General features: G+C 41.1%; 4 long non-coding RNA genes across 4 annotated transcripts; all 4 read right to left on the bottom strand.

Moving 5' to 3' along the window:
* Window positions 1-1,359: 1,359 nt before the first annotated feature.
* LOC311098004 lies at window positions 1,360-5,913 on the bottom strand. The gene is made up of 4 exons (XR_014609355.1): window positions 5,807-5,913; window positions 5,441-5,638; window positions 4,675-4,713; window positions 1,360-1,918 (listed from the first exon to the last, which is right to left on the bottom strand). It is a non-coding gene; the product is annotated as an uncharacterized lncRNA (long non-coding RNA).
* A 17,149-nt stretch (window positions 5,914-23,062) lies between these two features.
* On the bottom strand, window positions 23,063-26,646 carry LOC311096847. Its single transcript, XR_014609151.1, has 4 exons — window positions 26,514-26,646; window positions 26,188-26,378; window positions 25,642-25,696; window positions 23,063-25,538 (listed from the first exon to the last, which is right to left on the bottom strand). It is a non-coding gene; the product is annotated as an uncharacterized lncRNA (long non-coding RNA).
* Window positions 26,647-35,457: 8,811 nt separating this feature from the next.
* LOC311098223 lies at window positions 35,458-36,546 on the bottom strand. Its single transcript, XR_014609411.1, has 4 exons — window positions 36,423-36,546; window positions 36,196-36,302; window positions 35,766-35,816; window positions 35,458-35,639 (listed from the first exon to the last, which is right to left on the bottom strand). It is a non-coding gene; the product is annotated as an uncharacterized lncRNA (long non-coding RNA).
* Window positions 36,547-54,630: 18,084 nt separating this feature from the next.
* On the bottom strand, window positions 54,631-57,141 carry LOC311098168. Its single transcript, XR_014609398.1, has 3 exons — window positions 56,861-57,141; window positions 56,382-56,432; window positions 54,631-56,255 (listed from the first exon to the last, which is right to left on the bottom strand). It is a non-coding gene; the product is annotated as an uncharacterized lncRNA (long non-coding RNA).
* Between the last annotated feature and the right edge of the window lie 14,948 nt (window positions 57,142-72,089).

Raw genomic sequence — 72,089 nt, 5'->3', positions numbered from 1 at the left:
TGTGAAGTACACCTGTTTTGACCTGACGTCCATTGAAATGGACAAAAAAAATTACAATTAAAGCCAAACATTTTTTAATTTTTTTTAATTTGGTCTCATTTATAGAAGCCTCATGAGCTGGGAAAATGTACTTTTATATTTTTCAGAAACTTAAAACATAATTCAGGTCTGAAGGGGATATAGTGCTCAGTTCACAGATGTATGAAGCATAAATGCTGTAGAGAACAGGTCATAACATGCTGCATATTTCAATGAAAACACTTGCTTTTATGACTTAATTGTTCCATGATTTTGACCTATTTTCTTAGGAGATCGTGGTTTGTTTTCTGGGCCTCTGGTAAGAACACTTCACTTTACACTGTTTCGTTTCTAACTGTATCAAACACACACAACTGAAAGAAAAGCAGGGTTTACAAAGTTGAATTGACTTACAATAAAAGCTACACCCATGAGTACAGAAAAAATAAAGTTTGTGTTAATTAGGATGTTCAATCCTTCAATAAAAAAATATTCTAATCTTCAATAAATATGAAAGCAGCAGCAGCAGAGCGTTACTTTCATAATGCTTTCTAAAAAATAATAGCAAAATATTTTTGGATGATTTCTATGAAACACTCAAACATGTTATGGGTCATGCGCTCACATATTGTTTTCAAAATATAGAATTATGATCATATTAAGATCTTACGGATGGACAGACAACAATATGAGATTTGTTAAAAAAGTTATGATTAATGTAATATGCACATTGCCGTTGTCTGCACTGATTCAGACAATTGATTATATATAGTCTCAGCCAAACAATGCAATCTTAACAGGTCAGAAAAGATCTGTTGTGTGTTTTTCATGCTTAAAGACACGCCTACTTGTATAATAAATAACTGAGTTTAACATGCAGAACAGTTTTGTGTGAACTCTAAACAAATTAAAATTCCATTTTCATCATGTTTTTGTAATATCTGTTGAGTAACAAATGAACACAAACCACACTAAAACCATAATGAAATGCATAAACTACAGTCTCTGATGAACATTTTTGCTAATTTGTGTTTCGTAATTGTTTTGCTTTAGAAACTTCACTGAGAAGCTGTTAAAACTCTAAAACAAATGAAATACACACATTATGAGAAGGATGTTTTTTATTCTTTGGACAGTATTTCATAAATCAGTGTCAATGAACAGGCGGTTTCTTCATGTAGACAACATGTTAAATTATCTTTTCTTCCCATGACAATAATTGAAAAATCTCAGAGTAAAAAAAAAAAAAAAAAAGATATATATATATATTTATACTGTATATATATATATATATATATATATATATATATATATATATATATATATATATATATATATATATATACATACATCAATCACAAATGTTAACATTGCATTTTCAGTTATACTTTTAGATATTTTTCAGTAATAGGCAATGTCAGAATAAAAATCATAAAAGTGCATCTATCCATCATAAAAGTGCATCTATCCATGCACTTTTATGATGGACAGACGCACTTTTATGATGGGCAGATGCACTTTTATGATGGATTCACTCATCATAAATTCACTCAGTCCATTCACTGCCATTATAAAGCTTGGAAGAGCCAGACATTAATTAAAAAACATGTACTGTATGAAATGTACTTATAAATATAATATCCATATAAATATAATATCCATTTATACACATTCATCTTATATTCTGATAGAATATATGATGAATTTTTATAAATGGATTTTACATTTATATAGTATATTCTGTAACAGTGCATTTCTTAACCATAGGCTTGATATTTTTTGATATTAAATGAATCTGTATTATAATAAATAATAATGCAAAAATATAAAATAAACATTGTTTAATCAACGACGATGATGGGGAATATTTTGCTGCTTAGATTATTAGAACTGCTGCTTTCTAAGAGAAAAGAGAAAAAAAAACATTCTCAGATATAGTATAACACAAACAAAGATCAATATAACAGATTATTGTATAATTTCTTCTCAGTTATAACTCTATTTGGTTGCCTTTCGAGGGAACTCAATACTGCGTCAGTCACTGATGCTATGGGGATGGCATGGAAACCGGTGTCTGAAGCACATGTGAAATCGCGCCATAAAGTTAATCGCACAATAATCTTATAAAGATAAGAGCTGTGTTCTTGTTTGATTCTCTCTCGAGGGATGAGATTCAAGTATTTGCACTGAGGGAAATCTGCTTTTGAGGGAGCTGAAAGCATTTTATTGTGATTCATTGCATTCGCTAGCCTGGATGCTAGCCGAACTTAGCCCCGCCCACAACATTTGAGGTCGGGAAGTTCGGTCTGGACTTGATCCGTTGTGGAGCTATTATGATTGGTTGGCTATTATGGATAGCTGTGATTGGTTGTAGGTCTATCCAATTGAGTGCAGAGGCATTTTCCTTCCTGGTTCGGTTGAAACACGCCTCATAATCACAGCCCAATGGAGCAGATCAGACTCATTCTGACTAGAATCTGAGTATGACGACGTCAGGCTAGTCATCCGCTGTGTGTAGCTCCGCCCTGGTTTGACTCTCTCTTGACGAATGAGAGTGGAGCGTCTGCACTTGGCGGTTTGGGTATCAACAGTGGAGATTGTATGCAGAGCATGGGGAGGAGTTTGACGAGAGTAGTCTTTTATTTGGTCTTCTCCTGTTAGCTCCATTGCTCTCAAGTCCCATTTTTAGATTTGGAAGCTTGCCCTACGAATTCTTCCAATTAAATATCGATATTAATTAAACATCAATGCTCAGGAAGTCTGTGGCTCTGCGGCCAATTCCAACCTGGCTTAGATTATATTATGTGGTGTGTCTAGTTCTCAGGAATTAGATGTGCAGAGAAAGTTGAGGCGGATGCTTTTAATAATCCACCTGGGTGGGTAAAGTGGGTAAGAATGTGAATGTATTTTAGAAAAAGCTGATGTTTTTATATCTCTTCCATCAGGTGTTTGTGTAAACATAGTCACTATATTTGCACACTTTCTAAAGTTTGCAAGGAATGGGCAGATGGATAGAATGAAGTGGACTACACATATCACTGTTATTGAAAAAAATTATATCGCAATGTATATATTGACATTGAATTATTGCCCATCCCTAAGTGGACTACACCCACTGTTGCCCCTCCATGATGGGATGTGAGAGTGCAGTATAGCACACTTCCTCAGTGAACTTGTGGCGGTAATATCATCCTGACAGATATCCTTATGAGTGTAGAGCTGGACAGGGGAACTTGAATGTGGTTTATGTCCACTCTTCACTTATTGTCCTCCCCAATTAAAGCTTTTACTCTACTAAAGCATAAAAATACCATAATATGTTTGCAGATATTTAGGAAACATGCTGAGTTCACATAATCGTTTCTCTGAAAAACACTTGTGTTCCATGTTAGGATGTCGGTTTTTGTTTTGGTGTGTGTGTGTGATCTCGCCCACTGGCAGTTCACCCAGTAGTGTTTCGACACCCCGGGATGCCAGTTGGCAGGAAACACATTGCACACATTGTTAGTTGGTGGGAAACACAGCTGGGTCAGAGATAGCAGATTCCACCCAACCTAAAAATCCTCGGTATCAATCTAAAAATCTCTATGAACAAGAGCATATTAAACGAGGATAAATCAACTCATCATCTTACAGTGTAATTCTCCTCGGCTTTCATTGTCAATTATGCTCGTTTCTGTTGCGTGTCCTCAAACTGGCGACTGGTGTGAGCGAGCTCGACCTGAACTCACCCCCTCTCTTCTGTCCACACACACACACACACACACACACACACACTCTCTCTCTCTCTCTCTCTCTCTCTCTCTCTCTCTCTCACACACACACACGCACTCTCTTTCTCTCTCTCTCTCTCACACACACACACGCACTCTCTCTCTCTCTCACACACACACTCACTCTCTCTCTCTCTCTCTCTCTCTCACACACACACACACACACACACTCTCTCTTTCTCTCTCTCTCTCTCTCTCTCACACACACACGCACTCTCTTTCTCTCTCTCTCTCTCTCTCTCTCTCTCTCTCTCACACACACACACGAACTCTCTTTCTCTCTCTCTCTCTCTCTCTCTCTCTCTCACACACACACACACGCACTCTCTTTCTCTCTCTCTCTCTCTCTCTCTCTCACACACACACACGCACTCTCTCTCTCTCTCACACACACACTCACTCTCTCTCTCTCTCTCTCTCTCTCTCTCACACACACACACACACACACTCTCTCTTTCTCTCTCTCTCTCTCTCTCTCACACACACACGCACTCTCTTTCTCTCTCTCTCTCTCTCTCTCTCTCTCTCACACACACACACGCACTCTCTTTCTCTCTCTCTCTCTCTCTCTCTCTCTCTCTCGCTCTCTCTCTCACACACACACACACACTCACTCTCTCTCTCTCTCTCTCTCTCTCACACACACACAAACACACACACTCTCTCTCTCATACACACACACTCTTACTCTCTCTCTCTCTCTCTCTCTCTCACTCACTCACTCACTCACTCACTCACACACACACACACACACACACTGGGTTCCACAGGACGTGTCCACATAGCATCAGTAACTAACGCAGCGTTGAGTTCCCTTAAAAAGGACCCAGGGGTTCATGCGTAACCCTTAGACGTATCTGTATGTCATGTGTAAATCTCTCACCTTGTTTGTGACTCTTCTGAAACTCTGCACTGTCAGAAACTGGGAATGAAAAACACAAAAGTCTGATTATTGAATTCATGCGTATAGCTCAAACAGAAGAGCATGTGACGGATTACATTCCTACTGAATGAAAGAACTCATTCATGAATCAGAGTCACTTGAGCTGAAAGCATCTGCAAAATGCAGCTGTGGAAATAATTTTACATACAGCTTACAGATTCAACAAAATGTGCAGAAATTAACAAATAAAAAAAAAGAGGGATATAAATATATATTGTATGAATATCATAAATATTGTATGATGTTGTCTTACCATGAAAAAGCATAACACATTACAGAGGTTTACATATGGTCCTCAAGACAATTTTAATTTCACACACGTCTAGTACAATTATGTGGTTTTGTGTTATTAATACATATATGCATATATATATAGTGTAGGCTATACTTTTTTCTTGATTTACCCTGAAAGAATGGAAGTGAAATGTGACAACATGTCCCATTGGTGGGGTTCATGACCATATTAAATATAGTAAATACACTAAGTTTCGTCATGTGTGGAAAGTTTATAGTTAGTAGAATAATATAATGTGTTACTCTTTTGTTTCAGTGTAGTTATTGATTAATGACAGATTCAGAATAGTAGGCTAAAAGTTTATGTATCGTGAATGAAAAGGCACAGTTTAGAATTGATTTGACTCCAGAGAAAGTTAAACAGCATTGATGATGAAATATAAAATAAATCATAAAAATCATAAATACTCACAGTTTGGTCTTCCACTATTAATGCTGCTTTTTCTGACTAGTCTCAGCGTCTTTTTCGGCTCATTAGATAGTAACTTTTTGTCCTTTTTGTTCACCATTGTTCTCTTTCTCTCTTGTGCATATGTTTAATTATCCTGCAGTTTGTGATGCTCCATAAATGTTCTCCAGTGCATCCGATTACACTCTACCTTTGTGTAATCTGTTTAAACAGTTTAAAATGTAATTATTTTATTTTAGTTGTTGTGCTACAGGTCTACAGTACATTTCAGTTTCACTATAATACAAAAAACATAAATGTCCATATTTAAATGTATTAATTAATAAACATATCTTCACTAAATAATTAAAGACAAAGTGTTATATTCACCTTGTGATGATCTGAAAAGAGGGAATCTCGACCACAGTTCTGAACTGACTGAAGTTCCTCCGTAGCCTATCCCACGCTGACAGTGTTGCCAGATTGGGACGGTGATTTCCAGCCCAAAAGCTCACCGAAACCCGCCCACTACAAGAAAAAAACGCCCAAAATGTTATGGCCAAAATAATATGAGATAATTTTGTCCCTCGTTATAGCATCTCTGGACATAATATTGTACTTAAAAACGTGAAATAAAAATAAAATAAATGGACAGCGTTAACTAACGCTCTTATGCCTAATGTAGTGAGTATTCAAGCTACGGAGAAAATTAAATAAAGTTTGAATTTGTCATGCTTTGTTCCCATCAGAGCTCGTGAGTGGAGAGCGCATTTCTGAATATTCCCTCGCTCATTCCGCTCAGGGTCGCTCGCTCAACCCAGGATTGACTGCTGGTACCAAAACATGTGGAATAAGGGCTGCCTCCGAATAAAGTTTTTTCTAGTCGACTAGTAGTTGTTCATTTAAGCCATTAGTGGACAAATCGCCCCTTTATATTAATTTAGTTACTTAAATAGGCTATAGGATAATGAGCGTTTACATAGCCGCACTCAGGCGCACGACCGCACGCATAAAGCTTACAACGAACCGTGATTTGATGTCGCTCTACTGCTGTGATCTATTAATCTAATAATCTATACAGTAATATATGGGGATAAATTGATGCCAAAACCATTGAAAATGGACAGACTAAAAGTCACAAATAGATATTACAACTTGTAAACACAAAACACAATCTACAAATAGATTAAAAATCCGCAAACAAAGTCCTCATGATCCGCAGATGTAAAACAAGATCTACAAATAGATACAAAGTCCTCAAACAAACTCTGTGTGATCCACAAATATAAAGCATGATCTACAAAAAGATTAAAAATCCACAAATACACACATCCTGATTCACAAATAGAAATCAGTGACTTGTACTTGAAAACCAGAATTTGAATGAATGCAAAGTGATTTGTTTGCGCATGAGGGTCATTATTTGTTTGTAGATTGTGTTGCATTTGTTTTCAGAATTTTGGCACAACTGTTTCGCTGTTTTTCCCATTAAAAAATCTACAAATGCTCTCCTCACAATTTGCAAACAAACACAGTCTAACTTGTATTTTCAAACCACTGTAAAAAGACATTCTTACCAGTGGCGGAGCCAGAGGGGGGTCCGGGGTGGCACTGGACACCCCTGACATGCGATTGGCCACCCCGGGTGCCACCCCAAAATTTTATTTGCTACTGGCAGTTGCTGATGCTGATTTAAAAAAATAAAATAAAATAAAAATTACGTTCGCCGGCAGCGCGGCGCGCGCGCAGTTTTCAAACGGACGAGCAGAGTTGCAAGATACTGAACTTCACTGAATAAGAAAACATCATATTTGAAGTAAGTTTTTAAGGTTTAGCATCAGGGGGGTTTGCTCCGAATACATTAGGCCTAATACACGCATACAGTAGGCTACCTTGCCGTGTGTACGTTACAGTATACAAATGTTCTAGCTAATGTGAGGATAGGAGATCAAAACGCAGGCAAAGAAGAGCAGAAACAAGCGATATCATAATGCGATAGGACTGAAGCTTTATGGGTGTAGGGTGTTGATGGACTCGATCTAACGTTACTGTGTTTTGATCATCATTAAATCTGATCTAGATGTAGTCTTTGATAAAAATGTGATTTTTTTTATAAAAAAGACGCACGAAGCTAGAATAAAACAGTTTTTTTTTTTTTTTTTAAAGCACTGTTCGTTCTTTTGGTATGTTCAGATATTCATACAACAAAATATTCTGGGGTGCCATGAAATTGTGAAAATTAACAAAAACACCTCTTTTTATATACTGGAAAGAGTTAAGATAAAAATATTTTTAATAAGCACAAACATAGTCCAGTCATTTTATGAAAAAAGGTTGAACAAATTGCAACAGAAGCAAACTCAAATAATTTTGTATCCTCAATATGTCCTGAGTAAGGAAAAAAAGTCCAGAAGAATCCCATTAGGGGAAAGTTTTGAAAACTGTTTCTGGGGGTTCACTTTTTATTTTACCTGCCTTTTGTCTTCTGCATTCTCCTTACCCTTGTCTCCTGTTCTTCCCTCAGACTCGTCCCCCAGAAACAGGCCCACAGACCCAGCCCCAAACCCAATCTCTTAATAATTAATAAAGGCTGGTTTCTAAAGTACTTCTTCCTGCCTCTATGTATTAATGTTCATGAGTAGCCTGTTCCATTCAGACCTTAACATTAAGTATTTTACTGTTATGTGTCAACAAGATTCAACAAGACATTTTCACCCGGCTAGACCCAATGTTTAGACCTGTTGTGGTATTTATGCAAATTAGCACATACATAATTAGATTATGCACCATTTGTCCATGTTAACAAACAATTAAAAAAAAACTTGTAATACATTTTTTGTTTGTCTTGATGTAAGTAATCAACTCAGTAATTTTCATGGTGATATCTAAAGGTTACAATTTTTACCCTATTCATGTGAGAGAAAGAATGAATAGGCGTATTAATAGGCTATATTTGGGTCTTTTTCGAAACTTTCCCCTAATGGGATTCTTCGGGACTTGTTTTTCCTTACTCAGGACATATTGAGGATACAAAATCAGTTGAGTTTGCTTCTGTTGCAATTTGTTCAAGGTTGACCCCCATTTTGGCTTAAAATGACTGGACTAACAGGCAGATCAGATGCAAACAGACCCCAGCCCTTGCATCACCACTGGCTAGTCAGAGTCAGTGTGGTCAGACTTCAGAACCAGCAACAGCTCAGAGCATCTACCAGACACAGGCAGTCAATCACATACCCAATTCAGGAATTTAAGTTGAGAAGATTTTGCCAGATTAAAAGGATGAAAAAATGAACACAAAAAAATAATTATAAATTAAATAATTATAATTAGAAAGATGTTCAACACTTATAGACACAAACAGAGTGACCCAATTCCTTCCATAAGCTTTTCCACTGTCTGTCTGTCTGTCTGTGTGTGTGTGTGTGCGCGTGTGTGTGTGTGTGTGTGTGTACTGTGTACCCCCGCAAGTAGCAGTGGCCACCCCCTGGCCACCCCATGTATAAAACTCTAGTTCCGCCACTGATTCTTACACATTCTGTGCAAAGCTCAGCATGCAAGTGTTGAATCTGTGTTTGCAGATCACAGGGCATTCACAGATCCCTCTGCACACATCTACAGATCTTTTTGGCACTATCTTTCCGCAGAGTGTGTGACTACGATCCACACGTGTAGTCAGCCAATCAGGGGTATTGCTTCAATGTGATGTCACGCCCCCTCAATAAGCCCTTTTCAAAATAAGAGCTGACACTTCTCGGATGGGTGGGCTGGGCTCACTGCCATTTACCGTTGCCGGTGTTGTAGCCTACCGAAATCCAACTCCCCGGACAAATCGCACTCCCCCTCGCGTGCACGCGCAAGTGAGTTTAAATGCACTTCCTTTGCTATATCCGTTTATCGATCGATTTTTCACACAGCAAGCACCCAGATCCTGCATGGAAGCTTTGTCTACACTTAAATAAATTATCAGAAAGTGAACTAGTGTGGATAAAAGATGCAAAAAACAAACACAAACAAACAAAAAAACATGGCAGATCGATTCAAACTATAAACTTCGACGGCTAAGGAATAAAGCTACCAGCTATCAAAACAAAACTGTTAATTTCACTTAATTTAACTGAACTTATCGTTTGTGTGTTAAACACGCTGTGGTTCATAGGAAAATATTGTATTACTCTCCCCATTGCACATGAATGTCATTAAAAATAATAATATTTAACCTTTTTTACGAAGATAGGCTTTAAGAGTTCATCAAATAGGATATTGTATATATATGAGGCAAATACCTGTCTTTTTGTTTGTTTGTTTTTTGCTTAATTGCGTCTTAAAAATAGAAATGAAACAAATGATTAGTGATAACTGACACTTAAAGCTAAGAATGTAAAGAAACCTTAGACATTTTTTTTTTAATTAATAGTTATTTTCCAGCACATTAGGGCCCCAAAAAGCATTATTTATTTCATTCATTCTTTCAATTTTACATCTTACATAGCTTATGGATGTACAATTAAAATAGCTGGAGCAATTGCTTTGCGGTCAGGTGCCCTTTTTCAAAAAAAAAAAAAAAAAAACTGCTAAAAAACAAGATGGGTTTTACAGGGGGAGTGGGATTTTCACAGCATTCAAATACAGGACTGGTGAAATCACACTCCCCTCACCAGCACAGGTGTATAAGGTCATATACTCACCACACTACTGCTGCTGTCACATCTTGGTTTAGAGATTGTGTGGTGACAAAAGCATTTCATTGTAACTTCATTAAGATGGGTTTAGCAGGGGGAGTGGGATTTTCACAGCATTAAAATACGGACTGGTGAAATCAGTTGATTGTAACTCATTTTGTGTGAGTGTACTGTACATGTTACTACATACAAATAAAACGTATTTAATAATTTAATGAATATTTTTTTTTAATATCTGATATATTTTTTATTTTAAAATATTTTAATAATAATTCATATAATAATTTAATAATAATTAAAATATATGTCTATATAGTTTTACTTAGAAATTAGTTTTATGATATATTAATATTATTATATTAATATAATAAATATAATAATAATTTAAAAATATGGTTTACTTGGAAATTGGTTTTATGATAAATATGATTTTTTATTATATTAGTATTATGATAGATATTTTTTTATTTTTTTTTATTTTGAAAATATATTTGAATAATAATTAATATAATATACTCTTATATGTTAATTTACGAATAATTAAAAATATACATATATAGTTTTACTTAGAAATTGTCTGAATGTCGAATTCATCAACAGGGCGCGATGTGCACTTGTGAAAATTGTGCACGCTAATTCATTCCAGGCATAGCGGTACCTTGTTTGCACACTTAATTATCACGTTGTTTTTCCAATGGATCCTGGGATTTATGAAGATTTAAAAAAAAAAAAAAAAAAAACTTTTAATAGCCTATATTCTAATTTTGTCAGGAATTATAAAAAATCGGCAATAAGCTCATCATTTGTGCTAAAATAGTCTTAATGTTTAGTTTTAAAAACAATTTTAAAAAGCTGATTAGGTCTATTTTGATGTTTCTGCGCAAGTTCAGCAGACAGTGAGGTTCGGGTTTGTTGCGATCAGAGCTCGTGAGTGGAGAGCGCATTTCTGAATATTCCGCTCCGCTCGCTCATTCCGCTCAGGGTCGCTCGCTCAACCCAGAATGGCCTGAGCCTGGTTCGAAAATATGTGGAATAAGGGCTGCCTCCGACTAAAGTTTTTTCTAGTCGACTAGTAGTTGTTCATTTAAGCCATTTGTGGACAAATCGCCTCTTTATATTAATTTAATTACTTAAATATGCTATATAGCCTACAGGATAATGAGCGTTATGACCGCACGCATAAAGCTTGCCACAAAGAACCGGTTAAAGTAATGATTATGAATGTGTCTAAATTAGCAAGGAGACATTTAATTGTTTATTAATAAACTGGTGTTTTCTGTGTCGCTGCAAAGATGAAGTTGACGATGCCGATTTGCCATGAACGCCAGAGAGAAATGCATATTTCATATGGATTACATAATCAGAGAGTAGCCTATTTCTTTTGGTTTTGAATATTTTCGTTTAAAAGTAGACATTTCTATAATATCTTTAATATCTATAATTTCTATAAATCTTTCTATAATAGATAGCCTATATTTCTCAAATCTGTGAGGCACAAGCTGAGTTTCGCGCCCTTCAGTTCACGTGCAATGCAAGTGATCGTGCCGGCGCCTTATTACATTGTCTGCTATATATTTGCTTCTTATTTATTAAATACAGGCAATTAGTTGATAAAACATTGATCAAAATTAAGATACAATTTATACAAAACGAAAATCTTTTAAAAAGAGACTTTCTATAAAACTCAATGAAGTGGTCAAAAAGTGGTCATGTTTTACCCACTCCATGTCTCCAAGATATATTGCGCATCTCAAAATGTATCATATCATGCTGCATGCTCATTTTCATAATCAACATTGATTAAATTAAAAACATAATGACGTCACATATTTTCCAACCCAGCCCTCAGCCCTGTTGCAACCGTCATTGTTTAGGTACCTTAAACGCGCACGTACAGTCTCGGAGTTATCGCTGCAACCAGGAGATGAAGAGAGCTGAGATCCACATCACCTAGCACATCTTCGTCTCTGCCACCCCAGGATGATAGCTCGGCTAGTGCAGCTAACGCGACCAGCACCGTTGCTAGGAGAGTGCCAGCGCCTCTGCCTCTCAGCGCCTCTGCCTCGCGAGTGGATGATAGCCCTGAAGACGCCTAGCAATCGTATATACCTTTAGTGGTATACTTTGCTCCAGCTATTTTAATTGTATATCCATAAGCTATGTAAGATGTAAAATTGAAAGAATGAATGAAATAAATAATGCTTTTTGGGGCCCTAATGTGCTGGAAAATAACTATTAATTAAAAAAAAATGTCTAAGGTTTCTTTACATTCTTAGCTTTAAGTGTCAGTTATCACTAATCATTTGTTTCATTTCTATTTTTAAGACGCAATTAAGCAAAAAACAAACAAACAAAAAGACAGGTATTTGCCTCATATATATACAATATCCTATTTGATGAACTCTTAAAGCCTATCTTCGTAAAAAAGGTTAAATATTATTATTTTTAATGACATTCATGTGCAATGGGGAGAGTAATACAATATTTTCCTATGAACCACAGCGTGTTTAACACACAAACGATAAGTTCAGTTAAATTAAGTGAAATTAACAGTTTTGTTTTGATAGCTGGTAGCTTTATTCCTTACCCGTCGAAGTTTATAGTTTGAATCGATCTGCCATGTTTTTTTGTTTGTTTGTGTTTGTTTTTTGCATCTTTTATCCACACTAGTTCACTTTCTGATAATTTATTTAAGTGTAGACAAAGCTTCCATGCAGGATCTGGGTGCTTGCTGTGTGAAAAATCGATCGATAAACGGATATAGCAAAGGAAGTGCATTTAAACTCACTTGCGCGTGCACGCGAGGGGGAGTGCGATTTGTCCGGGGAGTTGGATTTCGGTAGGCTACAACACCGGCAACGGTAAATGGCAGTGAGCCCAGCCCACCCATCCGAGAAGTGTCAGCTCTTATTTTGAAAAGGGCTTATTGAGGGGGCGTGACATCACATTGAAGCAATACCCCTGATTGGCTGACTACACATGTGGATCGTAGTCACACACTCTGCGGAAAGATAGTGCCAAAAAGATCTGTAGATGTGTGCAGAGGGATCTGTGAATGCCCTGTGATCTGCAAACACAGATTCAACACTTGCATGCTGAGCTTTGCACAGAATGTGTAAGAATGTCTTTTTACAGTGGTTTGAAAATACAAGTTAGACTGTGTTTGTTTGCAAATTGTGAGGAGAGCATTTGTAGATTTTTTAATGGGAAAAACAGCGAAACAGTTGTGCCAAAATTCTGAAAACAAATGCAACACAATCTACAAACAAATAATGACCCTCATGCGCAAACAAATCACTTTGCATTCATTCAAATTCTGGTTGTCAAGTACAAGTCACTGATTTCTATATGTGAATCATAAAGAGTTTGTTTGCGGATTTTAAATCTATTTGTAGATCGCATTTTATATTTGTATGTCATGAAGAGTCTGTTTGTGGATTTTTTATCTATTTGTAGATCTTGTTTTACATTTGCGGATCATGAGGAGTTTGTTTGCAGATTTGGAATCTATTTACAGATTGTGTTTTACATTTGCTGATTATGAGGAGTTTGTTTGCAGATTTTAAATTTATTTGTAGATCTTGTTTTGTGTTTACAAATTGTAATATGCATTTTTGACTCATAGTCTCTTCATTTTCAATGATTATGGCATTATTTTGTCACAACAGCGAAACAATAATGCCAGAATTCTGAAAACAAATGTGACACAATCTACAAACAGAACATGATCTTCACCTGCAAACAAGTCACTTTACATTCATTCAAATTCTGGTTTTCAAGTACAAGTCACTGATTTCTATTTGTGAATCAGGATGTGTGTATTTGTGGATTTTTAATCTTTTTGTAGATCATGCTTTATATTTGTGGATCACACAGAGTTTGTTTGAGGACTTTGTATCTATTTGTAGATCTTGTTTTACATCTGCGGATCATGAGGACTTTGTTTGCGGATTTTTAATCTATTTGTAGATTGTGTTTTGTGTTTACAAGTTGTAATATCTATTTGTGACTTTTAGTCTGTCCATTTTCAATGGTTTTGGCATCAATTTATCCCCATAGTAATAGCCTAATAATATAACCATTCACTGAAAACCATTGAACCACATAAACATTCACCATACTATTAATAATAATAATAATAATACATTTTATTTAGAGGCGCCTTTCATGGCACTCAAGGACACCTTACAAAATTCATAAAAAAGACATTAAACAATCAAACCAGTACAGCAAAAACATTAAATCACATAAAAGCCTGCCTAAACAGATACGTTTTAAGACGAGATTTAAAAACTGAGAGACTAGAACTGTTGCGAACTTCTACTGGAAGAGAGTTCCATAAATGGGGAGCAGCATAGCCAAAAGCTCGTGAACCCATAGAAGTTGTCCGAGTGCGTGGCAGAACAAGTGAAAGTGCAGAAGCAGATCTTAGAGTGCGAAGGAGTATGTATATGAAGAAGATCTTGAAGATATGAAGGAGCCAAGTTGTTAAGTGCTTTGTAAGTTAAAAGTAAAATTTTAAAATTCACACAGAATTTAACTGGAAGCCAATGCAACATCTGTAAAACAGGAGAAATGTGTTCAAAGGTGGAAGTTTTGGTAATGACTCGAGCTGCAGCATTTTGTACTAACTGTAATTTATGAAGAGATTTGGAGGGAAGCCCATAAAACAAAGCATTGTATACAATAGTCGATTCTTGATGTTACAAGAGCATGCACAAGCGTAGCAGTACTCTTGAGTGAAAGGACAGGACGCAGACGATTTATATTGCGAATATGGAAGAATGCAGAACGGGTAACTCTATTAATGTGAGATTCAAAAGACAGAGTTGTGTCAAAAATGACACCCAGACTTTTGACCTGATTCGACAGAGGAACAGAACAGTTATCTATTTCCACAGAAGAGATATTCGACTTACTTAATGTATTTTTTGAACCAACAAGAAGAATTTCTGTTTTACTGCTGTTCAATTTTAGAAAATTACTTGAAAACCAATTTTTTAATTCACTTAAGCACTCACCAAGAGCAGAAGAGGGAAACTTTGAAGAAGGTTTAGAAGACAGGTAAAGTTGGGTGTCGTCGGCATAACAATGAAAATGGATATCATATTTCCTAAAAATGCTGCCAATAGGTAGAAGATAAATAATAAACAGAAGAGGTCCTAAAACAGAGCCCTGGGGAACACCAGTGACAACATAAGTGGGTTTTGATTTAAACTGTTTAAGTTGTACAAATTGAATGCGATCTGTGAGATAAGAACGAAACCAGCTTAAAGCCATACCAGTAATTCCAATAGATTCCAGCCTGCTCAGAAGTATGGGATGTGAAATGGTGTCAAACGCTGCACTAAGGTCAAGAAGTATAAGTATTGATAGAAGACCAGCATCAGCCGCTAGTAATAGATCATTAGAAATCATTAGAAATCTTTACAAGTGCAGTTTCAACACTGTGGAAAGCACGAAACCCTGATTGTAACTGCTCATATAAACTATTGCAAGAGAGATGTTCGCGATTAGTCTTTTAGATGCCATATGTATCCCCAAATATCATCCTCATGTGAGGGACACCATCCTAAAACGTAAAAGGCATCTTATAAACACCCAGTTTTATATCATGTCAATAATTGTCATCCAACACTACATCCAACCCCAGGCTATACACAGATGCAATCACCTGAAAATTAATCACCACCTGCTGTCACCATCACCACTTGTAAGCTCTTATCCTCATTCCTTGTTTCTCGTTCCTCTCCGTGCGATCGATCTACAAAGAGAAAATGTTCTGCCCAACTTAAAAACTCAGGTATCAAAATTTTCTCAGTTTTTAGTAGTTAATATGACTTAAGTTCATGTCCAATTTTGAGCTATAGGAAACTTGTATTTGCGATAATTCTAATAGCACATGTAGGTATAAAGCATAATTCACCCCAAATCCAAAAGAAAAATAAGAATTTTTATTCTCCATGAATATTAATCCCCTACTTAGGAATGGATGAAAATAAGCATATTTTCAGTAGCCTATAAATAATCGCTAAACTGTTTGATGAATCACTTTAGTATTGTTGAAAAATATTGAGGCTGACCAAAATATATTTACTCCTGAACATCAAGTTATTTAGTTTTCATAAACTTCTTCAACTCTGATATTTCAACCTCAATCTGATACTTTTTTTTTTTTTTTTTTTTTTTGCTTTGTTAGAATTTGTTTGGTGTGTTAATATTTCCTGGTAAGAAGAGATCTATTTTAATCTTAATAGGACCTTCCTGGAAAAATTAATATAGATTATCATGTGATTTCTGTTCTTCTGACACTGATACACTGAACTGTGTGTCTGATCTCATTCTCATCGTAACATTGAGTGTGTTTGCAGTCAGAACTCAACAGAGTTATAATAAATATCATCCTGTGAGCCAGCATCTCATTCTCATCTAATGTAGGACATTTGTTTTAGTGAAGTCATTGGATACATGCCATAGTTAAGACTGGAGAGAGACCAGCATTTTTAAAATGATAAATCCAAAAGATGTTTTGTTTTCACATTTTTTTGACCATGTTCACTAAATTCATCTCACATTTTCAGTCAATCTAGACAGAAGTTATCGAATGTTATCTTGTTTTGTTTTTATAACCATTGGCATTTACTTTACATTTATTTAGCAGACGCAAAATTAATATACTTTATTAATCCATCTTTATTTAGTGTTTGACACAATATAGATTTATTTACAGTAAATAACAAGAAAACAACAGTCAATGAAGCAAACAATTCAATTCAAGAGGAATGAAGAGGAAATACAAGTGATTGATCATAAAGAGGAAATAAACACAAGAAGTGCAGGTAATATAAAGTTTCATGTATTATTCAGAATAGTAAAGCTATCAGCTGTTTCTGTGGAAGAGTTCATGTCTGATCTTGTCCACCAGCTCTAATATCAGTCACTGAACCCTGCAGGAGTGAAACACAGTTTACTCTCTGACCTTCACTCATAGACATAAAGTACAATGTGCAAATAAACACAAACAGCTTAAGTAAACAGAAATAGTATTCATATTTATTTTTACAAGAGTAAAAATAATTTCATTCCAGTTAATATTTTCACTGAATATTTTCTGAAACCTTTATGACATTGTGTTCTAATCATAAATAATTATTGTCAGTGTAAATGGATATAGAGTACATTTTGTAAAGCTTCATCATTTACTGTATAAAAAAGCATGCACTATATGAAAAAATACAGTATATACAGTATAACACATGCATCTTTCATGTTTTAACTAACTATTAATAGATCTTAATTCATGCATTGCTTATGTGACTGAATTTGATCAATTTCCTGCTGGTTTTCTCAAGAGAAAACACTCTATCAGAACTATAACACAGCTGTCAGTATATCACAGGTGTCTTCATCAGTTCTATATAGTTTTTAACTGTATTTATTCTCTGTATATGAAGTGTGTGTCTCACCTCTTCTGTGACTCTGAAACATCAGAATGAAAGTCTCCAGGTCTGTCTGAATAATGAGAAACTAGAACACAAACATCTGATCATCTTCATGTACAGTTTATATAGCAGATGACATAACAGTTCAGGACTGTGTTTCCCGAAACCTTCTTAACGCTACGTCGTTCTTAAGTTACACCTTAAGCTGTATCTTATCGTTAATACGTGTTTCCCGAAACGTTCTTAGTTAAGTAAATCTTCTGTAAGTCACACTTTCGTAAGGTTGGTCTGGACCGCTCTTAGCTTTACCTTATCACTGTTGCAGGTCTATATGAAGTTTTAATACACCCAGACAGTGTTCAGTTAGGCTAATTCAAGTGTTTTCATGCAAAGAATAAAATTGTCATTACACTGATTGTTGTTAGATTTTTAATTATATTATTATACAATATTATTAATTTAATTAAAAAGCGCTTTTAAAGGCCAGTGAAAGCATAGGCTACTGTTAGTTAAGTCCTATTCGGATGCTAATATTGTTTCTCATGAGCTCCTCCGGTATTTTACACATTTATCCACATCTCCGAGTTTACAAGAAGAGATTCAAAATCCGCTGTTTAAATCCTTTTTGATCACTGCCGAGCACCGTACTTAAGATGTACACTTTTATTACTGAAATGCTGGAAAGTGTTTACAAGAACAATATTTCATCGCAGCTCCACCTCAGCGAACAAAAATAGGAAAGAGAAGAAAGCACATAAATAATTGAAATGGTTATTATGGCAGCAATATATGATACAATTTTAAAATATGTCGGCAAGGCTATTATAGGCTAGTATAGTTTGGATTATATTTTATAATATCCAATAGTCCTAATAAATGTAATTTCAACTATTTCTGAAGTGCTTCTTTTATAAAGAACACCGCTTTCTCACATAAACAGCCCCTGCACGAGAGAATAGTTGATTCTCGAGTCATTGATATCAGCAGATTCAGCAGCATCTCCACGGACAGCACCGGGTAACGTCACAGGTAAGAAGGAATATCTTAAGCAGCTTCCTAAGGTATAGATCGGGGAACAAACACGCTAGCAGTGGTATACCATCAGTTAAGTTATACCTTAAGAGTCTTCGTAGCGCGCTAAGAGACAACGTTATCGGGAAACTCAGCCCTGTTGCATATACTGACAAATGATCACTCATTGGAATATATAAATCCTGCAAATCCTGTTTCAGGATCTTTGGATCCATCTGTAAATAAAACAACTGATTCTGGATAATGTTCCTTAAAATAATTCTGGACTATAAACCATGTTGGAAGTTTTACCGAATTATCTTTCAATTCCTGCTGTATATTAAGGTCAACATTTGGCAAAGGGAAAAACCAAGGACGAATGGAAGAAATTTAAACTGTATTACTGAACTGGTGTAATCCTACATTTAATGCCTTTGCATTACCTATCCATCCTAATCTAGTATAACTTGTTTCATTATGTTCCCAGCATTCTGTTAATACATTTTTGACAGGATGTAACTCATTATGTCCCTGGAGATTACCCCAGTATGCCATCATTCATTTCAATCTTCTGATTCTTAAAGGCATTTCTCCCATGTCCACCTGCATCAATGATACCGGAGATGTTTTAAATGATCCACTGCAGATTCTCAGAGCCTGAGCTTGCAAAACATCTAATCTCTTGAGGTTTGATTCTGCTGCTGACATGTAAGCTATACTTCCATAATTAAAAACAGATCTCATGTATTTTGCAGAGACTTGCTCCCCATTCCATTCCTGATAAACAACGAAGTATGTTGATGACCTTTTTACTTTTGTCGTTAACTTTATCCAGATGAACTTTCCATGTCAGTTTTCCATCAAACCAAACCCCAAGAAACCTAACAGCTTTTACCTGCTCCAGAGGTTGCCCATAAAGCTTTAAAGGGGTCATATAATGGTACATGCACTTTTACAAGTTGATTGTACTGAAATGTGTGTTGGCAGTGCCTGTACACAACCATCATAAAATGATAAAAATCCATCCAGTGTTTTTTTTTTAATCTCCTTATATGTTTTCCCCGTCTCAAATCAAGCCGTTCGATCTTGTGACGTCACAAAATCGACGCCCCTCCCACGATTGTTGATTGACAGCAGCATTTCAACACAGACCCGCCCTCGCTCGTGAGCGAGCTGTCAATCATAGTCCGCATTGTTGATACGCTGGAGCACTGTCTATGAGCAGAATGGCGTCTAAGCGATTGTAGTGTTCTGCTCTTGGGTGTAATAATGAACACAGCATCATTTTGATGTTCCTAAATCCAAACCGCTGAAGACGCAGTGGCTGAGTTTTGTTTTCGAAGGGAATATTCCCCACGATCAACGTCAATGCTTTCAAGTTTGCGCGAATCATTTCACACACCAGACTGCTTTATAAAGGAGGGTCAGTATAAAGCTGGTTTTACTAAGAAGCTGCTCCTGAAAAAAGGATCGGTACCAACTATTTGTGTTCCTGCTGCACCTCCAGAAGAACTGAAGTGAGTGTAACGTTTTAATAACCTTTATATTAATATTTATATTAATCTTTGCAAAGTGCTAGCACGCTTCACGATGAATGCGGCTAAGGTTTACACTCAGGGTACATTACGGCATGTTTTCTATGTACAACGTTCTCAATATAATTCAAAATCCCACGTTTATAATGAACAACGCGTTATGGTTATTGTGTTATTACAAACTGTGTACGCAGGTGTTAAAGTTAACGTGGTAATTCTACACTAAGCTTACTTTTGTAGATGGTTTATAACGGTGTCTGTTACTGACTAAGAAGTAATGTAAAAAAAAAAAAAAAAAAACAGTTATAACTGCATGGAGATGAATGGTAACACAAAATTCTTAGGTGTCCTTCAACTACTGTCCTGACGTGACCTCATGTTAGTGCTTCAGCCCTGACAGTTGTACCTAACACTGCATAGATAACGTTACACATCACTGACAAGCCTACATTTACCGAAAAAAAAAATCCATGACCATTAGCTGTAACATCAATCGGTCAATGAACTAACGTATACATCAGTAAACACATAGCGTTCGTATCTCACTACTCTACCCTGCCAGTACATACAAAGATAGATCAAAGTGACATTACGTTAACCAACAATTCAGAAACGTCCTGCTCGAGCCATAGCCTAACTGTCGAACTTCTTCGGGCCATCATCTTGTTCCAGGTCCGACTCCGGTTCAAATTGATACGGCTGCACAGTGTCCTCAGAGACTCCCGCTGCCATTCTTTCTCCAAAATATCCCCTCAACTGTTGTCAAGGCAACACTCCAGTGTGTCAGGTCAAAACGCCCCACAGAACAGAGGGGCGGGGTGAGCAAAGCTCATTATCATTTAAAGACACATGCACTTAAATGGCGTGCTGAAAAATTGGATGAGGATCTGGCACAGGACTGCAAACACAAGGAGAATAAATAGAGCTCAAACAAGGCAGGTAATGAGGGAGGACAGGTGAGGCAACTGAACCAATAGTTAGATAACAAGAAGGGTGGGGTTATATAATACACATGCACAAAGAACAGGCATGACAAGCCATGAGCTCACACTGAATAAAACAAACACAAGAGCAGATGGTTAGCGAACACAAGTTAGGAATTTCATAATTACTGAGCATAGAAGAAAAGGCTTTCCAAATAGCTGATGTGTTACAAGCATTTTCTATATGTAAAGACCATCCATCAAAAATTCAAAAATTCGTTTATTAAGGACCCGGTGTCGCTTTGAGACATCACGTCGCGATTGTGCGCACACGCTCACAAACTAGCCAGTCCTGAAATAGTCAGAGGGTGCAGTGCAAGTATTTTACCCTAAGCGGCCGCTCACTGCTGACTCATAGGTGTAATTTTTTTAATAGTTGCAAGCTTGCAACATGCTAAGTCAGTGATAGTCAGAAATCGGAAGGTCTCCTCAATGATGTGCCTCATGCTCCATTCATAGTGCCTTCGGTTTGATCTATCCTGGACAGAGATTTGCAGAAACACCAGACTACACTTTAATCTACTAAAATAATGATTTCTGAAAAATGCAGAATAAATCAAGATGTAACATTTATTTGTCAGGTAAAATGTATCATGCCAATTACACAAGTGATTAAAAGCCAATTCAGAAATAATAAATACATGACATAATTTACTCAAAGATGACTCTAAGAGTAAGCAATGCATTCCTGACAGAGACACACAGTGGTGTGTGAGTGTGTTTACAACACTGAAACTTGTATGGGGGATGATCCTGGTAAAGGGTCCCAAAGACTGCTCTGACACCTCGCCTTAAATACCCAGACCAGAACAAAAGGGTTATACAAATATTTTTGGGTCAATTCATGTCCCCCAGGGGGTAACACCTGGTTTTGGGGGAGAGGGGAGATATCTTGAAGAGAGATCACCCAAAGAGGAGAACCGGATTCTCCTAAGTTCTCAATCTTTCTCATTAAACCAATGACTGCAATGAAATTAAGACCATTTTACCAATCGCACTGAGACACTTAAGATGATACCAAACATGAAAAGGAAAGACAATAGATTCATAAGATACACCATATGTGATATATAGACATTCTTGGTGAACGTTTGGTGACTTGACTCAGGGGGAGAGGAAGGGTGGAGGAAGAGGAAGGGTGGAGGAAGAGGAAGGGTGGAGGGAGAGGAAGGGAGGAGGAAGAGGAAGGGTGGAGGGAGAGGAAGGGAGGAGGAAGAGGAAGGGTGGAGGAAGAGGAAGGGAGGAGGAAGAGGAAGGGAGGAGGAAGAGGAAGGGTGGAGGAAGAGGAAGGGTGGAGGAAGAGGAAGGGTGGAGGGAGAGGAAGGGTGGAGGAAGAGGAGGGGGGAGAGGAAGAGGAAGGGTGGAGGGAAAGGAAGGGTGGAGAGGGAGAGGAAGGGTGGAGGGAGAGGAAGGGTGGAGGGAGAGGAAGGGTGGAGGGAGAGGAAGGGTGGAGGGAGAGGAAGGGTGGAGGGAGAGGAAGGGTGGAGGGAGAGGAAGGGTGGAGGGAGAGGGGGATGCAGAGATAAGGAAGGAAAAAAGTTTGTACAGGGCAATGTCCCGTGCTCTTTCTTACATTTACATTACATTTACATTTATTCATTTAGCTGACGCTTTTATCCAAAGCGACTTACAATTGCTATATATGTCAGAGGTCGCACGCCTCTGGAGCAACTAGGGGTTAAGTGTCTTGCTCAGGGACACATTGGTGTCTTACAGTGGATTCGAACCCGGGTCTCTCACACCAAAGGCATGTGTCTTATCCATTGCGCCACCCCACCCCACCCCACCCCACCCCACCCCACCCCACCCCACCCCACCCCATCCCATCCCATCCCATCCCATCCCATCCCATCCCATCCCATCCCATCCCATCCCATCCCATCCCATCCCATCCCATCCCATCCCATCCCATCCCATCCCATCCCATCCCATCCCATCCCATCCCATCCCATCCCACCCCATTCTTTGAGATCTTCTGTCCAGGGTGTGTTTTATTGCTTTATTGCAAGGGTGAGTTTTGTCTTAGCAGGAAAATCAGTTCTTACAGTTTGTTTTACATGACCTTTCAGTCATCTGATATTAATCCCGGATTGCATGAAAAAAGATAACCTGGTCTGCACAGTAAATCTAATTCTCTACATCTAGTTTTTTTGTGTGTGATTGTACAGACAAAGCAACACTGATCCTTTAGAACAGCAGATTCATTCACATCAGATGAGTTTATGCTTCATGATAAAGTCATCCTCATTCAGCTTCAGATCAGATCAGTCTCTAACCTGAAACTGAAGCCCTTTGAGTTTAATAACTTTAATAACTGCTAATCTTGTTAATCTGTATTCAAATGAATAAATATACAATACAATAATGGATTTATTTTATTTATAATGCCCTAATCCTGTCATGCAATTGATATTCTAACACATATAAACCTAAGTCTACTGAATGCAGTCTTAATACAATGTTTTTATTTGTAGAATCATTTTAAATATTAATTAAAAATAATTTGTGTGAGTCCTTTATAGCAGATGATCAGATCTCTCAGTTGTTGATCTGCTGTAATACTGATGATCATCAGAGCAACAGTTAATGTATCGTATCAGTGTTTCTCGATCTGCTTTTTCTATCTTATATGCATGAGTGTGCAGTCTGTGCTGCTCAGATTGCCATTTCCTCTCAATCTAGTGCATTTGTACGATTGCACATGCCACCGGTTTAATATTGTGTCAGAGAAACATTCTGGAGTTTGACTGTGAACACTTTCAGTTAAAGAAGTCAATCAATAAGAGAATTTCACTGAAATACAGTTTGACAAATTAATCCTCAGTGGATCCTCCCATCAATAGCTTTTCAGAGCAACTGAGTCTTCCAGAAGTCTAGGCATGATAAATAAACCTGTGGTTATGAGTGATGACTCAATAGGGAATTTTCAATGCAAGCAAAGACATGACACATAAGTGACTGAGTCAGGGTTGTTTTTAAACATAGCCTAACCGGTGTCTGGGTTTTTTCTTTTTTTTTCCCCTTGCAATGAAAACGGCACAGAATAGAAAGGTTGTGGCACGGTAGACAAAGCGCTGTGATAATCCATCATAGATATTGTTTTAAAAATTCTCTCTCTCGAGTGTAGAAGTCATCATCTTCATCAGGGTTATAACATATAACATCAGAGGTGTTACAAGCTGCTCATGTCTGAACTTGTCAATGGCAGAAAGCTCATGTCAGTTTGTAAGAACCTTACAATGCGAAAATTCATTTTTGTTATATAATTCTACAATACAGTTGTTGCAATACAAAATACACATTTGATCAAAAGTAAACTTTTACATATTGGCTGTTACATTAATACTTGAACATACTGTCACACAATGTTATGTTTATATGCACTTCTTTTGAATCTGCACATGTCAAGAAATTCTGGTCAGAAGTCTTGAGTAAATTAACGATCCTAGACCTCAATATTTCCTCATTCCCCTCTGACAGAGATCTGAATGCATTAATCAATACACTTCATTCAGTAAACTGGAAAGACAGAACTAAAATATCTAACACAGTATTGGCTCAGTTTACTATAGAAACCTCAACACTAGGAAATGATCTGCCACACTTAGAAATAAAACAATTCTGTCTTGTACAACATTAAATACAAAAACAATCAATACAAATACACTTGGTTTTCAGTGACCTTTGTGCTTGAGGTGTTATGTATTTAGTTTGATAGATCTGTCTCTTTGTTTCTGTCCTGTGTTTTGTATCCCAGTCCACTTGCAATTAATCATATACATATGTAGGCTACATATTTTTTCATAACTATGAAATGTTTGAATAGTAAAAAAAAAAACATAATACAGCAACAATTACTGTTTTATAAATGTATCATACAGTTAATACTGTGATTACACATCAGTGATCGTCAGATTCTTTCAAAAAATAAAAAAAAATACATTAAAGTGTTAGTTCACCCAAAAATAAAATATCTGTCATTAATTACTCTCACCCTCATGTCGTTTCAAACTCGTAAGACTTCCGCTCAAATGAAGATATTTTTTATGTAAATTTGGACTAAACCGCTCATTTCATATGGATTAGTTTTACTACTGTATCTCTTTATGAACTTTTTGAAGCGTCAGAGTAGTAGTTGCGTATCTATCAATGGAGGGAGAGAAATCTCAGATTTCATCAAAAAGATCTTCATTTTTGTCCCTAAGATGGATGAAAGTTACGGTTTGGAACGACATGAGGGAAACGGTGAGTAATTAATGACAGAATTTAAATTTTTACCCTTAAAACCCATTTATACACATCTTATTCTGTAACAGTTTCTGTCTTAACCATGAACGTGATATCGGTTGATTATATAATATTTGTATAATGTCTATAATAATGCTAAAAAATAAACAATATAAAACAATCTCTTTTTAATCAGTGACTGAATATTAATAAATATTTTGCTGATCAGGTAAAAGGCACTGCACCTGTTTGAAGAGAAAACACTCTCAGAACTTTAACACACACAGTAACTGTCAGTAAAGTATAATTTACTCTGTTTAGTTTGTGTATGTGATTAGTGTGTGTCACCTCATCTGTAAATCTCTCTGAAACATCAGAATGAAACTGTCTGGATCTTGAGAAACTAGACAGTAAAAACAGAAACGTCTGATTATCTTTATAGTTTTATATAAGTGGATGAATAGTAAAGTTCAGGATTGATTTGACACATTCAGACACCAGAGAAGATAACTTCACATTGACTTGAAATGACCGTGGTATTCCTGCAATGCCAGCCGGCTGCAGTTTCAGGACTGATCCTATAGTTGTTTATATGTATTAGCAGTTTAAACTAGTTTATAGCACTTACTATTAAAGTCTGTATTTCATTTTTCATCAGGAATGATTTAGTTGTTTATTTGTATTTAATTGATATATTGTCCTAACCCTTAAACATATCCATTGGTAACACTCTTAAAGTATTTCACATAATTTGTTTCAATAGATGAGCAACTATTCTGGTTTTAAATTCAGTTTTCTTGGAAAGAGAATATTTCCAGTTTCGTCTGATGTGTGACACACTTAAAGTGCAGGAATATGAAATATGTGTAACTGTGTTTTATCTTAAATACTCACAGTTTGGTTTTCCACTGTTAATGCTGTTCCGTCTGACTCGTCTCGTACTCCTATTTTGTCCCGGATCAGCAGTTTGTGTCTCATCATCTTTCTTTGTCATTTTCCTCTTTCTCTCTGGTCCCGATATTCAATTCTTCTGCAGTTTGTGATTCTCCACAGATCTTCTGCCATGCATTCATTTCTCTTAAATTCTGTTTATGCAGACAATAGAGGTGCAATGTAAGAGTTAAAGTTTAATTTTATTTATTCATTGCAAAACAGATTTACATTTCAGTTTCATTTTGAGATTTCAATGCATTTTTTTAAAAGAATAAAGTAATTTTAACCTTGTAAAAAGAATCTCCTCTGCAGCTCTGAGATCTCTGTTTGTGCAGTCTGAGCTTGAGAGGTTTTTAGCTTTGGAGAGCAGCTTTAGACACGCACACACACACACACACACACACACACACACCCTCTGTCAACTATAAACCCGGATATGTATGCAGAATGTGACAGAAGACCATAAGATATTACTGATCAGTTTCAGGATGTATAATTATACTGATCTGAATACACAAGGGTTTGGTCAAACAGTTTGTGTTTTTTTTACTGACTGATACAAGAAGAGACAGATATGAGACAGCCAGTGGCAGATGGCTGTTATAGTCATTTAATGATGGTGTCGTAGATTTTTCTTAAATCTAACTAAGTCCTATCTCATCTGACCTAAATCTACCGGGGCCGTCTCCAATCGACGATCTCCCTGGGCCGTCTCCAATCGACGATCCCTAACGTCTCCAATCGACGCTTAATAAACACCTGGGCCGTCTCCAATCGACGATCCCTAACGTCTCCAATCGACGCTTAATAAACACCTATTTATCTAAACTATCTCACCTGCTGCGCAGCAGAAAATGACAGACAGACTTCAGCAAATGTCCTTTGAGCTCTTTATTTACGGCCGGGAGAGTACTCGAGCAATTCTCAGAGAATCTCTCTCAAGAAAAAGAATACATCAGGTTTTTATAGGACAAAAATACAGACACATCAAAATAAACTCAGCATGACTAAAATCACTAACATATCGTCACCTTCCATCAATATGATTGGTTCAATTTATAAAGCAAGCCCCTCCCTTCTTTACCCTCTGTTACTGGCATATGCAAAATCATCAAAAAAACATTGTACAGGGTTAACAGTCAGTTGATTACTCAATATATATATCATGACATAATGCAGGCTAAAAACAAAAGGTTAGTAAGACCTGTTCCTAAAAGAAGAAGTAAAATTTAGTTTGTTATTTTTTTAGACCTAGAGGAGGAAGTTAGGTAAGTGTTTGTCATATGTTAGACTCAAAGGAGAAGTCAGGTTAAAAGTTTAACAAGTTGAATTAAGGTTAGAAGTTTAAGAGGTTAGATTCAGAAAAATTAGTTTACTATCTTATTTATTAAAAATCCACCACAATGGCAAATGCACAAATTCCTGAAATAAAATTAACACTATTTTTTCTTTCAAAATATTAATTGAATTGACACGAAAGACACGAAATTGACACGAAATTTAGTCAGGCAAGCAGATGCAGTTATTGGCTATTGATATTCTAAAAATGACCAAATATTGGTCTGACATGTATTCATTCAGTCATTATATCAGGGCTCAACGCCAAGGATGTTTTTCTGCTGGCCCAGTGGTTAACAGTTTTACTTACAATTTACCACAGTAAAACCTACCAGCCTAACTAAGATTATTAAAAACAAGTAAAGAACAAATAATCAAATTACAAGTAATAGCACAAATAAATACAATAGAACAAAGATCAAGTACAAATTAAAGAAATTAAATGAACAGTGCTTTTCAGGTCTAACAGTAGTTTTCAGAAATTGAATAAAGTAATCTAAAACAACACTGCATATAATCTAAACTGAACATTAAATAAAGATTGGTTGAACTTTATTTTACAGTACGTGTACTTGCGTGTAATTAGTGTACTTACCTAAGAAAGTACTGGGCAATATATGTATTATATATTATTTAAGTGCATGGGTTAAGGTATATGTATGAGGAACAGGACTGTAAAATAAAGTGCTTCCTGAAGATTAATCATTGTTTAAGTTTAAAAAGTTACTCAGTCAAGAGCAGTGAGTGATTTTTTTCTTTGTCTTTTGTTGTTTGAATAACATTAAAAACACAGACAGCGGCAGGAATATTAGGCTGCTGTCACTTTAAGAATGATGCACATCCAATAAACTGATATTATGTACACATGCGTTGTCATTCAGTTTAGACATAACTGACTATGTTTACTAGAATCCTCCATTCCTTGCCAAGGAGAGAATTTTTACATAATTTGTGTGAATTTCCGTGTTCAAGCACAAGAAGATGAGAAGGAAAACTCAATTCAGTGTTAACGCTGTCTGAGACATGGCTTTCTGGGGGTGCGCTTCGGATATGTCGAGTTTAGTTCTCTTTTGCTTCTTGCGCTCGAATATTTAACTTGCAATGTTAAAACATGTGCCACTGATAAACTTCTGTGACGATGCAGAACTGGTCGGGACAGTAACAGTTCCGTCAACCCTCGCAATCAACTTAAAGGGATAGTTCGCCCAAAAATGATATTTAAGCCATGATTTACTCACCCTAAAGCCGTTCGAGATGCATACATCAATCTTTTTTCAGTCGAACACATTTTCAGTTATTTTAGAAAATGTCTTGGATCTTTCAGTGGTTATAATGTGAGGCAATGGGGTCCAGCTGATTCAAGTCGGAAAATGTACATGCATCCTTCACAAAAATAATCCATCCGGCTCCAGGGGGATAAACGAAGGCCTTCTGAGGGTAATCCGTGCGGTTTTGTCGTAAAAATATACATATTTAAAACTTTATAAACTAAAATAACTGGCTTCCGGTGGCGGTCGGTGCGCGTTCACAGAGATGAATGCTGGCGTATGACGTATGACGTAGCGTAGGAAGCGTCGTGACGTAGAACGAACGTTGAGTTTTGTTTTGCTCTGCTCTCTGGCTGCGCTGTCACGTTCGTTCTACGTCACGACGCTTCCTACGCTACGTCATACGTCATATGCCAGCAACCATCTCTGTGAACGCGCACCGACCGCCACCGGAAGCCAGTTATTTTAGTTTATAAAGTTTTAAATATGTATATTTTTACGACAAAACCGCACTCTCTATTTATATCTCATATATTTATTTAAACCATGTCCACACAGACGCGTTTCAGCCTAAGCCATCATCAGTGTGTGGTGTGAAACACCAAAAGGTTTGCTTTTTAAACACCACAGGTGAACCCCATTATCATATACCGTCAGATTACCAACATTGTAGAAACACACAAGGAATAGCTTGTTTTCATATGACGTCACGTCACTGCATTGCCATGGCGAGAAATGCAGATGGAGGGCAGGAAGTGATTTGTTACATTTAGGAAGCACTATAACAAACTCAAAATGCCGATGTTTTGCGTCGTTTATGGTTGCTCAAATCGATTAAACCACGAGGAGTTTTTATCGTGTACCAAAAGTTGTTGTTCATAAGGGGGAAAAATGCAAGAAATTGACCGAAAAACGCCGGAAAAAATGGCTTGCAATTTGCAAACCTACGTCTGCGGTCGGGAGGAGCCGAATCGTAAAACGCCCGTGTGTGCAGTGATCATTTCGTCAAAGGTGAATTAATACAATTTATGTGGCTATGTTTGTGTAACGTACCATTTTCCGAACTTTGTAAAGTTAAAGTAATTGTTTCTTCTTTTCTTTGAGTTTGTAAGTTACCCCTGTAACTGAAGACAAACGTAACGTTACAGGCAGATCTTTCAATTCAGTTGAAAAATCGCTCCTCTTCATAACGTAAGTATCACGTCCAACATATGTTTAATTTTTTTGTTATATTTTTCGCTTGTAATAGCGTCTAAAGTAGTACAGTTCGGACTTTCCTCCATCTCGTCCATTCCGCTCTTCACTTCCTGCCCTCCATTTGAATTTCGCGCGTCATCACAATCACGTGACTGCAAACCACCTATAACACAACAAAACAGGCCATAGATAATGCTCACATGTAACCCTTATGAACAATTACCAAAAAAAATAAAAAATACAAGTAAAAAAATAAGAAAATAATAATAAAAGAAAAAAATAAAAGAAAAAAATAATTAACAGATTAAATAAATTGAACACAAATTTAAACATAAGTATATGACCGTTTCCTTTCTAAAGGTTAATACAAATCTCGACTCAAGATGATAATGGGGTTCACCTGTGATGTGTAAAAAGCAATCCTTACACCACACACTGATGATGGCTTAGGCTGAAACGCGTCTGTGTGGACATGGTATAAATAAATATATGAGATATAATTAGAGAATGTGGTTTTTCATCTTTATTTGATAACTTCTTTATAACTCGCACCCATAAACGGTTTGGGAGTTGAGCGCGCCTGTTCTCAGTAACCTTTAATAATACCAGCTGATAGGGTTCTCTGTATGTTTACAGCATTATGTGAGATATATATTTTTTCTTGAGAAAAAATAACATGTAGACAATCTACTGCAGCCTAACTAATATTTATCCAAATGAGTCAATATTGAATCAAGATTGAAATCAAATTCCAAGAATTCAACTGAAAGTGAAAGTTGTGTTAACCCTTATAATAAAAAAAGCAGCCTACCAGTCATTGTACCATGTAAACATTGTAACATGTTGTCACTAAACTTAATACAATTCTTTCTAGTTACTAAATGTTTTGACAATCACAATTACACCTATTGTGATGCAAGCTGTTTTTTATGCACTTTTATGATGGATAGATACACTTTTATGATGGATAGATGCACTTTTATGATGTATAAATGCACTTTTATGATGGATAGATACACTTTTATGATGGATAGATGCACTTTTATGATGGAGAGATGCACTTTTATGATGGATAGATGCACTTTTATGATGATATAGATGCACTTTTATGATGGATAGATGCACTTTTATGATGGATAGATGCACTTTTATGATGGATAGATGCACTTTTATGATGGATAGATACACTTTTATCATGGACAGATGCACTTTTATGATGGACAGATGCACTTTTATGATGATATAGATGCACTTTTATGATGGATAGATGCACTTTTATGATGGAGAGATGCACTTTTATGATGGATAGATGCACTTTTATGATGATATAGATGCACTTTTATGATGGATAGATGCACTTTTATGATGTATAGATGCACTTTTATGATGGATAGATGCACTTTTATGATGGATAGATACACTTTTATCATGGACAGATGCACTTTTATGATGGATAGATGCACTTTTATGATGGATAGATGCACTTTTGGGATGGTTAGTTGTGAGGAAGAGCTTTAGTATGTGCGAGTGTGTAAGTGTTTGGTGTTATTTTGAGGACCCCCTCGAAAACGAGATGTTCCATCTTAAGGGGTTATCCTCCAATAAAATGAAATGAAAATGAAACTTTTATGATGGACAGATGCACTTTTATGATGAATAGATGCACTTTTATGATGGATAGATGCACTTTTATCATGGATATGTGCACTTTTATCATGGATGGATGCACTTTGATGGACGTCCAAAAACAAAAATTATATTTATATAGTTCCCATTATAAAGTTGGAAGAGCCAGGACATTTTTTTATAACTCTAATTAGGCTATATTCGTCTGAAAGAAGAATGTCATATGTGTGTGGGTGAGTAAATCGTGGGCTGTTTTATTATTTTTGGGTGAACTATCCCTTTAAGGCCTTTGAGTTTGCATGCAGTGAAATTTTTATTTATTTATTTTTTTACATTTTTTGTTTGCCTTTTAGTGGACAAACATTTATCTTTATATCAAAAAACTGAATTCTGTGTAATGCAGTTGCTATTCTTCTGTAGTCTCGAATTAATCAAATCTTCAGAACTGTCCAGAATTCACTAGTTATGTTCCAAATACCAGCTGAATGCAGGTTAACTGTAGTTTCTATATTTAAGTCCTTATTAATTAGAAGCTAATTAAAACAACAGTGCTGTGTTCGACATGGATCAGTTTATAAAGTCCTTATATATTTAGTTGAATGTGATCACTTTGTTCTGCCAGATGAACAGAAAGAGTGAATGAAAATAAACCCTTAAATCTACTCTAACAATAGTGTTTTTATTTTTATTAAAATATTTTTAGTATTAATATTTTCTATGTGTGTTTGAAAGGCATTGAGGTACAACAGCCATAAAACATCACTTATGATTCAGTGTCAAATGTTGATGAAGAGTTAATGAAGAGGATTGTAGGGTGTATTTTGTTTTATGTTTTATTATGATATGATCTTTTATGATATAAGCCACAACATGAAGTAAAATCTAATATTTAATGTTTAGAAGAATGTGGTTATAACTTAAAGTTAATAAGACTTTATTACAATAAAAGGGCGATAGTAATGATTTAATAATGTAATGATAGTAGTGTCTGTGATCATCAGTAGGTGGTGCTAATGCAGTTTCTACACAAACACACACTGAACACTGAACCTGATTCACTGTAACACATGATCATCAAACCACTGAGAAACACTGAAGAACAGCTCATCATAAACACTGAGATATGACAAACACTGCAGTCATTCTTCATCACAGTATATACAGGATACAATTTTAATCTCACGGTTACAGCACCAAGTAGGCCTCTGTGGCACTGTCCTGGAGTGGTTTAGATCCTACCTGTCTGACAGAACATTTCATGTTAAAATGGCTGAGTTTGAATCCCGCCCTGCTCCACTGTCATGTGGCGTTCCCCAGGGTTCAATTTTAGGTCCCTTGCTTTTTTCATTGTATCTGCTTCCTTTTGGGTCTATTCTTAGAAAACATGGTATCTCTTTTCATTGTTATGCAGACGACTGCCAGATTTATGTACCCTTAAAGCGACATGACACCTGTTCAATTACACCTCTTTTAGCATGTCTGGAGGATATTAAAGCATGGATGGCCTTAAACTTTTTAAATTTGAATGAAAAGAAAACAGAGGTGATAATGTTTGGACCTGGTGGCTCATGTGAGACCCCCCCTGTTGAGCTGGGTCCTCTAGCCTCGTATCTTAAACCCACAGTTTTAAAATCTTGGTTTTAGACTGGACAGTGATTTTAAACTGGACAGCCAAATCAACGCCACAGTCAAATCAAGTTTTTATCACCTGAAACTGGCAAAGGTGAAACCTTTCCTTTCCAGGCAGCAGTTAGAAACCGTAATCCATGCCTTTATTTCTTTACGGCTGGATTACTGTAACTCCCTTTATTTTGGACTCAGTCAATCCCTACTCGCACTTCTGCAGCTGGTTCAGAACGCTGCTGCACGGGTTTTAACCGGAACCCGGAAGAGAGAACACATTACTCCCGTCCTGGCTTCACTCCACTGGCTGCCTGTGCATTTTAGAGTCCATTTTAAAATCCTCTTGTTTACTTTTTTAAAGTTTTAAATAGTCTTGCCCCGCCTTATTTAACTCAGCTACTCAACCGCTATACTCCCTCCCGGTCCCTCCGGTCGGCTGACCAGCTGCTCCTGGTCGTCCCCGGATCCAAGCGGAAGCTCAGAGGGGACAGGGCCTTCTCTGTTTGTGCTCCCAAGTTATGGAATGCCTTACCTTTAACCATTCGTCAGGCTTCCTCATTACCGATTTTTAAAACTCTTCTTAAAACTCACTTCTACACTTTGGCCTTCAACCCAAACTGAGACTTGATCCCATTTGCTAGTATTTGCTCTTAACTGTCTTATTTTGATATAGTTTTATTGGGTTAGATCTTTCACCCCTAGTTTATTATTTTTATGATATTGTGACTGTTATTTATGTCTTGGTTGATGTTTTTTTTTTTTGTTGCCCTTATGTACAGCACTTTGTTCAGCTGCTGCTGATGTGAAAGCGCTTTATAAATAAAGTGATGATGATGATGATGATGAGGATAGTGTGAGATATGGATTCATAAATATGTGGTTACATTTCCTTTAAATGTCAATTTAGTAACATTAAATATGCACATTTATACAAAATACTATATAGATGATAAAGAAAGATATATAAAATTCAACGAAAAAGTACTAAAAAGCTTGTAAACCTTTTAAATCGCTTCATTTATAGTTTTCACTTGTGTAACTTTTCACAATACACATTGTTCAAAGTTATACTGATGATTTTTATTGACACGGTTAATGTCTATTGATCTTCTCTCAGCTGTTGATCTGCTGTAATAGGCTACTAATTATAGATTTTTCAAAATCATGCACTTTATTGTATAATTTATTATTATTATTATTATTATTATTATTGCAGATTGTTCAACACAAGACAGGGAACATTCAACAACACAAGACAACCACCATGAACACATGATTAAAGGTGCATTGTGTAATATTTAGGAGGATCTGTTGACAGAAATGCAATATCATATACATATGTTTTCAGTGGTGAATAAAGACCTTAATGAACTGTCATGTTTTTATTACATGAGAATGAGGCATTTCTCTCTGCACACACTGCGGGTCCGCTTACATCGACATTCTACGGTTTCTACGGTGGCCCTGAATGGACAAGCGTGTTTCGTCATCACTATGTTGTTCTGTAAAGAAGCAAGCTAAAATCAGCGGATAAAACACTGACACAATGATGAACAAGTAACAATAATATTCACAATAACATATCGTTTTACTAATAATAAATAATAATATAAATAATAATATAAAGAATAATAAAACCTAATTTCTTAATTTATCTTTGTAAAAAAAACTCATTGCTTAACTGGCTACTCTAGGTGAGCAAGGTGAGCAACTACTTGAAGTTGAAACTAATTGAAAGATTAAAAGATTAGATGGTTTCACTCCTGAAATTACCTTTGGGAACTTCATTAAACTTTCAGAGCAAAAGGGGGCTTTCGAAGCCTTTGTAAGCGACGTCATTTGTTTGCATCTGTAGTGTCAACACATACAGTGTAATTTTCCACTGGAACTTCAAGGCATTCTTTCAGTCATGGTGGAACCACAGTGAGCTCTTTTTACACTTTTTGATAATCAAATAAATGCAGCTCTTTGTGTTTAGAGGTGAATGTTCTGCTGGTGCCATCACTGGTGTCATGATATCATTTCAGCATCAGTCTCCACTAAATTTCTCATGTGTTCGTCAGAAAAGCTGCACAGAAGTTATCAATTGGGTTTTTGATTTCCGTACCCATTACTGAGGAACAACCTTACAAAGCCTTCACAAACAAACACTGTTTTAGTTAAGCTCATGTCTGTCTTTCCAATAATGCTTCCATCATAACAGAAACCTGCAGCATTGTTCAACGACGCTCAAAACTCTTCTCTCTCTTGCTGATATTTATTAATTAAATGATAAAGTACAATGAGAAAATTAACGCAAAACAAGCAGTTTAGGTAAAATGAAGAATATTTTGTAGGTGAGATGAAAAGAACTGCTGCTTTCTAAAAAGAGAAAAAATACTTTCAGAAATATAACATACACAAAGATCAATATAGCACCAGATTTGTTCATCAGTTCTACATAGAGTAAACTATATTTATTCTCTGTATATAATGTGTGTGTCTTACCTCTTTTGCGACTCTGTGAAACACCAGAATGATTCTGTGCAATGTGAGAAACTGGGAATGAAAAACACAAACATCTGCTTATAGTTTTCATACAGCGTATCATGTGTGATTGGATGAACTGATGAATCAGTGTCACTTAAGCGTCATGCACTTGTAGACATTTACATGCACCTGCAGAATCTGCAACATGTGAATCATTTTAACCAAATAAGAAGGATCATTATTAAAAAAGTGCCCTGATTAAGCATAATAGATTTACATAATCCACAAGACAATAATAGCAATTTGAAACTTATGACCACAAGTGTAAATTTAAATGTTGCTTTTCCTATATAGTTCATATAGAGAAATATGAAGACACAGAGAGGCAGATGAAACACAGCTGATGATGAAATATAACAGTTTGATATTAAATATCATAAATACTCACAGTTTGGTTTGCCGCTATTAATGCTGCGCTGTCTGACTAGACTCGGCGCCTTTGGTTCAGAAGATCGTAACTTTTTGTCCTTTTTGTTCGCCATTTTCTCTTTCTCTCTTCACATTTAATTATTGGATTTTTAATGCAAAACATACAAACATAAATATCCAGTTTAAATGAAGTAATTATTAAAAATCTCTTTACAACAAAATTAAAGATAAAGGTGTTTTAATAACCTTGTGATCAGCCGAAAAGGAAATGTCCATCTCTGACATCTCTGCTGTTGTTGTTTAGTATTTTATAGGCTAAGTGAAACCACAGCTGGTGAAATAACGGTTCTAAGTAAAACCCCCTGTAAACTCCTCCTCCTTTTGCCCCCTGGACAGAAGAGCACAGTACATTGCCCTTCCTCTCCTCCCTTCCTCTCCCTCTACCCTTCCTCTCCCTCTACCCTTCCTCTCCCTCTTCCCTTCCTCTCCTCCCTTCCTCTCCCTCCTCCCTTCCTCTCCCTCCTCCTCCTCCTCCTCCTCCTCCTCCTCCCCCTCCTCCCTTCCTCTCCCTCCTCTTCATCCCTTCCTCTCCCTCCTCCCTCTACCCTTCCTCTCCCTCTTCCCTTCCTCTCCTCCCTTCCTCTCCCTCCTCCCTTCCTCTCCCTCCTCCTCCTCCTCCTCCTCCTCCCCCTCCTCCCTTCCTCTCCCTCCTCTTCATCCCTTCCTCTCCCTCCTCCCTATCCCTTCCTCTCCCTCTTCCCTTCCTCTCCCTCCTCCCTTCCTCTCCCTCTATCCTTCCTCTCCCTCCTCCCTTCCTCTCCCTCTTCCCTTCCTCTCCGCCCTTCCTCTCCCTCCACCCTTCCTCTCCCTCCACCCTTCCTCTCCCTCCTCCCTTCCTCTCCCTCCTCCCTTCCTCTCCCTCTACCCTTCCTCTCCCTCTACCCTTCCTCTCCTCCCTTCCTCTCCCTCTACCCTTCCTCTCCCTCTACCCTTCCTCTCCCTCCTCCCTTCCTCTCCTCCCTTCCTCTCCCTCCTCCCTTCCTCTCCCTCTACCCTTCCTCTCCCTCTACCCTTCCTCTCCCTCTACCCTTCCTCTCCCTCTTCCCTTCCTCTCCTCCCTTCCTCTCCCTCCTCCCTTCCTCTCCCTCTATCCTTCCTCTCCCTCCTCCCTTCCTCTCCCTCTTCCCTTCCTCTCCCTCTTCCCTTCCTCTCCGCCCTTCCTCTCCCTCCACCCTTCCTCTCCCTCCTCCCTTCCTCTCCCTCCTCCCTTCCTCTCCCTCTACCCTTCCTCTCCCTCTACCCTTCCTCTCCTCCCTTCCTCTCCCTCTACCCTTCCTCTCCCTCTACCCTTCCTCTCCCTCTTCCCTTCCTCTCCCTCCTCCCTTCCTCTCCCTCCTCCCTTCCTCTCCCTCCTCCCTTCCTCTCCCTCTATCCTTCCTCTCCCTCCTCCCTTCCTCTCCCTCTTCCCTTCCTCTCCGCCCTTCCTCTCCCTCCACCCTTCCTCTCCCTCTTCCCTTCCTCTCCCTCCTCCCTTCCTCTCCCTCCTCCCTTCCTCTCCCTCTACCCTTCCTCTCCCTCCTCCCTTTCTCTCCCTCCTCCCTTTCTCTCCCTCTACCCTTCCTCTCCCTCTACCCTTCCTCTCCCTCCTCCCTTCCTCTCCCTCCTGCCTTCCCCTCCCTCCTCCCTTCCTCTCCCTCTACCCTTCCTCTCCCTCTACCCTTCCTCTCCCTCCTCCCTTCCTCTCCCTTCCTCTCCCTTCCTCTCCCTCCTCCCTTTCTCTCCCTCCTCCCTTTCTCTCCCTCCTCCCTTTCTCTCCCTCTACCCTTCCTCTCCCTCCTCCCTTCCTCTCCCTCCTCCCTTCCTCTCCCTCTACCCTTCCTCTCCCTCCTCCCTTCCTCTCCCTTCCTCTCCCTCCTCCCTTCCTCTCCCTCTACCCTTCCTCTCCCTCCTCCCTCCCTTCCTCTCCTCCCTTCCTCTCCTCCCTTCCTCTCCCTCTACCCTTCCTCTCCCTCCTCCCTTCATCTCCCTCTTCCCTTCCTCTCCTCCCTTCCTCTCCCTCTACCCTTCCTCTCCCTCTTCCCTTCCTCTCCCTCTACCCTTCCTCTCCCTCCTCCCTTCCTCTCCTCCCTTCCTCTCCTCCCTTCCTCTCCCTCTACCCTTCCTCTCCCTCTACCCTTCCTCTCCCTCCTCCCTTCATCTCCCTCTTCCCTTCCTCTCCTCCCTTCCTCTCCCTCTACCCTTCCTCTCCCTTCCTCTCCCCCCTCCCTTCCTCTCCCTTCCTCTCCCTTCCTCTCCCTTCCTCTCCCTCCTCCCTTCCTCTCCCTCCTCCCTTCCTCTCCCTCTACCCTTCCTCTCCCTTCCTCTCCCTTCCTCTCCCCCCTCCCTTCCTCTCCCTCTACCCTTCCTCTCCCTTCCTCTCCCCCCTCCCTTCCTCTCCCTTCCTCTCCCTTCCTCTCCCTTCCTCTCCCCCCTCCCTTCCTCTCCCTTCCTCTCCCTTCCTCTCCCCCCTCCCTTCCTCTCCCTTCCTCTCCCTTCCTCTCCCCCCTCCCTTCCTCTCCCTTCCTCTCCCCCCTCCCTTCCTCTCCCTTCCTCTCCCTTCCTCTCCCCCCTCCCTTCCTCTCCCCCCTCCCTTCCTCTCCCTTCCTCTCCCTTCCTCTCCCCCCTCCCTTCCTCTCCCTTCCTCTCCCTCCCTCTCCCTCCTCCCTTCCTCTCCCTCTACCCTTCCTCTCCCTCCTCCCTTCCTCTCCCTCCCTCTCCCTCCTCCCTTCCTCTCCCTCCCTCTCCCTCCTCCCTTCCTCTCCCTCTACCCTTCCTCTCCCTCTACCCTTCCTCTCCCTCTACCCTTCCTCTCCCTCTCCCCTCCCTCTCCTCCCTTCCTCTCCCTCCTCTCCCTCCTCCTCCTCCTCCTCCCTTCCCCTCCCTCCTCCCTTCCCCTCCCTCCTCCCTTCCTCTCCCTCCTCCCTTCCTCTCCCTCCTCCTTTCCTCTCCCTCTTCCTTTCCTCTCCCTCTACCCTTCCTCTCCCTCTACCCTTCCTCTCCCTCTTCCCTTCCTCTCCCTCCTCCCTTCCTCTCCCTCCTCCCTTCCTCTCCCTCTACCCTTCCTCTGCCTCCTCTCCCTCCTCCTCCTCCTCCTCCTCCTCCTCCTCCTCCCTTCCTCTCCCTCTACCCTTCCTCTCCCTCTACCCTTCCTCTCCCTCCTCCCTTCCTCTCCCTCGACCCTTCCTTTCCCTCGTCCCTTCCTCTCCCTCCTCCTCCTCCTCCTCCTCCTCCTCCTCCTCTCTTCCTCTCCCTCCACCCTTCCTCTCCCTCCTCTCCCTCCTCTCCCTCCACCCTTCCTCTCCCTCCTCCCTTCCTCTCCCTCCTCCCTTCCTCTCCCTCTACCCTTCCTCTCCATCCTCCTCCTCCCTCTCCCTCCTCCTCTCCCTCCACCCTTCCTCTCCCTCCACCCTTCCGCTCCCTCCTCCCTCCTCCCTCTTCCCTTCCTCTCCCTCCTCCTCCTCCCTTCCTCTCCCTCCTCCTCCTCCTCCCTTCCTCTCCCTCCTCCCTTCCTCTCCCTCTTCCCTTCCTCTCCCTCTTCCCTTCCTCTCCGCCCATCCTCTCCCTCCACCCTTCCTCTCCCTCCACCCTTCCTCTCCCTCTACCCTTCCTCTCCCTCCTCCCTTCCTCTCCCTCCTCCCTTCCTCTCCCTCTACCCTTCCTCTCCCTCCACCCTTCCTCTCCCTCCACCCTTCCTCTCCCTCCTCCCTTCCTCTCCCCTTCCTCTCCCTCCTCCCTTCCTCTCCCTCCTCCCTTCCTTTCCCTCGTACCTTCCTCTCCCTCCTCCTCCTCCTCTCTTCCTCTCCCTCCACCCTTCCTCTCCCTCCTCCTCCTCCTCCCTTCCTCTCCCTCTACCCTTCCTCTCCCTCCTCCCTTCTCCCTTCATTTCCCTCTCCCTTCATTTCCCTCCCTCTCCCTCTCCCTCTCCCTCTCCCTCTCCCTCCCTCTCCCTCCACCCTTCCTCTCCCTCCACCCTTCCTCTCCCTTCTTCCTTCCTCTCCCTCCTCCCTTCCTCTCCCTCCTCCCTTCCTCTCCCTCCTCCCTCCTCCCTTTCTCTCCCTCCTCCCTTTCTCTCCCTCTACCCTTCCTCTCCCTCCTCCCTTCCTCTCCCTCCTCCCTTCCTCTCCCTCCTCCCTTCCTCTCCCTCTACCCTTCCTCTCCCTCCTCCCTTCCTCTCCCTTCCTCTCCCTCCTCCCTTCCTCTCCCTCTACCCTTCCTCTCCCTCCTCCCTCCCTTCCTCTCCTCCCTTCCTCTCCCTCTACCCTTCCTCTCCCTCCTCCCTTCATCTCCCTCTTCCCTTCCTCTCCTCCCTTCCTCTCCCTCTACCCTTCCTCTCCCTCTTCCCTTCCTCTCCCTCTACCCTTCCTCTCCCTCCTCCCTTCCTCTCCTCCCTTCCTCTCCTCCCTTCCTCTCCCTCTACCCTTCCTCTCCCTCCTCCCTTCATCTCCCTCTTCCCTTCCTCTCCTCCCTTCCTCTCCCTCTACCCTTCCTCTCCCTTCCTCTCCCTTCCTCTCCCTTCCTCTCCCCCCTCCTTCCTCTCCCTTCCTCTCCCTTCCTCTCCCTCCTCCCTTCCTCTCCCTCTACCCTTCCTCTCCCTTCCTCTCCCTTCCTCTCCCCCCTCCCTTCCTCTCCCTCTACCCTTCCTCTCCCTTCCTCTCCCCCCTCCCTTCCTCTCCCTTCCTCTCCCTTCCTCTCCCTTCCTCTCCCTTCCTCTCCCCCCTCCCTTCCTCTCCCTTCCTCTCCCTTCCTCTCCCTTCCTCTCCCTTCCTCTCCCTTCCTCTCCCCCCTCCCTTCCTCTCCCTTCCTCTCCCCCCTCCCTTCCTCTCCCCCCTCCCTTCCTCTCCCTTCCTCTCCCTTCCTCTCCCTCCCTCTCCCTCCTCCCTTCCTCTCCCTCTACCCTTCCTCTCCCTCCTCCCTTCCTCTCCCTCCCTCTCCCTCCTCCCTTCCTCTCCCTCCCTCTCCCTCCTCCCTTCCTCTCCCTCCCTCTCCCTCCCTCTCCCTCCTCCCTTCCTCTCCCTCTACCCTTCCTCTCCCTCTACCCTTCCTCTCCCTCTCCCCTCCCTCTCCTCCCTTCCTCTCCCTCCTCTCCCTCCTCTCCCTCCTCCTCCTCCTCCTCCCTTCCCCTCCCTCCTCCCTTCCTCTCCCTCCTCCTCCCTTCCTCTCCCTCCTCCTCCCTTCCTCTCCCTCTACCCTTCCTCTCCCTCCTCCCTTCCTCTCCCTCCCTCTCCCTCCTCCCTTCCTCTCCCTCCCTCTCCCTCCTCCCTTCCTCTCCCTCTACCCTTCCTCTCCCTCTCCCCTCCCTCTCCTCCCTTCCTCTCCCTCCTCTCCCTCCTCTCCCTCCTCCTCCTCCTCCTCCCTTCCCCTCCCTCCTCCCTTCCTCTCCCTCCTCCCTTCCTCTCCCTCCCTCTCCCTCCTCCCTTCCTCTCCCTCCCTCTCCCTCCTCCCTTCCTCTCCCTCTACCCTTCCTCTCCCTCTACCCTTCCTCTCCCTCTTCCCTTCCTCTCCCTCCTCCCTTCCTCTCCCTCCTCCCTTCCTCTCCCTCTACCCTTCCTCTCCCTCCTCTCCCTCCTCCTCCTCCTCCTCCTCCTCCCTTCCTCTCCCTCTACCCTTCCTCTCCCTCTACCCTTCCTCTCCCTCCTCCCTTCCTCTCCCTCGACCCTTCCTTTCCCTCGTCCCTTCCTCTCCCTCCTCCTCCTCCTCCTCCTCCTCCTCTCTTCCTCTCCCTCCACCCTTCCTCTCCCTCCTCTCCCTCCTCTCCCTCCACCCTTCCTCTCCCTCCTCCCTTCCTCTCCCTCTACCCTTCCTCTCCATCCTCCTCCTCCCTCTCCCTCCTCCTCTCCCTCCACCCTTCCTCTCCCTCCACCCTTCCGCTCCCTCCTCCCTCCTCCCTCTTCCCTTCCTCTCCCTCCTCCTCCTCCCTTCCTCTCCCTCCTCCTCCTCCCTTCCTCTCCCTCTTCCCTTCCTCTCCGCCCATCCTCTCCCTCCACCCTTCCTCTCCCTCCACCCTTCCTCTCCCTCTACCCTTCCTCTCCCTCCTCCCTTCCTCTCCCTCCTCCCTTCCTCTCCCTCTACCCTTCCTCTCCCTCCTCTCCCTCCTCTCCCTCCTCCCTTCCTTTCCCTCGTCCTTTCCTCTCCCTCCTCCTCCTCCTCTCTTCCTCTCCCTCCACCCTTCCTCTCCCTCCTCTCCCTCCACTCCCTCCTCCCTTCCTCTCCCTCCTCCCTTCCTCTCCCTCCACCCTTCCTCTCCCTCCTCCCTCTTCCCTTCCTCTCCCTCCTCCTCCCTTCCTCTCCCTCCTCCTCCCTTCCTCTCCCTCCTCCCTTCCTCTCCCTCCTCCCTTCCTCTCCCTCTTCCTCTCCCTCCTCCCTTCCTCTCCCTCTTCCCTTCCTCTCCGCCCATCCTCTCCCTCCACCCTTCCTCTCCCTCTACCCTTCCTCTCCCTCTACCCTTCCTCTCCCTCCACCCTTCCTCTCCCTCCACCCTTCCTCTCCCTCCTCCCTTCCTCTCCCCTTCCTCTCCCTCCTCCCTTCCTCTCCCTCCTCCCTTCCTTTCCCTCGTACCTTCCTCTCCCTCCTCCTCCTCCTCTCTTCCTCTCCCTCCACCCTTCCTCTCCCTCCTCCTCCTCCTCCCTTCCTCTCCCTCTACCCTTCCTCTCCCTCCTCCCTTCTCCCTTCATTTCCCTCTCCCTTCATTTCCCTCTCCCTCCCTCTCCCTCTCCCTCCCTCTCCCTCCCTCTCCCTCCACCCTTCCTCTCCCTCCACCCTTCCTCTCCCTTCTTCCTTCCTCTCCCTCCTCCCTTCCTCTCCCTCCTCCCTTCCTCTCCCTCCTCCTCCTCCCTTCCTCTCCCTCCTCCCTTCCTCTCCCTCCTCCTCATCCCTTCCTCTCCCTCCTCCTCCTCCCTTTCTCCCCCTCCTCCCCCTCCTCCCTTCCTCTCCTCCCTTCCTCTCCCTCTCCCTCCTCCCTTCCTCTCTCTCCCTCCCTCTCCCTCTCCCTCCCTCTCCCTCCCTCTCCCTCTACCCTTCCTCTCCCTCCTCCCTTCCACCCTTCCTCTCCCTCCTCCCTTCCTCTCCCTCCCTCTCCCTCCTCCCTTCCTCTCCCTCCTCCCTTCCTCTCCCTCCTCCCTTCCTCTCCCTTCTCCCTTCCTCTCCCTCCTCCCTTCCTCTCCCTCCTCCCTTCCTCTCCCTCTACCCTTCCTCTCCATCCTCCTCCTCCTCCTCCTCCTCCCTCTCCCTCCTCCTCCTCCTCCTCCTCCTCCACCCTTCCTCTCCCTCCTCCCTTCCTCTCCCTCTACCCTTCCTCTTCCTCTCCCTCCTCCTCCTCCCTTCCTCTCCCTCCTCCCTTCCTCTCCCTCCTCCTCCTCCTCCTCCTCCCCCTCCTCCCTTCCTCTCCCTCCTCTTCATCCTTCCTCTCCCTCCTCCCTATCCCTTCCTCTCCCTTCTCCCTATCCCTTCCTCTCCCTTCTCCCTTCCTCTCCCTTCCTCTCCCTCCTCCCTTCCTCTCCCTCCTTCCTATCCCTTCCTCTCCCTCCTCCCCCTTCCTCTCCCTCCTCCCTTCCTCTCCCTCCTCCCTATCCCTTCCTCTCCCTCCTCCCTTCCTCTCCCTCCTCCCTTCCTCTCCCTCCTCCCTTCCTCTCCCTCCTCCCTTCCTCTCCCTCTACCCTTCCTCTCCATCCTCCTCCTCCCTCTCCCTCCTCCTCCTCCTCCACCCTTCCTCTCCCTTCCCCCTTCCTCTCCCTCCACCCTTCCTCTCCATCCACCCTTCCTCTCCCTCTACCCTTCCTCTCCTATGGGTGATGTCTCTTCAAGATATCTGATAATTCTCCCCTCTCCCCCGAAACCGGGTGTTACCCCCTTGGGTTCATGATTTGACCCAAAACATCTCTAAACAATATTTGTATAACCCTTTTGTTCTGGTCTGGGTATTTAAGGCTAGGCTAGGTGACAGAGCAGTCTTTGGGACCCTGTAACCAGGATCATCCCCCATACAGTGCTGTTTCAGTGTTTTCCTGGGCTATTAGATCACATATACATATTCTCTGGGCTATTAGAGCACAGGATGATTCTGTCTGGAGTCTCTTACTCCTCTCACACACATCTCTATAATTTACTGCACACTGTTCACAGCATATAGGATCTGCTTTACATGCTCTTTATCTACTTGTGTGTTTCTAAACAGTCAGGTTTAAACTCATCTGACAGCTTATACTGAATGGAATTGTGGTAAACATAATAGAGATAATAAAGTATTATGTATAATTTAGGAAATATTTCTCAAACAAGAATTGAGGAGTAAATGTTAAATACTTGATCTTTATTCATCTGATTTTAGGTTCATCGTCTAGCGGTTTAATTTCAGTTTGTTTTAGTGTTATATGTAAGAAGGAACTATAACGATCTTCGATAAGTTTTTCCGTGAACTACGCACGCACGCACGCACGCACACACGCACACACACACACACACACACAGATTGTGTGTCATAGATATAGAGATTTCACTCTTCCTGTAGAGGGTACACACAGATTGTTTACTTGTACAGTACACAAGCTCAAAGATGAAAGCTGTTATTCTGCCTCTTCTGAACTGCAGTGCATTTACTGTACAGTGTTTTTATACATGTTTTTCCACTATACTGTCTGTCTGTTTAAATGTAACTTAATATCTTTGCCTGCTTTAAAGGCTTTGAGAATCTGTCCTTTTACCAGTGATAATTCTGAGAGTTAAAGTGATTGTAACTTTATCGAAATGTTCAGGTTAAATCCTGTGTTTTCCAGATCTAAGAAAGACTTTTATCTTAAATAAGATTTAAAGAGTAACAACAACTTCAGTGGAGTCAGATTAATTATTTTGGAGTCAGATAAATAATTGAATTATGCAGTCAAAATAGATGCTTCAAAAAAAAAAAAATCTCTCAATAGAGAATCATAGAAGATGAGAATTTATACTTTATGTTTGACATGATGATTCTCATCCATCTTCATGTCAGATCTCTGATTATCATCTGTCTTCAGGCCTTTGAGTTTGCCGTGAAAATCTACTTATTTGCGCCATTAGTGGACAAACGTTTATCTTCATATTAAAAAACTGAATTATGTTTAATGCAGTTGCTATTCTTCTGTAGTCTCGAATTAATCAAATCTTCAGAATTGACCAGCACTCACTAATTATGTTCCAAATACCAGCAGAATGCAGGTTAACTGTAGTTCCCTTTCGAGGGAACTCGAACTGCGTCAATAAGACACGTTGGGGACAGGGCCGGATTAACAATTTCCTGTGCCCTGGACAACAACATTCAAGCGTAAAATAAAATGAATATTTTATGTTCTGTGGAGAGCAAGCCCTTCTTCATCAGGTGGGTAGTATTAGCCTACTTTTGGTTTGCGGAGTGTGATTCACTGAATTACTAAAAAATATTTTGGCACCTAAATTTTTTTTTTTGTGTCCCGTCCGTAACGCATGTGTATTTCCCTCATATTAAATATAAAACGCATGTGTTGACTTATATTTTTCTAATGTATGGACTCCTTTATTAAGGGAGTATGGATATATAAACAGACATTTGAATATATTGGTATTAAATGCATTTTCTGAGAATTTATATTTCAAGCTTTGACTGCAAATGTCACGTCCATAATGCTGGAATTGACTAATTTTTTATCCTCAACTAGTTTTGTGGTGTAGGTCTATTTTATAATGTTAACTTCAAATAATACTAATAGTAATTTAAAGATGTGGTAGCATTGGATCTGGACGGGAAGGATAGCTCTGGGAGTTGGAAGGGGTGTGTCGCGATTCTGTCTTCTCACACCGCGACACAGGTTCAGGGATCTGAGTGTCGCGATTTCGGTTTCATATCGCATATCGCTTCTGCATGTAATTAGGAAAGTGAGGACTGCGTTTATAACGTGACCTAACATAATATTTGATGGTGCCCAGGGCCCCTTAGATGTCCTGTGCCCCTGGGCAAGTGACCAGTTGCCCTAATGGTTAATCCGGCCCTGTTTGGGGAACTCCCTTAGCGTAGCAGTTCTGAAGCATGAATGAAACTAAGCCAATCTTGATTGGTGTTGCGTCATGACGTAACGTGTGACGGCATACACGGAAGCTACAAAGGGACGCTGGCACACAACAGAGTTAGCTTTTTGCTCTTCAGCAAGCACACTGTGTCAAACTGTCTGTCCTATTTGGTGTTGTTTGTCCCCTAAGAATTGTAATTGCAATTACCGCATTGCAATATATAATCTAGTGGCTCGGATCTCGCGTTTGCCGAGGCAGCGCGTAGATTACGGGTCTACTCTGCAATAAAGATTCTGTGGCTGGGATCTCGCATTTGCAGAGGCAACGCGTAGATTACGGGGCTACTCTGCAATAAAGATTCTGTGTGGGTGCGAGGCATGCACAGTCAGCTCCTGAGGGTGCTGGCTGTGTTCATTGAGAAATATCTCGACGCACACAGCCGTGCGTTTTCGGGTGTTTCACCCTCGCGCCCGTTGACTTTCTTATCGAGAGATGAAAGCCAAATATATTGTGAACGACTCGAATCTCGCGTTCACAGTCCGCTCCTGAGGGTGCTGGCAGTGTTCATTGAGAAATATCTCGGCGTGCGTGCATCCGTGCGCTGTCGGATGTTTCAACCTTGCACCTGTTGACTTTCTTCTCGAGGGTTGAAAGCCAAATATATTGTAACGGCTCGAATCTCGCGTTTGCCGAGGCAGCATGTAGATTACGAGACCGTATAAATAAATATCAAAACAGTATTGTCTGGTGATTATGGCTGCATTTAATTCTATGAAATTAAAATGATGGAATATTATCTGACTTTAAGAAGTTAGATTTTTTTAATTCAGCCTACCATGCAGACCATGTTTCACTTATTGTTGTTTTTGGCTGCATTTAATTCTGAGGATTTAAAATGATGAGCAGCGAATGTCGAAAATCGTTTTCGATTTTTCCCTGCCGGTCCTCCGCTTCAGGGTATCGAAAACGAGACGAAAATGGCTGTCCCTCGCGTGGCGGGACGAGCGAGAATCGCTCCTCCGCGGAGCCCTCTGGAAATCGATGTTTGTATTCTTCGGGACACATCGGTTTTCAGCGAATGCACGCTGCAGTGTCCGCCCAAAGGGCTTGCAGCCAGGCAGTGTTCGCATCCGCACATCGGAAACTGTTTTCGATTATTCCCTGCCGGTCCTCCGCTTCAGGGTGTCGAGAACGAAACCGAAAGAGCCTTATCTCTGGGGAGCCCTCAGGAAATTGATGTCTGTATCCAGCCGTAAAGTTTGCTTTGGGACACATCGGTTTCCAGCGAACGCACACTGCTCTGTCTGCCCCACAGGCTTGCGGCAAGGCAGCGCTTGCGTCCGCACATCGAGAATCGTTACGACCAAACCCTGCCGGTGAACCGCTTCAGAGGATTGAGAACGAATCTCAAATAATACCCGAAATCAGTCTCGAGAGGCTGGTTCCCTTAGTAGAATATTTCAAAGCATGGCAAGACCTGCCAAATATTTCTTCTTGGATCCTGCACACAATGGGAAGTTCGATTCCGCCCACCGAAATTCAACGGGTTGGTGTGGAATGCAGCCGACCCAGTGCAGGGTCGGGTATTGGAACAGGAAGTAAACTCTCTGCTGGTAAAAGAGGCCATAGAGCGTGTTCCTCTGCCGGACAGGGAGTCCGGTTTCTACAGCCGCTACTTCATAGTTCCAAAGAAAGATTGAGGGTTGCGCCAACTTTAGATCTAAGGCATTTGAATCGGTCTCTGAGGAGATTCAGGTTCAAGATGCTCACTATTACCATCATCGTGAGTCAGATCAAATCTGAGGATTGGTTTGTCACGATAGATCTAAGGGACGCATACTTCCACATATCCATCCTTCCATCTCACAGGAAGTTCCTGAGGTTTGCTTTCGGGGGCGAAGTGTTCCAATATTGGGTTCTTCTGTACTGCCTAGCTATGAATGCAGCTCTAGCTCCGCTGAGGCTTCAAAAAGGGGTGTCAGGGTGCTAAATTATATCGATGACTGGCTTATTATGGCCCAGTCACAAGAGCTGGCAGTTCAGTATCGAGATGTCATCCTTGCCCACATCCAGAGCCTGGGGTTGAGACTCAACCTGAAAAAAAAAAAAAAAAAACGTGTTGGAACCAGCCCAGAGAACCACGTTCCTGGGAGTGGCGTGGCACTCGGTCACGATGCGGGCACAATTGTCTCCTGCACGGATCGAGTCCATCCTGGCCACGGTGTCCAGTATAAAGCTAGGCCAATCCATCACTGTAAAACATTTTCAGCGAGTGTTAGGGCTCATGGCAGCAGCATCCAACATCATTTCATTCGGCCTGCTGCCCATGAGGGCCATGCAGTGGTGGTTGAAAACCAAGGGGTTTTCCCTGAGGGGGAACCCGTTCCGCATGATCAGGGTTACGCGCAGATGCTTTCGTTCCCTATCTATGTGGAAAAAAGCTTGGTTTCTGTCCCAAGGAAAGCCGCTTCAACAGACACCTCCCTCACGGGCTGGGGCACGGTCATGAATGGCAGGGCTCTGAGGAGCTTCCTCCCAGACCTCAGGGGTCACCATGTAGACAATGTGTCGGTGTTCTCCTTCTTGATTCATCAGGGGGTTCTGAGATTGCACCCTCTATCCAGATTGGCTCATCAGATCCTCCTGTGGTCCCAGGGGAAATTGTTATCTCTCAGAGCAATGCACTTCCCAGGGGACCAGAATCAGAGAGCAGACATCCTGTTGAGGCAGGGGCTGAGGCCCGGGGAATGGAGACTTTTACACCGAGATGATGAAGCCGATATGCGAGAGGTTAGGCCCAGTTGAAGTAGATTTGTTCGCGTCTCGAGGGATGTCCCACTGTCCACTGGGGTTTTCTCTCACCCATCCAGCCCCATTGGGTTTGGATGCCATAGTACAGATGTGGCCGAGGCTACGCCTGTACGCTTTTCCCCTGATCGCTCTGCTCCCGGGAGTTCTGGAGAGACGGGATCAGCCTACTTCTAGTTGCCCCGTACTGGCCAGCCCGGGTACGGTTTTCATTATAGCACTCCTGGCAGGCCAGCCTTGGCAGATCCCTCTGAGGAGGGACCTGTTTCCACAGGTCGGGGGCTCAATATTCACCCTCGACCAGAGCTGTGGAAACTTTGGGCCTGGCCCCTGAGGGGGCTCAGTACCTAGAGGATGGCCTGTTGGCTGGAGTGGTTGAGACCATACTCAGTTCCAGAGCTCTTTCCACAAGGAGATTGTACGGCCTGAAGTGGAATGTGTTTCCACTTGGTGTAGAGAGTGTGAGGTGGACCCAGTTAACTGCCTGGTTGGCTTCAGTGCTGGAGCTCCTCCAAGATCGCCTCTCGGCCCATCTTACCCCGTCCACACTCAAGGTGTATGTGGCTGCCATTGAGGCTTTCCACGCTCCTCTGGGTGATGGGCCTCTGGGGAGACATCAGCTGGTCGTACGTTTCCTCTATGGGGCTCGGAGGATGAGACCTGCGGCTCGTACCGGAGTTCCCACATGGGACCTGGCAGTGGTTCTCGAAGGGCTGGTCGAGGCCCCCTTCGAACCTCTGGAGTCGGCTGAGGCCAAGAACCTTCCCTCAAGGTAGCTTTTTTATTAGCCATTACTTCTCTGAGGTGAGTAGGAGATCTTCAGGTGCTCTCTATATCTCAGTTTTCTCCAGGTGACATTAAGGCTATCTTGCATCCCAGGCCAGACAATGTGCCTAAGTGCCATTTAATGTGGCACGGCTTACGGTTCTGCAGGCTTTTCATCCTCCACCTCACGTGACAGCGGATGAAGAAAGACTTCATTTACTCTGCCCTGTCAGAGCTCAAGATTTATGTCCAGAGGTCTTCTTCATGGCGGAAGTCAGACCAGTTGCTGGTGTGCTTCGGGTTGCCCAAGAAGGGGCTTCCCGCATCCAAACAGACCATCAGTAACTGGGTCGTTCAGGCTATCTCTATGGCCAATCAGGTGCGCAGCTTGCCTTCACCTTTGGCCGTGAGGGCTCATTCAACTAGAGGCATGGCGTCCTCTAGAGCCCTCCTTTCAGGGCCCCCGATCCAAGAAGTGTGCGATGCAGCGGGATGGGCCACCCCTTATACTTTCATCAGATTTTATAGTCTGGACATTCCTCCTACGCCAGGCACTCTAGTGCTCTCGTCCTAAGTGTGCCTGTGTGCAGCTCACACTGGGACAGGCAGGGCTCGTTGTGGCATAGTGGGTACTCGTTCCCCAAAGTGTCTTATTAACGCAGTTCGAGTTCCCTCGAAAGGGAACGTCTCGGGTTACGACTGTAACCCTTGTTCCCTGAGAAAGGGAATGAGAACTGCGTCCTTCAGCCAAGCCTTCCCCTGCCTGGGAGTGACTTGCTTCATCGCAGAAGCTAACTCTGTTGTGTGCCAGCGTCCCTTTATAGCTTCCGTGTATGCCGTCACACATTATGTCATGACGCAACACCAATCAAGATGGGTTTAGTTTCATTCATGCTTCAGAGCCGCTACGCTAAGGGCTTTCCCCAAAGTGTCTTATCGAGGCAGTTCTCATTCCCTTTCTCAGGGAACAAGGGTTACAGTCGTAACCCGAGATGTTTCTATATTTAAACCCTTATTAATTAGAAGCTAATTAAAACAACAGCACTGTGTTCGACATGGATCCACTGTATAAAGTCCTTATATATTTAGTTGAATGTGATCTCTTTGTTCTGGCAGCTGAACAGAAAGAGTGAATGAAAATAAACCCTTAAACATAAATCTACTCTAACAATAGTGTTTTTATTTTAAGCACTTAAAATAATTTTAATTATTAATAATAATTTGTATTATTCTTATTTTGTATGTGTGTTTGAAAGGCATTGAGGTACAACAGCCACAAAACATCACTTATGATTCAGGGTCAAATGTTGATGAAGAGTTAATGAAGAGGATTTTAGGGTGTATTTTGTTTTATGTTTTATTAATATGTTTAGGCCTATATGGATATAAGCCACAACATGAAGTAAAATCTAATATTTAATGTTTAGAAGAATGTGGTGTTAACTTAAAGTTAATAAGACTTTATTACAATAAAAGGGCAATAGTAATGATTTAATAATGTAATGATAGTAGTGTCTGTGATCATCAGTAGGTGGCGCTAATGCAGTTTCTACACAAACACACACTGAACACTGAACCTGATTCACAGTAACACATGATCATCAAACCACTGAGAAACACTGAAGAACAGCTCATCATAAACACTGAGATATGACAAACACTGCAGTCATTCTTCATCACAGTATATACAGGATAGTGTGAGATATGGATTCATAAACACAAAGATCCAGGTCTTATATTATCAGAAAAAAATATATTTCTTGTATTAAAATGAAGATTGTTTTCCATGCCATTAATATAACATAATTGTAATATGTCTGGATGTTTTACTTGCACACTTTTATTTTCGATTCCATTTTTATTTGATTCTCTTTTTTTTTTATGCATAAACGCAGTACAATAAATAGCGCAATGATAAAAAAAATAAAAAAAATAAATTATATATATGAGAATTTGGGTGTTAAATAAATAAATAAATAAATAAAATCATAATGCATTTATTATTTTTGATTTTGGGGGTAAATTAACCTGGACATGTTGGGAGGTTTTTTTTAAACTCACTAGTCATTGTTGCAGTTGCAAACGTACATTTCTTGTGTTTGAACATTAATCTACAGTATAACACACATGTCAGGTTTCGTATAGACGAAGCAGGCAAGATGGTAAGTTTAAATGCTTTAATTTGCAGAATGGATCGGTACAGCGTAACAGGCGAGTAAACAGTAAGTTGAATATCAGATGATAGCTTAACTGAATGATAATAAAGTCTCTTTCTCTTGCAGATGCAGATGAAGATTCTCTGAAGTTGGACTGAAGACAGGCTGAAGAAGATCGGGATCGACGGTAAGTATGCAGGTAGGAGAAGGAAGGGAGTCTGTGTGTCTTGTATTGACGAGACCAGACGATGACTGAAGGGTGAGTGCTGAATATAAAGGGGTGAGATGACGAGGTACAGGTGATGATGATAATTACTCAGGGGAGAGTGAGGAGAGTGAGTGCAGGTGTGCGCCAAGGAGGATTCTGGGGAGTGTAGTGCAGAGACAGATGAGGAAGACAGACGGTGGATGTGACATTACTCCCCCCTCCCGCAAGGCGTGACCCGCGCCGAAAGCAGCAGAACACGGGAGGGGGGGTGGGCATCTTGGAGTCCGTGATGGGGAGGTGGACGGACTCCAGGATGGTCCAGGCGGCCATGGCGGAACAGCCTGGTCAGGGGACCATGGCGGAGACTTCCCTTCGGGCGGCCATGGTGAAGCAGGCTGAGGAGGTGACCATGGTGAAGAAGGCTGAGGAGGTGACCATGGCGAAGAAGGCTGAGGAGGTGACCATGGCAAAGAAGACCCTTCGGGCGGCCATGGCGGTGAAGACCCTTCGGGCAGCCACGGCGGTGAAGACCCTTCGGGCGGCCATGGCGGAGAAGACCCTTCAGGCGGCCATGGCGGAGAAGACCCTTCGGGTGACCAGGACGGCATTGGGAACCGTGTCGGTGAGGCCTCCACGGTCCCCCCAGAGGACTTATAGCCCCCCCAAAAAAATTTCTTGGGGAAATTATCAGGCTCTGGTTCAAGGCTGGATGAGACAGGGGGTGAAGGCGGCTCTGGGCTGGACAGGACCAGGGGCGAAGAAGTCTCTGAGCTGGGCAGGACCAGCGGCGAAGAGGGCTCTCAGCTGGACAGGTCCAGCGGCGAAGAGGGCTCTGAGCTGGGCAGGACCAGCGGCGACGAGGGCTCTGAGCTGGGCTGGACCAGCGGCGAAGAGGGCTCTCAGCTGGACAGGTCCAGCGGCGAAGAGGGCTCTCAGCTGGACAGGTCCAGCAGTGACGAGGGCTCTGAGCTGGGCTGGACCAGCGGCGAAGAGGGCTCTGAGCTGGGCAGCGATGAGGGCTCTTTGCTGGACGGGACCAGGGGTGAAGAGGGCTCTTTGCTGGACGGGACCAGCGGTGAAGAGGGCTCTGTGCTGGATGGGACCAGAGGTGAAGAGGGCTCTTTGCTGGACGGGACCAGCGGTGAAGAGGGCTCTTTGCTGGACGGGACCAGAGGTGAAGAGGGCTCTGTGCTGGACGGGACCAGCGGTGAAGAGGGCTTTGAGCTGGACAGGACCAGCGATGAGGGCTTTGTGCTGGACGGGACCAGCGATGAAGAGGGCTTCGAAAACTCTGGCTCGGGGAGAACGACGCTCACAGACTCTGGCGGGCAGGCGAACGGCTCTGGGTCATCAGGGCCGATGAGAGGAGGAAGATCGCTGAAGTCATCAACCTCGGACATGGGCTTGGCGGGCACGACGCTGTCAGTCACAGGCGCGGCGGGCATGACGCTCACAGTCTCAGGGATGCCGGGCACGACGCATACTGCCTTGGTCTCGGCAGCTCTGGCGTGAAGTGCGGGCTTGGCTGGACTGGCGTGAAGTGCAGGCTCGGTTGGACTGGCGTGAAGTGCAGGCTCGGCTGACTTCCGGAAGATGATGGGTGGCGTGGTGAAGATGGCTGGAGATGGTGGCGTTCCGGACCTGAACTGGTATGCCGGCTCGGCTGGAACCAACCGGATGATGAACGGGGCTGCGTAGAATAATGAAAGCTGACTCAACCTGGAATCCGAAGGATTCTGCATCTTGGTCTGGTCTTCTGTCAGGTTTCGTATAGACGAAGCAGGCAAGATGGTAAGTTTAAATGCTTTAATTTGCAGAATGGATCGGTACAGCGTAACAGGTGAGTAAACAGTAAGTTGAATATCAGATGATAGCTTAACTGAATGATAATAAAGTCTCTCTTTCTCTTGCAGATGCAGATGATGAAGATTCTCTGAAGTTGGACTGAAGACAGGCTGAAGAAGATCGGGATCGACAGTAAGTATGCAGGTAGGAGAAGGAAGGGAGTCTGTGTGTCTTGTATTGACGAGACCAGACGATGACTGAAGGGTGAGTGCTGAATATAAAGGGGTGAGATGACGAGGTACAGGTGATGATGATAATTACTCAGGGGAGAGTGAGGAGAGTGAGTGCAGGTGTGCGCCAAGGAGGATTCTGGGGAGTGTAGTGCAGAGACAGATGAGGAAGACAGACGGTGGATGTGACAACACATGTGATATGATGCTCCATTACTGTTCATCACCAGTGTAAGCTCTCAGTGACTGTCTGTTTGAACAACATCCTAAATAAAATAAAATAAAATAAAATAAAATAAAATAAAATAAAATAAAATTAAATAAAATTAAAATGCAGCAAATTAAAATAAACATCTTTTAGCTGATAATGTGATTCATGGAGAGTGTCTGATGTGATTGTTTAAAATGTGTGAAATTAGTTTCTATGATAATTAAACCACACCAGTTTTGTTCAGAGTTTAATACTGTGACTGATAAATCAGTTCATTTCTACAAATATTTAGAAATATTTTAAAATCATTCAAATCTTGAGGCTGATCACAATGTAAAGATGTCGATGTGAAGTTCTCTGCTCACAGAACTGTGCTGATACTCATAATCACCAGAGACACTGTTTGATTCAGATCCAAAATCATTTTATATATGTGGTTACATTTCCTTTAAATGTCAATTTAGTAACATTAAATATGCACATTTATACAAAATACTATATAGATGATAAAGAAAGATATATATAATACAACAAAAAAGTACTAAAAAGCTTGTAAACCTTTTAAATCGCTACATTTATAGTTTTCACTTATGTAGCCTTTTCACACATTGTTCAAAGTTATACTGATGATTTTTATTGATAATGTCTATTGATCTTCTCTCAGCTGTTGATCTGCTGTAATAGGCTAATTATCAACTGTAGATTTTTCAAAATCATGCACTTTACTGTATGATTTATTATTATTATTATTATTATTGCAGATTGTTCAACACAAGACAGGGAACATTCAACAACACAAGACAACCACCATGAACACATGATTAAAGGTGCATTGTGTAATATTTAGGAGGATCTGTTGACAGAAATGCAATATCATATACAATATCATATTATATTTTCAGTGGAGTATAAAGAGCTTACATAATGAACCATTATGTTTTTATTACATTAGAATGAGGCATTTCTCTCTACACACAACGCGGGTCCACTTACATCGACATGTTTCTACGGTGGCCCTGAATGGACAAATGTGTTTCGTCACTAGGTTGTTCTTCGTGCAAAGAAGCAAGCTAAAGTCAGTGGATAAAACACTGACACAATGATGAACAAGTGACAATAATATTCACAAAAACATATCGTTTTACTGAATAATAAAACCTAATTTCTTAATTTATCTTTGTAAAAAAAACTCATTGCTTAACTGGCTACTCTAGGTGAGCAACTACTTGAAGTTGAAACTAATTGAAAGATTAAAAGATTAGATGGTTTCACTCCTGAAATTACCTTTGGGAACTTGGGCTTTCAGAGCAAAAGGGGGCTTTCGAAGCCTTTGTAAGTGACGTCATTTGTTTGCATCTGTAGTGTCAACACATACTGTGTTTTTCCACTGGAATTTCAAGGCATTCTTTCAGTCATGGTGGAACCACAGTGAGCTCTTTTTACACTTTTTGATAATCAGATAAATGCAGCTCTTTGTGTTTAGAGGTGAATGTTCTGCTGGTGCCATCACTGGTGTCATGATATCATTTCAGCATCAGTCTCCACTAAATTTCTCATGTGTTCGTCAGAAAAGCTGCACAGAAGTTATCAATTGGGTTTTTGATTTCCGTACCCATTACTGAGGAACAACCTTACAAAGCCTTCACAAACAAACACTGTTTTAGTTAAGCTCATGTCTGTCTTTCCAATAATGCTTCCATCATAACAGAAACCTGCAGCATTGTTCAGTGACGGTCCAAACTCTTCTCTCTCTTGCTGATTTTTATTAATGAAATGATAAAGTACAATGAGAAAATTAACGCAAAACAAGCAGTTTAGGTAAAATGAAGAATATTTTGTAGGTGAGATGAAAAGAACTGCTGCTTTCTAAAAAGAGAAAAAATACTTTCAGAAATATAACATACACAAAGATCAATATAGCACCAGATTTGTTCATCAGTTCTACATAGAGTAAACTATATTTATTCTCTGTATATAATATGTGTGTCTTACCTCTTTTGCGACTCAGTGAAACACCAGAATGATTCTGTGCAATGTGAGAAACTGGGAATGAAAAACACAAACATCTGCTTATAGCTTTCATACAGCGTATCATGTGTGATTGGATGAACTGATGAATCAGTGTCACTTAAGCGTCATGCACTTGTGGACATTTACATGCACCTGCAGAATCTGCAACATGTGAATCATTTTAACCAAATAAGGATCATTATAACTCCTTAAAAAAAGGGGGGGGGGGGGGGGATCCTGCCCTGATTAAGCATAATAGACTTGAACTGAATTTCACATAACAAATATTTACAGTCCACAAGACAATAATAGCAATTTAAAACTTATGACCACAAGTGTAAATTTAAATGTTGTTTTTCCTATATAGTTCATATAGAGAAAGATGAAGACACAGAGAGGCAGATGAAACACAGCTGATGATGAAATATAACAGTTTGATATTAAACATCATAAATACTTACAGTTTGGTTTGCCGCTATTAATGCTGCGCTGTCTGACTAGACTCGGCGTCTTTGGTTCAGAAGATCGTAACTTTTTGTCACTTTTGTTCGCCATTTTCTCTTTCTCTCTTGTCCATTTAATTATTCTTTTTTTTTTTTTTGCAAAACATACAAACATAAATGTCCAGTTCAAATGAAGTAATTAATAAAAATCTCTTTACAACAAGATAATGGTGTTTTAATAACCTTGTGATCAGCCGAAAAGGAAATGTCCAGCTCTGACATCTCTGCTGTTGTTGTTCAGTATTTTATAGGCTATAAGTGAAACCCCCTCCTCCTCCTTTAGCCTTGTGAATATTCCCCTCCTCCTGCCACAGAATTTGTTTATAAACAATATCTGACCTTTTTCTCAGAAATGTTTACATCTCGTAATTCTGAATTTCTTGCAGTTTACACATCTGACCACAGCACCTGATGTGATCTTTCAGAATAGTGTCATCTTGAACTGCTTGATTTTTTTCTCTTCAGAATTGTGAGTTTGGCATATCTGAACACACTTCTGTCAGAGTTCTGAACTTCTTTCACTTGTTGTTGTGTTCACGAACACGTGGTTCATGTTTATATCAGCCACATGCTTTCATGTACACAGCTTGTGTTTTTGTCTGGCTGTGTTTTCATGTTGTCGTGCTGTGTGAACACGCGGCTTATGAGTTCTCATTTTCTCAATGTGTGTTACTTGTTTTGAGCACATGGCTTGTGATTGTGTTTGCAGGCTATGTGCTGTGTTTTAGTCATGTTTTGTCTGTGCACATGGCTTGTATGTTTCTTTGTGCCAAGTCTCACCTCTCTTGTTTTCAGTTTTTCTTTTGTTTTATTTTTGTAGTTAAAATAAAACCCATTATTCCTGCATATTGAGTCCTCGCCTCACCCTGACAACTTCACATGAAAAAAGCTTAACATGGCATTATTGAGACATAAATATATGGGCATAAATACGTGAAAATGCATTTAAAATAAAAACACAAAACACTTCAGTTGAAATGTATCAAAATAAAATACCAAATACTGCGTGGAAATGTTTTATTTAAATACAAATACAGCATTTTGGGTTTTTAAAACACACAAAACACATGATAAGTTTGCCATTCAGTGAAGTATCACTATTAGGCTGAAATTAAAATATTTTTAAAAACTATACGACAATTGCACATGAAGTGTTCCATTTGTGAAGTAGGCCTAAAACTGATACATTTTCCTGCTATCTAACAGGGAGTAGGGATGGGCAATATGACCAAAATCCTATAAATATGAGTATTTTTCCCAGTAACAATATATATATATTTATATATATATATATCATGATATTGTAATGTGTTTCGCATTTTGGGGATGTTGTCTTGGTAACTGATTAATGAGACTGATTGAGAAATGAGAAACACCGGGGCGGGAGCTGTGTATTGGGAGACTGGGAGTGGAAGAAGGTTTATATGGAGCGGAAAATATAGTGCAGGGGGCTCGGTTCTCGACAACAGGTTCGTCTGTGGACAACAGGACGGCGGTACTCACCTTTTGTTTGGGAGGGGGGTGTCGTTCGCGGTCGGTTAGGGCCGCCGGCGATGAAGATAGACAGAGAGCGGGTGTGGGGAAAGATTATATAGATGGGAGGTTAGGAGTGCCGTCGTTGCTACTGTGCAGATTCTGAATGCTGATACAATTGAATCACAAGAGCCCGGCTGGACTTCGCCCCTTTGAAACGGACTTACGGTGGGATTTCCCCATTTGTGAATGACTCCCCAATGTCAACGTGAGTGCTGAGGTGACGACACACCGCGGCAATTCTGCTCATACTTCCCCGTTTATGAATGACTCCCCGAGGTCAACGTGAGTGTTTGAGGTGACGACACACCGCGGCGATACTGCTCATATTTCCCTAAACAGAACGGTGTGTGATTCCCCCCCCCCCAATTGGGAGGGGCAGCACGTCGCTGTGGGCGAGATAAGTAATGTTTTTTTAATGTTTTTATTCTTGTTGTATTTATTAAATTGATGTATTGAATAAAGTTGTGCTTTGTAGTGATAGAGGGGGGTAGTAAGAGTGGGTTGGACTAAAGCTGAGAAGGTTTAGGGAACAGCCGTGAGCACCCATTTGGTTGCACGAAGTTGAGGTTTTAAATGAGTTTGAAGTGCCACTGTAATTAATTCTGGGTGTTGTCACCATGCAATGAAGTGAGTGAATGCACGTAGTACTCTGTGTAGTTCTACGGCTTTCTAGGTTGAGTTGAGCCTGTCCTTCTGGTCCCCTCTGTTAATAAAACTGTTAATTTTGATTGAAGTTGGTGGTGTGTTGTCTTCTCTTGCCAGACCATACTGGCTGAAATAATTAAAGGTGGTGGCAGCAGCTTATTAGTAAGAGCAAATAGTACAATATCGTTTTTTTTTTTTTTTTTTTTTCTTTGTTGGAAATAAGGTATAAGGTTTTCTCATTCTTTTGAACAAATTTCCAATGCTTTGATCTATTAATACAACTGATAACTTACAGTTGGGTTGGGGCACGTCAAAATGCATCAATCAGCTATTTCCCAGTACCCTCACAAAACCACTGTAACATCCCAACCACCTCTGATGATTCAAGGGCAGCGGTTTCTAGGGAAATGTTGGATGTTCTGTCGCTTCCTGTTATCGCCCAGGACACAGAACATTCAACATCACCCCAACAGGAACTAAAAAGGTAGTAAAATTGTTACCCCTTTAAAGAGACCTTGGCAGCGTGGAAGCTACTGTGGGGTATTTCTCCTTGGGTCCTAAAGTAGAAAAATGAATACACTGCCTTCTTCGTTTCACCGCCGTAGTCCCTACTACCGTGAAACCGAAGCAAGTGTATCTGCTGTCACAAGAGAATCTCTTCTGGGCAAAGGGGTCATAGAACATGTTCCCCTCCCGGAGAGAGAGTCAAGCTGGTTGGTACTTTCTGGTTGCAAAAGAAATGAGGAGTTGCGTCCGATTTTAGATCTTCGTGGCTTGAATCATTCTCTCAAGACTTTCAATTTCAAGATGCTTACTATCAAGATGATTGTGTCACAATCCAACATCACGATTGGTTTGTCACAATTTGTCTCAAGGATGAACGTAGAATTCTGCCACAACACGGGAAGTTCCTGAGGCTTACTTACGGGGGCGAAGCTTACCAATATCGAGTTCTTCCTGTTGACCTTGCCTTGTCATCCCCCACTGACCCAGTCTAAGGAGCTTGTGCTTTGACATCGAGATCGATCCTCAGATTCCTTGCTCATCTTGTCTCTCTGGGGCTAAGACTCAGTGCTAAGGAAAGCATTCTCTCTCCCTCCCAGAGTGATTGGGGGTTAAATGGGACTCAGTCACCACTGTGCACAACTCTCTAACACTCGTGTTTTAAACACCCTAAGCAACATCAGGCTAGGTCAGGACATTACTGTTCAGAAAATCCTAGCTCTCATGGCATGCTGTCTATGGTATCCCTATGTGCCTTTTGCACATTAGACCGCTTCAGCTGTGGCTCAAAGCCGAGGGATTTCATCCAAGCAATCCCCGAAGGAAAATTATAGTTCACTTTAGCAGCAGATTCTCTTTCACTTTCATGATTAACATTGAGGAAATGAAACGTGCAATTATGCAGAGGTGACATTTATTAACTTACATTTACATTTAATCATTTAGCAGACGCGTCCAAAGCGACGTACAAATGAGAACAATAGAAGCAGTGAAACTAACAAGGACAACAATATGCAAGTGCTATGACTCTTCTCAGTTTAATCTAATGCAGTACATTTTTTTTTTTTTATAATAGATTAGAATAGAACTTCTCGATTCACTTCCCACATCAACCCAAGCCCTTAACACATTTCCTCACAAGACATAAGAAAAAGAAGAAACTAAGTTTGCATTGTAAACATTGTTCTCTTCTCTAAAACCAGTTCCTTGTGAAACTGATTATACAAGGCAAGGCAAGGCAAGTTGATTTATATAGCACATTTCATACACAATGGCAGTTCAAAGTGCTTTACATAGAAGAAATTAAAATAATAAAAAGAAATAAGAATAATTAAAACAGTTTAGAAGAATAAAATAAAATACAGTACAGTACAAACAGTCGGACGAACAGCGGCACAGTGCTCATTCAGTAAATGCACAGCTAAACAGAAGTGTTTTGAGTCTTACAAACTAAATAAATGATCATGTGATAGAAAAGGATCCAAATTAATACACATCAAATGTGTCATGAGTATCAGTGGGTTTTCTCGTTCTTTTGAACACATTTCCAATGCTTTGATATATTAATGCAATTGATAACGTTCAGTTGTTTGCTGTTTCCTACATGATCGATTGCTTATCTTGTCATATCATACTATTTCTCTGTTGAATAATCTTACTGTTGCTCACGGGTGAATCTTGACTTCACTAATGAAGAGGATTGTGATGCATTTGATTCTTTCATTGCAAGGGAAGATGCTGTATCTGTTGTGATGCGAATGAGAGTCTGTAGCCCGACAGACAGAGACTTCAGGTTTATAAAGACTGCAATGTTATTCCTCATTCACTGTTGCATGTTCTGTCTACGGGGCCTTTACTATGTTTACCTTTCTATTTTTATATTGCTGTATAGCAATGTAATGTATACTAATGTAGTGCTAGACTTTTGTCCTGCATTAGTTATTGATTAGTTTTGCATGAATACTGAAACTTTTACAGTAGTTATCTGGGAAGCGTTAAAACATAGTAGTTATTGATTAGTTAATAGTAAACTAACACTTCATCTGTGTGCTATTACTTACTAATTCATTAATCAGAGTTTCTTGTTAGTCAATAGTAGTTACTAGCAGAGGTGTCAAGTAACAAAGTACAAATACTTCGTTACATTACTTAAGTAGAAATTTTGGGTATCTATACTTTACTGGAGTAATTATTTTTCAGACAACTTTTTACTTCTACTCCTTACATTTTCACGCAATTATCTGTACTTTCTACTCCTTACATTTTAAAAATAGCCTCGTTACTCCTATTTCATTTCGGCTTGTTTTCATTCCGGCTTGTCTCGTTAAAAAAAAATTGGCCAATTACACAAACGGTTAATAGATCTGAGTCCCGCCTCCTGAACACACATCGCTAAACTGATTGGCTTTGTGTTTTATTTCTATCTTTTGAGAGGCTGTAGTCACATTTGGTTGTGCGAAGTGCCAAAACTCGCGTCAAATATTGATTTGGGGACAGACGTTTTACAATATAATGACAATCGTAACATAACACTAACATAATCGTGTGTGTGTGTGTGAGAGAGAAAGAGTGTGAGTGTTGAGAGAGAGAGAGAGAGAGAGAGAGAGAGAGAGAGAGAGAGTTGTGTGAGAGAGAGAGAGAGAGAGAGAGAGTGTGAGTGTTGTGTGAGAGAGAGAGAGTGTGAGTGTTGTGTGAGAGAGAGAGAGAGAGTGTGAGTGTTGTGTGAGAGAGAGAGAGAGAGAGAGAGAGAGTGTGAGTGTTGTGTGAGAGAGAGAGAGAGAGAGAGTGAGTGTGAGTGTTGTGTGAGAGAGAGAGAGAGAGTGAGTGTGAGTGTTGTGTGAGAGAGAGAGAGAGAGAGAGAGAGTGAGTGTGAGTGTTGTGTGAGAGAGAGAGAGAGAGAGAGTGTGAGTGTTGTGTGAGAGAGAGAGAGAGAGAGAGAGAGTGTGAGTGTTGTGTGAGAGAGAGAGAGAGAGAGAGAGAGTGTGAGTGTTGTGTGAGAGAGAGAGAGAGAGAGAGTGTGAGTGTTGTGTGAGAGAGAGAGAGAGAGAGAGTGTGAGTGTTGTGTGTGAGAGAGAGAGAGAGAGAGTGTGAGTGTTGTGTGAGAGAGAGAGAGAGAGAGAGAGAGAGAGAGTGTGAGTGTTGTGTGAGAGAGAGAGAGAGAGAGTGTGAGTGTTGTGTGAGAGAGAGAGAGAGAGAGAGAGTGTGAGTGTTGTGTGAGAGAGAGAGAGAGAGTGTGAGTGTTGTGTGAGAGAGAGAGAGAGAGAGAGTGTGAGTGTTGTGTGAGAGAGAGAGAGTGTTGTGTGAGAGAGAGAGAGAAAGAGTGTGAGTGTTGTGTGAGAGAGAGAGAGAGAGAGAGAGTGTGAGTGTTGTGTGAGAGAGAGAGAGAGAGTGTTGTGTGAGAGAGAGAGAGAGTGTTGTGTGTGTGAGAGAGAGAGAGAGAGAGAGAAGAGTGTGAGTGTTGTGTGAGAGAGAGAGAGAGAGAGAGAGAAAGAGTGTGAGTGTTGTGTGAGAGAGAGAGAGAGAGAGAGAGAGAGAAAGAGTGTGAGTGTTGTGTGAGAGAGAGAGAGAGAGAGAGAGAGAGAGAAAGAGTGTGAGTGTTGTGTGTGAGAGAGAGAGAGAGAGAGAGAGAGAGAAAGAGTGTGAGTGTTGTGTGAGAGAGAGAGAGAGAGAGAGAGAAAGAGTGTGAGTGTTGTGTGAGAGAGAGAGAGAGTGTTTAGTATCTGCTTTTATATCATAATTATCCTGTTTACTTGTATTACTATATCAGATGTATTAACTACTTGTTGTTGTTTATTGTTCTTATGCTTTGGCAACACAGATGCATTTTTTTTTGTCATGCCAATAAAGCAACATGAAATTGAAATTGAAATTGAGAGAGAGAGAGAGAGAAAGAGTGTGAGTGTTGTGTGAGAGAGAGAGAGAGAGAGAGAGAGAGAGAGAGAGAGAAAGAGTGTGAGTGTTGTGTGAGAGAGAGAGAGAGAGAGAGAGAAAGAGTGTGAGTGTTGTGTGAGAGAGAGAGAGAGGATTAAGACACTTTTATTTTAACAACAATTATAAACAAACATGTTTGTTCAACACAATATTATGATGATGATGATAACAATCACTCATCATCACAACAAATAAATAAATAAACATTAAAACTTCAACACCAATTCATCTTCATAAACTGTACACAAGACATGATTTATCCCCCAAATTTCCATAAACCGCTCTAAACGCCCAACCAATTTATAGTACGCATATTCCACTCTGAGACGAGAACCCACTAGGCCCAAAAACATGAAAATTGGATTTACTGCACCTTGTCCTAATATCTTATTTTTTCTAGTTTTCCAGATGGCTAATTTTGCATTACCAAAAAGGAAATTAAGTAAAACCAAAACATTCTTTTGCTCAACGGTGTACTTTGGACCAAAAATGAACAACTGAAAAGAAAAAGTTTCACCCAAAGATGTAACCCACTCTGTTAACAAAGAAAACAAAACCATCAACCTTGTACATTGCATGAACAAATGAAAGACAGATTCAGCCTCTACACAAAAAGGACAACCCACACTAACACTAGGATCAAGATGCACCACATGTCTGTTTGTAGCTATACATCCGTGTACAATCCTCCACTGGAGGTCACCAGTCCGCTGGTCAATCGGACGTTTGTACAGGATACGCCAACTACCTTTAGGGGAAGAGTCAGTGCCAAAAACCTCTGTCCATTTCGTCGAAAAAACCCCAGCCAAAGAATGTAAATTAGACACCTTTACACAGGTGACATAAAGGGCTTTCTTTCCCACTGACTCAAATCCATCCATTTGTGGAGTTCTGAATGACAGTAGACCTTTCCTCTCTTCTTGCCAGTCCCCCACCGCAGCACTTACAGTCAGAGAGGGGAAACAGTACTCACATCCACTTCTCCATTCATCTTTTATAGCTGGATTGTCCAGGAAAGAGCGATAGTTAAAGTCCAGCTCTCCAATCACCTCTGTGGTGAGCTTTTGTAATACTCTTGTTGACTTAACTCCAGCTCTCCTGCCCAAGGTTTCCAGACTGGTGTGTAGTAAATGCCCCAGCTTTGTGCACCCAGCAGACAGTAGACGTGCACGCAGAAAGGCTGAGGATAAAAGTCTTGAAGGCAGGAAAGAGTTAAGAAACAATGGCTCCTCCAACAGCCACATCCCCGCAGGTACTTCAGGTGGTCTTGAAAGTGCAAAAACTTTCCAGGCTTCCAGAACAGATTTATAGAAAGGAGTCAGATCTGTAAGCTCAGTCTCTTCTAGCTTCATCAGAAACAAATGCTTATCAAGTCCCATTCCACCAGCTCTTCTCAACAGTGCCACTGCGGTGTCAAACCATGCACTGTCATTGTTATATAATAGTCTCTGGGCAGCTTGTAAACGAAAAGTCATTAGCCTGGATCTGATATCCACCAAACTGTGGCCTCCTTCTTGTATCGGAAGAAAAAGTACAGAGGAACGTACCCAATGTTGTCCGGACCAGAAAAAGTTAACCAACTTTCTTTGTACCTCTTGCACTAGTCCAGCCGGTGGTTGTAACACATTAAATCTGTGCCACAATGTGGAAGCAACCAAGTTATTGACAATCAAGACTCTCCCCCTGTAGGATAGTTTGGGTAGCAGCCAGGTCCAGCGAGACAATCGGGTGCATACTTTCTCCATAACACCCTCCCAATTTAACTTCTGAAAGTCATTTGAACCAAAATGAACTCCCAATATTTTTAAACCTGCTTTGCCCCAATTAAGCTTTCCTGGCAGTGATGGCAAACATTGTAGAGGATCTTTACCTGCCCAAAAAGCCTCACTTTTGTCCCAATTTACCTTTGCTGATGAAGCCTTCTCATATAAATGAAGGACTTCAGACAAAGCAGTAATATCTTGCCCACTGCTAACCAACACAGTCACATCATCAGCATAAGCAGTTATAGAGACATTTGTATTCGGAATCACACTTGGTATTGAAAACCCACATAAAGTCTTTCTTAAATTAAAAAGTAGAGGTTCAATAGCAATACTGTACAACAAACCAGACAACGGACAGCCTTGTCGTATTCCTCTTTGAACAGAAATTGGTTTACTCAAACCGCCCCCAACTTTTACCATACACGAAGCGCCAGCATACAAGAGTTGTATCCAATTTAAAAAACCTTCCCCAAACCCAAAAACTTTAAGTAAGTTGAATAAATAACTGTGATCTACCCAATCAAAAGCTTTTTCCTGATCTAGGGCAACTAATCCAACTCCTAAATTAAATGTTTTACAAATGTCTAAAATGTCTCTTACTAAAAACAAATTATCCATTATTGACCTATTTGGTATGCAATATGTCTGATCTTTATGCACTATAGTGTGTACGTATTTCTTTAACCTATTGGCAAGACATTTTGACAAGATCTTATATTCCGTGGTCAATAAGGCAACAGGCCTCCAGTTCTTTAACAAGGACAGATCTCCCTTTTTAGGAAGCAAAGAAAGAACAGCACGGCGACATGTGACAGGCAAAAATCCATCTTTAAAACATTCACAGAAAACCTCATAGAGATCAACACCAAGAAGGTCCCAAAAGTGTTTATAGAACTCTGATGTCAACCCATCAACACCAGGGGAACGCCCCGAGCTGAGCTGTGTGCCAGCAGATGAAAGTTCCTCAAACGTTAAAAAAGAGTCCAAGGCAGTCTTAGAATCAGAGTCCAATTTAGGAAGGCCTTGAAATAGCTGTTCAGCACAGTCCAAGTCACAATGTTCTGCAGTATATAAACAGGAATAAAAGTCCACTGCATGATGACGCATTTCTGCAATGTTAGTGGTGACCCTTCCATCGGGCAGACGGAGACAAGCCATTTGTTTGTGCTGTGCTACTGAACGTTCCAAGTTAAAAAAATATGCACTTGGGGCATCCATCTCATTTACTGCAATAAACCGAGACCTCACCAAGGCTCCTTTCACCCTTTCATTTAAAAAGGACCCAAACTCACTCTTTTTTTGTTGTAAACAGTAAGACAAACCAGGATCATGTCTATCCATCAAATCTTTCTCTATTGAATCTATAGATCGTTCAAGAGTTTGAATAGCTTTCTTTATCATATTTGTGGAATTAACTGTATATTGCTGACAAAACATTTGTATTTGTGTTTTTCCAATTTCCCACCATTGTCTTAGACTTTCAAAAGTATGTTTTGTTTTTTTCCAACATTCCCAGAAACCTTCAAAATATTTACAGAAGTTAACATCTTGTAATAATTTGGCATTAAAATGCCAATATGAAGATTTCCTTGAAGACTTTGATAACACCAATGACATTAAAACCATATGATGATCTGAAAACCCCACTGGAAAAATTGAACACTCAACAACCCGATTACTAGAACATTTAGATATATAAATTCTGTCCAGACGGGCAGCACTCACTCTATCATCAGATACTTTTACCCAAGTATATTGTCTGGCAGTATTATGTTTAATCCTCCACATATCTAATAATTCAGCTTCTTTTACTATTTTAGACAAGTAAAAGGAAGATTGCATATGAGGTTCCTCAGAAGTTCGATCAATGGTAAAATTTTCTGTGCAATTCCAGTCTCCCCCAACTATCACATTGTCATTATTGTGACACTGTTTCAATATTCCACTTAAAATCTTAAAAAAAACAATTCTCTCATGTCCCACATTCGGTACATACACATTTATGAAACAAAAAAGAAAACCTTCAATTTCAGCCTTCACTAAGACAAGACGACCTTTCATAACTTCTTCAGAGCTTAAAATATTAACTCTAGTTTCTGGAGAAAAAAGAATCGCCACACCTGCACTAAAATTTGTCCCATGACTAAGTATCTGTTGCCCCTTCCAGCACATTTTCCAATCGGCTTCATTATTTACATCACTATGAGTTTCCTGAAGCAATACAACATTTAGTCTTTTTAGCTGTATGCTTTCTAATAACAAATCACGTTTATGTCTATCCCTCCCACCATTAACATTAATGGAGCCCACCCTCAAATTATCCATACATGTATTTAAGAGGAGGAAAGACAGACACAACAGAAAAATAAAGAAAGAGAGGAAACCCATGTGATGCATTTCTGATCATTTTAAGAACTTTTTTTTTTCTTTCCTACATTTTCTTATCGCTGTAAGATGCTTTTTTAGTCGAAAACGCTTCTTTTCACTCAAAATATCGAAACCAACTGCTTTTTGAAGAACTGTAACAGACCTAACAAACTTCTCAATGTCTGGGAAAAAATCTTTAACATTCACCTGTTTACCAAAAGTATCATCCAAGAAATGATTTATTTCCTCAAGGGTATATAAGGAGATTTCCTTTTGAAGATCTCCCTGTGAACCCTCAATGTCAATTGAATCTGTCTCATCAGACATGGCATCAATGTTATCATTGCCTGTACAAGTTAATAACCCACTCGAATTAATTCCATCAGCTTCCTCACCATTACAGTTACTTTGCTCAACGTCGCTGTTACCTGGTACAATAACGCTAGTTCCAGCTATGGGGTTCTCTGCATCCCCGCTACGAGTGACGTCACTAGCGCTGCACTCAGCTGACTGTATCGGCACCACAGACACTGTCTCTGAGATGACACGTGCTACTGTACCAGTATCTGCCTGTAACCCAGAAGGACCTGCGATTCCATTGTCAACTGAAATGATCACAGCATCAACCTCCCCTTCTGAAACTATTTGTTTCGCTCCTCCAAGCTCTTTGCGTGGACACGCAATCCGCTTATGCCCTATGTCACCACAATCAAAACATCGCAAGTTGCCAGTAGTTGCATAAACCATGTAAGATCTCCCTTCATGCTTTACACGGAAAGAAACATCCAAAGTATTTTCTGGAGAGTCCAAAAACATATACACTTGTCTTCTAAAAGACTGAACATGTTTTAAAGACGGATGTTTACAACCTAAAGAGATCGTTCTGAACTCACTAGCAAACTTACCGAATCTCACTAATTCGCGTTCCAACGCCTCATTAGAAATGAAGGGCGGAATATTTGAAATAATGATTTTACTAGAAGGAGCATGAAGCGGAGTAACCTGTACAAGATTATCACGTATTACAATACCGTTTTCAATCAACCTACAAGCAGTGTTTTTCTCTTTTACAAATACAACAACCGCTTTGTTCATTCGGGAGGCATAAATAATACTTTCAAACCCTACCTCATCTCCCACTGCCACGAGAACGTCCTCTACCATAACACCGTCATCAGGTACACACCGCACACCATGCTGCAAAGATAGAGATGGCGTCTCTGGAGACGCCATCCTATCGCGCAACTTAGTTGCGCTCAAAAATTAATCACTTACTATCAACAACAAAAAAAACTGTCAGAACATGCAAAAGAGGGGAAAAAAAGAAAAAGAGAAAAAAAGACAAGGAAAAAAGAAAAAGAAAAAGAGAAAAAGAAAAAAGAAAAAAAAGAAAAAGAAAAAAGTTTTGCAGCTCAGTTCTCACTCAACGCCACTCTCACCCCAAAAACTCCCAGCATGCAGAGAGAGAGAGAGAGAGAGAGAGAGAGAGAGAGAGAGAGAGAGAGAGAGAGAGAAAGAGTGTGAGTGTTGTGTGAGAGAGAGAGAGAGAGAGAGAGAGAGAGAGAGAGAAAGAGTGTGAGTGTTGTGTGTGAGAGAGAGAGAGAGAGAGAGAGAGAAAGAGTGTGAGTGTTGTGTGAGAGAGAGAGAGAGAGAGAGAGAGAGAGAGAGAGAGAGAGAAAGAGTGTGAGTGTTGTGTGAGAGATTTTTTTTGATTTTTCAAAAAACATTTATTACAAAAAAAATTAACAATTTTAAAAACTTTCAAATGTAAATCACATCATGTTTATAGAAAATATGAAAAATCAATTTCACTGTCCATAACAGAACACAATGCCCCTCTATGACACCATATCTTTTCAAACGCTTCTAGACAGTTAGTAGCTTTATAAAAATAAAAATCAATTAGCAGTCTAGCTTTGATCATGGCTCTGAACATCATCACAACATCATAATCACCTTTTTGTTCAATTTTCCTCTTTCTGCTAACATATACTGCCATTTTTGCCTTGCCTACAATAAAATTAATCAATTGGCATTCATCTTGTCTTCTTCTGGTATATTTAAAACCAAAAATAAAAACTGTTACAGTAAAATTCTCATCAAAACGAATGAAAATATCCTTCAACAAGTCAAATAAAGGCTTAAGTCTTGAGCAGTGCATAAACATGTGAAAAACTGTTTCTCTTTGAGAACAAAAAGGGCACTCTTGATTAACATTTGGATTTAAAATAGAAATAAAAGAATTAACAGCAATTATACCATGTATAATTCTCCATTGTAAGTCTCCAATTCTTTTTGTTAATGGTGGCTTATAAAGTGCCCTCCACTCTGGTTTTACATTTTCATCAACTTCAAAAATAGTGCGCCAAGGTGAATCAACTCTTTCATGCAACCCTTTTTTGTTGAAAACTTTTACACAAGCATTGTAAAAAACTTTTCCCCAAACTTTATATAAATCCATATCGGATACATTTTCCAAAAAAACTCCAGAATTTTCCCCTATATTTGGGGACAAAAAACACTTTGGAAAAGCATCTTTATCGCTAGGCAGAAGTTTCTTAGCAAAACAGTTTCCAAGCATGTTCAACTCTTTCGCTGTAAATACAGACTGCAAATTCTGAAGAAATCTTTCAACAATTCGAACTGATTTAATACCTAATAAGGCAGCCACATTTTCCACATTTTTAAAACAGGGACCAGTCACATTAATTAAACGCCCCAGTGTTACAATTTTGGATTTAATAAGAGCACCATTTGATAGTCCACATGCATGTGAGATATCCAGACGAGCACCATAAATCATGGGTTCTTCGAGTAACCAAAAAAGAGAATCTGTCTCAGTTCTTTTCACTTTAAAAAGGTCCCAAACTTTAAACAGATTTCTATAAAAAACAGGAAGCTCCGTTGTACTGATTCTCTTTGGATCCATCAAAAATAAATTTTCGCTTAAACAGAGTTCATCAACGGACTGAAGTATAACACAGGCCACTGACTTCCAGGCCATGTTCTCTGAGCTGGTAAGCAAGCGTTGTATGAATTGTAGCCGAAAGGCCGCAGTCCTGCTTTGTACATGTATGAGTCCTTGACCCCCTTCTTCTTTTTTTAAATACAAGATATTGTGCGGTATCCAGTGTAACTTGTCCCAAAAAAAGTCCAATAAAACAGACTGGATCTTTGCAAGTAAATAAGCTGGTGGGTCAATGCAGGCCATCCGGTGCCACAAAGAGGAAGCCACCAAATTATTAATCACCAAAGTACGTCCTCTGTATGATAAATTTGGTACAAGCCATTTCCATTTTTCAAGTCGGCTCTTAAGCTTTTCAACAGTTCCGATCCAGTTTTTTTGAGATACTGTTTCATTTCCTAAAAAAACTCCCAAGTATCTCAAACCATCTCTTGTCCAGCATAGACCTCCTGGAAGATTTGGTAGTGCTCTACATTTCCACTCTCCCATCAAAACTGCCTCACTTTTATTCCAATTAATTCTTGCAGATGAAATTGATCCAAAATCTTTTAGTGTCTCAAGTAATACATCAACATCACTTTGTTTATTAATCATCACCACTACATCATCTGCATATGCAGACAGACACAGAGGAATCTTACAATTCTGTAGAGACACTCCTTCTAGAACTCTCCTTAAAACACTTAAAAGTGGTTCTATTGCAAGTGTGTATAATAACCCTGAGAGTGAACAGCCTTGTCGTACTCCTCGGCCCACTTTGAAAGGAGCACATAAGCCACCATTAATCTTCAGAATACTCTCAATATCACAATATAGGATTTTAACATAAGATAAAAAATCTGAGTTAAAACCAAAAGCCTGAAGCGTCTTCCACAAATAGTTGTGTTCGACGCGATCAAACGCTTTTTCTTGATCTAAGGAAATCAAGCCTATGTCAAGACCAAACATTTTAGTTACATCAAACAAATCTCTGATTAAATGAATGTTGTCAAAAATTGACCTACCAGGCACACAATATGACTGGTCAGGATGAATGACTTCATCTAAAAACTCACCCAAACGGGTAGCTAGTACTTTAGATAACAGTTTATAATCACAACACAATAAGGACACGGGTCTCCAATTTTTTATATCACTTAAATTACCTTTCTTAGGCAAAAGGGTCAAGACCGCTCTTCTACAACTTATTGGCAATCGTCCTTTTGTTAAACTGTCATTAAGAACTAATAACAAATCTTCTCCTATAACAGACCAAAAACTTTTGTAAAACTCAATCGGGATTCCATCTAATCCAGGAACTTTACCATTGTCCATACTTTGAAGAGCTTTAAACAATTCTTCCAGGCCAATAGGCTTTGAAAGTGCTATATTTGCTTTTTTTGACATTTTTGGTAATTGTCCAAAAAAAGCCTTCTCTAAGTCTTTATCTTCTTTATATTCAGACTTGTAAAGTTTTTCATAAAAACGAACTGCT

Source organism: Abramis brama (genome assembly GCF_963993115.1).
Source record: "Abramis brama genome assembly, chromosome: 15".
Taxonomy (NCBI): Eukaryota; Metazoa; Chordata; class Actinopteri; order Cypriniformes; family Leuciscidae; genus Abramis; species Abramis brama.
The sequence above is the reverse complement of the archived record's forward strand: the minus strand, read 5'-3'. Positions and strand labels throughout refer to the sequence as shown.